Here is a 72089-nt window from a genome sequence, read left to right as displayed (position 1 = left end):
GCCGAAATTCAGAGTACAAAGGATGTCACACTGTTGGCTACAGGTTTCTTTTTTTTTTAACCAGGGGGTCAGTTAGTGTACGCAAAAAGGTAGGTACATGAGCCTGGTTTTATTTCTTTCTTCATCAAAATATGGCGGCTGCAGCCAAAAATATCAAACCATGCTTAGCAGCAAAACGCAACAGCCACTCAGTAGCAAAGAAGGTAACAATAGGCTTTCACCTTCGACGTTGTATTGCGTCAGCCAGGAACATGAGATTTGGCATCAACGTCCAACCTTTCTCCATGTCCGCTGCGCCACTGCCAGACTTTGCGTACCCTTTACGGAGGCGTAGAAACGTTTGCCTGAGGTAGCCCCACCTATGCTGTAGCACTGGCACTGCATTAAACATAGGAAAAGAACATATTTACTTATTACAAACAAAACACTGCACATAATTTTTCTGAAAAATGCATTCGTCTGAAGAAACCTCACTGGTGCCGTATTATGCTGATGTCATTTCTTCAGCCCAACATCAGGTTTATGAAAATTTGTGAGCACTGCCGTAGAAGTCAGCTACATTCGTTCTTTTCAGCCTACCAGCTGGAGTTCGGCAGGGTAGCATCAAAAACAAAGAGGGTCACTTCATCGCTGATTAAAGACAAAGCGATAGCAAGGCACTCGTGCCATAGAGACCCATAGTGTGCCCCACTCCCATAGACACCCTTGGATGTGTTGGTTACAGTTCGACTCCCAAGCGAAGGCTAGCGCAAGTTGCGACTATCAATTCTGTGCTACAACTCACGCAGATTTCAACGCGATCAGTCACGCACGTGAGCGATAATTCCGGGGCCCACAATCTTTGCCCTAGAAATCGCCGCTTCACCGAGTGTGACAGCGAAACACCGGAAAAACGATTCGACAGGCCCATTGTCCTATCGCATAAAAGCACTGTTGTAGACACGTCGCTTGATGCTACGCAGGTTTTACGGGCTGCAAGAATGCACAAGAACGAAACGGGCAGCGCACCGCCGTCAATATTGTCAACGCTCACCCAGCGCCATAATCGCACTTTTCTAGACGAGGGAAAGCATTTGACTGCCGCAAGTTTGTCCACAGATAGAAAGAAACGAAAAGCACTTACCGCTTTGATTCAGCGCACTAGAGATTTCGAGCCAGGCGTCGTTTTGTAGCTGTTTGTCACGGTACGTTTTCAGTCGCTGGTCGTAGAGAACAGGCCTCTGCCGAACTTCTTCATTGAGCAGCTCATCGGATAATATAAAAGGGCCTTCGGCATTGATCATGATGACAGACCACGACACAACACAAGCGAGCTGAGACGACGTGCTGTCGGAGCAGCGCTGGTCGGAGCTTCGGATCCATTCCTCCAAGTTCGGATCGGAAGGAGCATCGATTTGCGCGCAAAAATTTGGGCAGGCCGAAAGCCTCGTGACCGGAAAATTAAAACCGAAACTGGCGTACGCATTGGCCGCGCAGTAACAGTTGCATCTGTGCTCGTCGTAAAAGTTGCGGGTCCACCAACATTTACGTCCACGCTTACAGCAGAATTTGAGTACTTTACGCTCAATGCAACACTCGTCTAAACAGAGTCATTGCGCTTTTTACGTTTACGCTTACGATCCTTAACAACGATCCGTGCGTAGCGCACGTAGTCTGAACGCGGCTTTACACGTGGATTCACAGTTACTGCGTAATTTACTTTCCTAAATTCGTTTTCTTCATTACGGCCCCTCTTTCTGTTTCTTTCTTCACTCCCACTTCCTCTCTTCCTCTACAAACGGACGACGGGGGTCCACCGAGATATGCGAGACAGTTACTGCGCAATTTCCTTTCCTGAAACACAATTTTCATTTTCTTCATTACGACCCCTCTTTCTTCTTTCACTCCCACTTCCAACCTTCCTGTACGGTGCGGTTCGGTTGTCCAGCGAGATGACAAAGGATAACTGTGTCATTACATGGCGCGATACTGGCCATGACTGCCTGTATATATATAGGTAGCCCCGCCGGGCGGCTAGATGATGTATCTGTTCTCGCTTCGGCGAGCGCAGCTTCGGCCGCTTATCTGTTTTTTCAGCAGCGTTCGCTCCGGCGGACGCAGTTGTTCGTGCGACGCGCGTCTTTCCTTTTTCTCTTTCCTCTGAACTTTTAACTCTTCTCTATCTGCACGTGGCAGCGGTGGTGGCTCGGCTGGAGCCAGTAGGCAGGCCCGTGCAATTTCCTTTTCATCCTTCTCTCAGTCACAACAACAACAGATAGATGACGTTATACCAGATAGCGCACCGAACGCTCTTGCCGACGGCGAGCGCAACCATTAGGTGACGTCATACCAGATGGCGCGGCGGAGCGGCGAAGCGCAGGGGCGGCGGCTCCAGCGCACAGGTATACAGCCACGGGCATACGGCCGAGGTGCGACCACGCTCGACGAGGCTAAGTGGCTGGCGTAGTGAAGCTACCGCTTCAAAAAACTTGCTTCATCATGGAGGACCTTGGCTTTTTTGGGTCAGCACTCGTGTTCGTAAACAAAGATCTGTGCCCAGAGTACAAAGTGTTGCTAGCTAGGGCTATGGCAGCGAGGAAAGTCCACAACTAGAAATATGCATGGGTATCTCTTGTCCTGGTCTTGGCACGAAAAGCAGACAACTCGGTCGTGATCAAAATTACTACAGAAGTCGAACTAGGCCTTATGCTCTAGTCCATCCAAAATGGTGACCATACAATCAGCTGACAAATTTTACTCTTTAAATCAACCACGCAGCGCACACAATTGCAATGTAAGGAACATAGCTAGGAATTTTGATGGCTTTTGTATGCTTCTAGCGCAGCACAGCTTTCTCTATGAGGTTATAGTCATTACAGAAACCTGGCTGATGCCAGGTCAAAGCTTTGCAGTTGCATATACCCTACGCACTGCTTAGAACCAAAGTTCTGTTGTCGACAGCTAAGCAAAACGTTGCTTAGCAAAACGTTGCTTGCGTTTCTACGATAGAAAGGCAATAAGATACTTACTTCTTTATTTAGGTGACTATGCACGCATTTTATAACTTCGTACGAAGAGCGGTATTGGTCGGGCTAAAAGCCTACCAGCGTTGTTTTTGTCGATCCAATTAATCCGAATGATTGGTAGGTTTTAGTTATTGTGCAGACGCTCTCGTTAAGATTGATGTCTAAGCCTTACGTGCTTTCTGTACACGTAGCTGTTTCGTGATGATAAGGCGGGTTAACACTAAAGCACTCCTGGGATACCAATTCATGTTCATCTTTTTGCCAGGCGCTGTTTGCTCAAGCAACCCGATGTACTTGGTATCAGACCTATGTGTAGGCCGGTGAAAAGTAGGATAAGGGTGGAATCAAACTGATGCTTAGTTATTTATATTTATACTTGTTGAAGTTTATATGAAAACACTTTCTCAGGATATGTACTAGTGAGCCAATCTTTAACTTAAAAAATTCTGTTGTGAATAGCAATATATAAGTTTTGAACCTTTTATTTTTTACTGGGGTGTTGGTTTCTGCGTTAGAGCAAAGTGTATAGATGACTGTGTACAAAACTCTTGAAAAGTGCATATTTGACAATAGTCAGGGTAATACATGTATACAAGGCATTATTGTTCATCTAGAGCTTTCAACGATGCACGTGTCCAGACTACCTGTTCGTATTCTTGCTCATAGAGTTTCACTTAACTGAACCTGCTTTGGACTACTTGTATTTTGATTTGTGTTCTAGGGCACATATTGCTGCCACTCTCACAATATTATGTGTATTCTGTCTAAAAAAGTTGACTCCTTTTTTGTGTTGTATATTAGGTAAACGGCACAACAAAAATAACTTCTGTGAGCGTTATTGTTGCTTTCACTGTATCGACTTTAGTGGTGTCTATTTTTAGGACGTTCTATTTCGTGCTTTTTCAAATGTTGAAGTTCTTCGGCCCATAAGGTAATCTCATATTTTGCGCTGAGTAAAGAAGTCTGTGTGTGCCACGTTGTGAATGCAGCAAAAACGGGGCTTTTCTTACCTCCTTCAAGATTTGTTTACCTTATACATGAAATATTTTATTTTTCATGAGTTATAACTTAGCGAACTGAGTTTTCTACGGCACAAATTATGTTGACGTCCTGAGTTTCAATCTAGGCGTTCGTAATCCGAATTCCTTGAACTAATCAAAATTCTGCAAGAATAGCATGATTAAGCTGCAAATAAGCGCTCTGGTTTAGGCTTCAGCGTTTCGAGCTCTATTTAAAAAGAGTGCCTGAAGTAATTGGACGCAAGTTACTGAAATAATACAAAGCAGGCAATTTTATTTTATGGACACTTTAGAACATCTGTATGTGCCAAGACTCGTTATGAAGGCACTAAATTTATAGTAAAGGAAGCGCACTAGCAGAGGTTTAAACGTAGTTATCGACGGTCATAGAGCGCTCAGAGTGCCATATTAGGGTCTAGGAGGGATATTATTGTTCCAGAATTGAAAATCCTGCAAGGAAATCAAATGTTGTGTCCCGAAAGGCTCATACAACTTTGGAACGGCATAAACTTGGAAAAAATAGAAACGATCCTATGCATTTATCAGTCAAGCGAATTGTACTTTTAGTGCGATAGCATTTATAGTGGCCATTCCCCGCAATTGGGCGTTGTGTATATGTCTGTCTGTCTGTTTGTCTGTTTGTCTTAGGGCGGTTTTGTGGCAGGCTGCTCAGCTGCCCACCGGGTGGTGGGAAAGCTGCCCGCGGTGTCAGGCGGCAGCCAATTTAATTATCAGAGGCTGCTCGTGAACAGCAACCCGGATAGCAACCAAACCCTAGCAACCCAAGCCACATGTACAGTCTTTGTCAAAAGTAACCAGGCTCCATGGCTTGCTTCTCATTCGTATAACAGAGCCCTCACGGCTTTCCTAAAGACCAAAAACTTCTTTCAAGGTGAGGGCAGGGGTTCTTCTTACCATACAAAGATTTAGAGCTTCAGGGCTGGCATAATAGCTTTAATATACGACTGAGAAGAAAAACGTGCAGCCTGGTTACTTTTGACAAAGACTTATGTACCTGCCATAGCACCTGCCACCTGCCTTTTGCCACTGTGCACTGATCACCAGCCCGGCGGGTGCTTGCCACAGTGCAGCCGGTGGTAACCAGGCAAGAACCTGAGGCGGTAATTAGGCGGCACCGCCCCTTAGCGCACTGAGCTACGTTGAATGAGCAGCAGCGGTTTGGAGCAAAACGTGATTTGAATGGTGCTTGCACAGTAGCTAAACGGAAGAAGTTGTGGCAATAATTGTGAGGCAGCCTGGTGCCGCCTAGTAGGTCGTAGCTACAACCTACAATTGACGTCATGTTAGCACACATATCCACATTTGGCCTAATTACCGAAACCGACTGACATTTTTGTTGTACAGACTACGCAGCATGCACACAAGTGAAGAAAATATCACATCGCGATGTCTCTTTTCGGCCGTTTAATATTCCGCTCCAACGAGATTAGTAGACAGGCAGCATTGTCAGTCATAATAAGCACTTTTAGAAGCCGTATTCTAGCCATTTCTCTGCCAGAAAGGTAAACGTGTCAGTCTGGCATGTGAGACTGGAGCAGTCGAGGCCAAGAGCGTCCTGAAGAGCGCACAGAAGCGGCGAAAGGACAGCAGCACTAGCGCTGCCAAAGGTTCTGGAGACGATGGTGAGGAGGTCACATCCTAACTGCGCTCCAGCTTCATCTGGATCAGTAGTAAGTACGTACCCGACGAGGCACTGAAAAAAAATGAGTAGTGGGATTCACTTCATGACAGTATGACTACAGGCTATGTTATATCGAGACTTCAGCTTATGTCAAACCAGTCTACTACGAATAGGACATAAACAGCTTTGAAAGACAGCGCTTAGTTCAGAAGTTCACGCGCCTTTTACGGTGCTCTTAACCGAATACAAAGGCGCGACAGATTCACTGACCTCAGTGGAACTGCATTTGAGGCAACATAACTGATTTCAAAAACTAGCATCCAGAGTGGATATTTTCTGTTTTCGGAGCTTTATTTTTATTTACCAATTTCCCTGGCTCGCTCCAAAATATGGCCATTTCATTGTTTCTATTCCGCGCACAATATTGATATCGTATAATTCAACAAATTTAGTTTAAAACACAATAAAGCGAGTGCGCTCCGCAGAACTTTTCACAGTACCCGCCAAGTGAGCGCAGCATTTTACGCGTCGTTCAACATCTAATCTGCGTGGATAATTTTCGGTAGGTTTATTCGCTTTGACACATTCTTAGCACAACGTCTCTGCAAAGCAAGTCGTACTTTTTGCTTCTATTCCCGCTATCAATTTCAGGTAGAAAATATGTCTTCCTGCTATAACTTTGCCAGAGACACACTCCCTATGCCGGTCGAGCAATGAAAGTAGCGCTATGTGGTGTGGATGTGACACATAAAGAGGACGAGACACGGGCACATCCACCAAACAGTTTGTGCTCTTTTTTTTGCACTGACGCGCGGGAACATTCTGCATATTGTGGCTATGCTGCAAAGGGCACAAATGTTCTCATGTTTCGGAAAGAAATCTTGACGTCCAAACTGCCCCGAAGCTGCTCGAAAACAGAAGAAATTTCGAACGTTGGGTCTGTACTTATTCGTTACAAAGCTATGTAAGAGCCACTAGGTCCAGCTAAGTTGTCTGCAAAATTTTGGGGACATGAAAAATTTAGAATATTCTTAAGATTAGAGGAAACAGCGAAAAAGCGGCAGAAGTTAGGCCCTAAATAAACAGAAATGCCGTCACTGTTCTGTTGCTGTCCTGACAAACTCAAGGTTTGAGAGAAACCCCTGAGGTGGAGAAATTTCATGACTGCAAAATTTTAAGAATCGATCAATTTATAAAAAATATAGTTCGTTCCACCTGCGCTGCCCTTGTTGCAAATGCTTGGGAGCAAGGAAACCGTAGCGGTATCGAAACGCGTTTTGTTTGAACGATGGGTCCCTGCGCGGTACTTGTCTTCTATAGCTGTCTTATATAGGCAAGTGGTTCTGTTCCAGATTGGTTTGGTATTCTTGGTTTGTTTTATTATCAAACTATAAACGTCCAGTTGAGACAAAATTATGCAGTTAATATGTGCCACTCTAGCAATATACTCTATAAATGCCATTCAGATGTTGCGCCTATTAACTGAATAGCGAGATTTTTATTTAACTCACTTTCTTGCTTGCGAAAAGAATATTTCCGCGGGGGGTTGATAAAACCCAATTCACATGGCTGACATTTCGGAGATAATACTGCTCCTTTTCTTAATGTGCGCCTGAGACTGGGATGAGATTTCTCTCGAATGAGCTGCAAAGTCTTACCGCTAAAACTTTCACAGATCCCAGTGCCACGGGTTCCTGCAACAGAAAATACACATGGTAAAATACTGTTTCTGCACTAAAGCTAACTGATTTCATGTAGAGAGAATGGTAATAATACTCTCAGAGCCAGTACTTATGCCTTGTTTTCAGTACAACTATTAGAATGATTTGATGTTCTCGGCTAACAATTATCTCGAGCTATATCAAACCACTCAAATAATAAGAAATCTGTTATGTCCATCCACATAGGTAGGCTGACACAGATCCGGAAATGCAATACTGAGTGCGTTTTAATAAGATCTTCCAAAGTATGGGTGGTCGATGTGTTAGATTTGCATTACCTTTTTATGCTTCATTCGTTGCAAACGAGAAAGAGGGGATATGCAATGCCTGTTGGCCAGCTGAACATCTTGAAGCACAAAACGGACATGCTACATAAAGCACCGCTGCAAAAGTCGCTAGGGTTAGCGAAATCACGTTGCACAGAGCGTAGCGCGTCCTTGTATACGATGCCTCGATTCGCTTCTTAAACCAGTGTCGTGACGTCAATATTCTGTAGATTCACTCCTCTTGCTTCATGCAACGTACACGAGCGCGTCCACACGCGCCTATGGTAGCTGGCTAGAACGGCTAATTGGGCAAGTTGACATAGATTTATTGCTACGGAGCTGCTCCGTAGCAATATATCGTAAATCGCTCACTCTTTATTTGAAAGGTATGGAGTCGGTGCGACGTATAGAACTGTGTGTGCTCAGTTGTGAAAAACATAAGAACACCAGTGCATACGCTATTCCAACCAGTTCTCCTCATTGCCGCAGACTTCGCACGCAAGGCCTAAGCCAAGCAAGCGCATAACCCCTTCTCCTGTACGCTCCTCACCCTCTCACTTGACTATTATCGGCCACTGATTGTTTACGGTCTCGCTGTGTGAATGCAACTATTTAGGCGTCTCATCGAACATATTGTCATTGACTCGAAACCAAAGTCGGCACTTGTAGCAGCGTGCGTAAGCAACTCCACTTTTCTGACTGGGAATTTTTCGTGGTTCCAAATATTGTTTTGGAATTTAAGTGACTGCAGCTTCCTTCGTTTCAGTGAGGAGACAATGACATATAGAAATGTTAGATAAATCAGAGGGCCGATCAGCCACTCATTTTGTGAGCTTCGCTGAAGCCACCCTACTATACGTCCTTTTTTTTCAGTAGGAAGGCTGACGAGCATGCCACTCGCTGGCTTTGGCAATGTATATATCGGTAACTACAATACCGCGCACGAGCCCATTCATGCCTTTTATCGCAGCTGTCCTAAGAGAGCCATACCATACTGATTTATAACGATTGCGCAGCTACCATAGTTCTCCATAAAGTCAGTAATAAAATTCCAATAAGGAAAGGTTTCAGGCAGGGAGACACGATCTCGCCTATGCTATTCACTACCTGCTTACAGGAGGTATTCCGGGGCCTGAAATGGGAACAGTTCGGGATAAGAGTTAATGGAGAATACCTAAGTAATTTACGATTCGCTGATGACATTGCCTTGCTAAGTCACTCAGGACATGAACTGCAAAGCATGATCAATAAATTGGACAGGCAGAGCAGAACGATGGGGATAAAAATTAACATGCAGAAAACCAAAGTAATGTTCAACAGCCTAGCAAGGGAGCTGCAGTTCGCAATTGGTAGCCAGGTGCTGGAAGTAGTAAGAGAATATGTCTATTTAGGGCAGGTAGTGACAGCTGATCCAGATCATGAGAGGGAGATAACTAGAAGAATAAGAATGGGGTGGAGCTCATATGGCAGGTTATCACAGATCATGAATGGCAGTTTACCGATATCCCTCAAGAGATATACTAAAATACATGTTCGTGACTGTTCACAACAAATTAAGGAATTAACAGCAGCAAGTACATAGAGCTCGTCCCGGGTCGTTCGACACGATCCTACCATTCTTTAAAAGTGAAGGAATACTCATGCCACACTGAAACATACAAGAATTCTTTCTTCCCCCGTACTGTGCGGGAATGGAATGTCCTCAAAGCGAATATTGTAGAGGCTTCTACTGTGGAGTCGTTTACGGCGTCGCTTAGGAATTTGTAACAATTTTGCAGCATTCAACATTTGCTTTTTTTTCTTTCCCCCAATGCTCATTTTGACGCGAGATGTCGTCTAATATTGTATAATGTGGTTTCTTTTCGTCGTTAATTTTTTCGGCATTGTCTGCTGAGTTGTGTGTGCCTCAAGGAGGTTTTCTTTTTGTCAAAGTGTATTTTACACCCACTCCTGCTTACGGCTTTGCAATAAAGCCAGCAGTCTTCTGTAAATAAAAAAATAAAAAAGTATGCAACAGGTGTATCTTACCGGCACTCAACTATGGGGCAGAAACGTGGAGGCTAACAAAGAGGGTTCAGCTTAAGTTAAGGACAACGCAGCGAGCTATGGGAATAAAAATGATAGGTGTAGCGTTAAGAGATCGGAAGAGGGCGGAGTGGGGGAGAGAATAAACGCGCGTTAATGATATCCTAGTTGAAATCAAGAGGAAGAAGTGGGCTTGGGCAGGGCATGTAATGCGAAGGCAAGATAACCGCTGGTCCTTAAGGGTAACGGAGTAGATTCCAAGAGAAGGCAAGCGTAGCAGGGGGCGGAAGAAAATTAGGTGGGCGGATGAGATTAAGAAATTTGATGGAATATGGTGGCCGCGGCTGGCGAAGGACAGGGTTAATTCGAGAGACATGGGAGAGGCCTTTGTCCTGCAGTGGGCGTAGCCAGGCTGATGATGATGATGATGATCGTTCGTCGCGCCTGCGACGAATAGTGAGGACTGTGTTCCACAAGCAGACGACCGCACAAGCCTGAAGCATCAGTTTTGTAGTTGCCAGTGAACTTCCCCATTCCGAGAGTAAGGATCCGAGCGGATAGTACCGGTAGTGGCTGGATACACAACGCTGGATGGCATGGTTCTTTTGTAAGAAGGCATACATTGACTTGAGGCAGTGAATGCATCTTGCTGATGGTACTTCTATAAAACGCAGGTTTTATAGCAGGTTTTAATATCTACCCTCCTTTTATAAAACCATCACGTAGAGCGCTGCTCTAGTGGGCCGCCCTCCATGCTGTCCGCTCGAGCTCCTCATATGCGCAGAAAGAAAGTGTGCTGCTAATCACAAAATGGATGCTTCCTGCTTTTTGCCGTAAGGTAGTGGGGAAAAAGTCCCCGCTATTAAAGGCAGGCGAGATGAACTACAACGGTGATTATACGTTGCGGCAGACAAAAAAGTGCAAATAAATACGGCACGGGCCTCGTCTAGTGTACCCGTTTCGACCTATTGAGCCTACTTGAGGGCTAGAGTATGAAGAATTGGAACAGCTGGCATCATCTATGCATATACTTTTGAGTACAATATCATGAACAAATAATCTATATGGGTCTCTGGGTGCATCCTTAGCAGCGGTATGTCCACTCTGAAGTTTTAATTGGATTCGTTTGCAATTTCTTTGGCAAGAGAAAGGAAAACATAGATGTAAGGTGCTGCTCAGGCACCATTCCATCAAACTTTCAAAGGACGTGTCACGGCTGATGGTGCGCTATTTATTTCGGAATGCTCTCTAGCATTGGCATAGATCAGCAGTCTTGAAAAGGCATGTGATTCATGCGGGCAGCCGTTCACTACTCTATAGGGGTTGTCTGTTTAGCGTTCCTTGAGAACAGTAAATAGACTGTAATAATACAGCTATTAGGAATAAGCTCATTTCTTATTTCTTTTCCACTTCGTTGTGGCGGCTGGGAGCTCTGCCTGGGTAAATATTTTATTTGAAACCGTTAAGTACGCAATTTGATTACCATTAGAAAAGAGTTCCTCTGCAACACTCGAGCCGGGTGCTCTTATGCTACTTCAGTTCATTAATTCAAAATGTCACCGTTAGTTGCCATTCTTCCATCGCGTTACATCGAACAGCATGGACGCATTATTTACACACGCTACAAACGTCGGTATTGTGGTAGAATCCTTGTGCGCGTCATACTGTAGGCTGCATGTCGGACCATGTATTGCAAAACAGAACATCTTTGCAGTCCGAAATTTACAGCGCTGGTGCTAATAAGCCAAAGAAATTTACTTACGTAAACAGGCGTGTTGCCATCGCAGGTGAGGCCATTCTTTCCCAAGCACTATGAAGGGAAAATATTAGGTCAGAGTTCTTACAGGAACAAAGGTCAAGAAACGCCTTCACGCTCTTCGCTCATGACAAACACCTTATTCGTTTTTCTAGCCTCATAATCATTCCCAATCCTCAAATGGCGGCGGTTCGCGTTATGTTTTAAGCGCTGCTCTTGGAAAAGCGTCAGTGCAACCTGAAAGTCTCAAAGGGCAACAATTTCCAAATTAAACTCCTTAAATTAAGCTCCTTGAAATCGTTGAGTTCACGTTGCTGACGTCTTCACGCAGGTCATCGACGACAGCAAGGCGATCCTCAAGTGTTCAGAGCCGTCGTTTTATTTCTGTGACGTTCGTATGAATTTCTTTCAGTTTGCTAGATGTTTCCTTTTGGAACTTTTCACATGACGAGACTAGTTCTTTGACGAGGGATAGAATATGCTCCGATTTTTCCGGGCCTGGATTTGTTTCCTCGTCGCCAGCGCAAACCAATAGGTGCGTGGCACAAACAAGACAATAAGTAAGCGCCCACCTTGTTTCCACCAATGGCGCAGACCAGATGACCTCAACCATACCGCAGGCTGTGAGCTCGTCCCTCTATCGCGTGCAACAAAAGAGCCTATGCGGGCACGATACGTGCTCAGATCGATACCCATGCTCGAGATCCCATAAGATCGAATCATCCTAGCCACCTGCAATTCCTCTAACGCGAAATGTTTTTTTTTCTTCTTTTTCTCTGGAGAAAATTAAGCCGACGACCAGGCGACTTGGCAACGGCAGATTGTACGCTCACCTGTTGGTCAATCTTAATGCGGCCGTGATGCTAAGTGCACTCTGCGTGAAGCGGATACTCGCAGTGAATTGTTATCAGTGATACGATGAATGCAAAACACGCCGTGAATATAATTTGGACTGCGGTCTGGACCCTTATAATGGCTCCGGTTGCGTGAAAGATGAGATTATAACGAAGTGGCCTAAAAATGACGGATACGGAATGCCTATTGTCAACTACATCGCCCTCCAGCAGGAAAGACGTTGAGAAGATTTTTTCAGGTTAGGAAATAAGCAAGAATGTTAATAGCTTTTGCCAAATTTAGATAGCGAAAGTATGACATTCCGCTCAGGCAGTACGCCTGAATTCGAGCTCTTACCTCGGCAAATGGCGTGGTCGCTTGCACGCTGATAAAGATGGGCTTTCCGCAAACGACCTTCCTGTCGAAATTAAGCTCTCCGCAGTTAATATTCAAAATGTTTCCACTGATGGTACCGACGACACCGCTGAGGGCTTTACACACGGCGATAATAAAAGGGTAGACAACCACTGGAAAAGCGACATGTAATATTGTTCACTGCGGCATCCCTTTCATCATACCCAAGGACACAAATGAAAAATTTATTTCAAGAGAAGAGCAATGCAGAAGAATAAAAATGTAGTCAAAAGGGAAAATAAATTGGAATTACTTCTAGTTCAAAGGGAAGCAGTCAAAGGAAAAATACTGAGAAGCAGGAGAAAAGGGATTTGTTTTGCTAAGTTAACTGTGCGGATTTAAGAAGTTATTATAGAGGCCGCTTACCAAAGTCATCGGTCTCCGCTCGGAGCAGAAACTTCAAGAACTCGATTAGCAAGTACCTCTGGGATCCGACGTCAACAGTTGCAAGCCCAGAGAATGCACACTGAAAAGTATCAAGCCGTGGGTAACAAGTAAAAGACGCTCCCGTTTCTTTGTATGTTGTGTGCGACAGTTTCTCTGCCCAATAAGCAACCAGATAGCTCCCATTATGACCCTGTTGTCTGTTTTTTCTTCTTAGCAATAAAAGTTTTGTTTCCTCAACCACCTGTTGTCTACCGGTAACGACAGCAGCCGGACCGGTTCCCAGGTGCATACTGTAACACCACGTGTGAGGTCATTTGTAAAGGCACAGTATCCGTACTCATCGCTTCCTTCTTTATTTTCCGGTTCGTGAGAGATCCGGGATAGAAACGCGCCTCAATTCGGATGTGTTAAAATGTGCGGAGTTTCAAAATCACTTTATGCACATACATGCCTAGAAATGACTCCCTCCAAGAGGGGAGGGTTTACACACATTTGCTGTTATCAGGCAACACAATATAAACAAACCAAGAAAGCATTTTATGAAACAAATAGCACCAAATGTAGTTTTTTTTTCAGTAGGAAATAAACTGGCAACTTACCTGTACTAAATCGACGGTGAACCCGACAATGCCTTCCTGCGAATAACCAAAATACGCGGAATATATTATGTGCTTAGGAAAATTTAAATCCACGCTGGGACTATTTGCTACCTTCTCAGTACTAGACAAAACTCATACCAAGCGCTGAGGAAAGATTTCGAGCATGTACGAGTGGGTGGGGATAACAAAAGAAAACGAGCATCACAGCACGAGAGCTTTGAAGGGATAAAAATATATAATTCTTCCAATGACAGCCTTTGTGATTCCAATAAATATTCATAAGCATTTATTTCCTCTTTTTGAATGGTTCTACTGCGAATTGAATAACACAATCTTGCGGGCTAGTTGGTGGGAATCCATACGATTTCAGCAGCGCGAACACGGTTAGGAAAAAACAGACAGAAGGCGGACAGGACAGAGCGCTGAACTATCAACTTTATTTCAAGAATGCCAAAGACCCCGCTCTTGGGCACTCTTGAAATAAAGTTGATAGTTCAGCGCTCTGTCCTGTCCGCCTTCTGTCTGTTTTTTCCTAACCGTGTTCGCGCTGCTGAAATCGTACTGCGAATTGACAGATCCCAGCTTGAACATATATCATTTGCGTAAAAGGCAACCTTTACTGCACCTATCCTATACTGCGAAAATCGTTATAATCAGTACGAGCAAGCATAAATACTGTGTATTTAAAATGTCTGTCCACTTGACTGCTTCCGTAATCTCTTCCTTCAAAATACGGTCGAGGCGTCCACGTATTGAGGAACTTCTTTCAATTGCTACATAAACGCGCTCAGGGCGTCCGAGAGAGGGTTTCAAAGCGGCTTGCGGCGTCTTATGTCCGCACGTCTTGACCAAGAACTATAACCTCTGCACCGACACGCAGAGAACGTTCGACCCCTCTCCCCCCCCCCCCCCCCCCCCCCCCCCCCAACCCTCCTCGCATGACAACGTTTCCTTGACTACGCGGTAGACACCTTTTACGCTGGCGAATAGCTAGGTGCGGTCTGTGCGAGGTATGCGCGCATGATCAGTGGCAGAATGGAAACGCTCTCCCACCACGGACGCGGACTATGTTCCGAGCCACGTGTGAGTCTGTTGCGGATGTCGTTCCAGAAACAGCTCCAGCTGTACAAGTAGGAAGGACAACTCGAAACTCAGGCACCAGAAAGAGTGGCTAATAAAATATATCGGTGCAGTTTACATCGTTCGTAGGCGCAACTGAAGCCTGCTTGCCGAAAGTATATAACAGAAACCAAAACAATTCAACATAAACACTCCACGTACATGCCCATAGAGCCATTCAGCCTTCGCTACTGTGTCCTAGCTCCCATGCCCTTGACTCGGTTGCCTTCGTATGAAATGTGTATTCTCCAAAAAGTGCCGGCCGCCGCGGTAGATTAGTGGTAATGACGCTCGGCTGCTGACCTGAAAGACGAAATTCTAGAGTTTCGTGTTCTGTAGGATGTCAGTGCACATTAAAGAATCCTAGGTGGCCGACATTTATTGTGTCCTTCACTACGGCGGTCCTTATAGCCTGATCGCCTCGGGACCTGAAATCCCCGCAAACTAAACAAAACCGAAAAGTGGAGTTTCCAGATGTAGTTGAGGACGCTGATGACGCAGGCTGTAATCTGAGATACGTGCGGTAGTGTGCGTCCCCGTTGTTGCAGGTGTTTGGTCATAAAAGTGTAGTACAACCATCAACCAAGAGAAAAACAAGCCGTAGAGATTTCTGGTTAAGCGGAAGAAATAAATTACGAAATTAGTTGAAACGTTGAAAGCCCCAAAACACAGGAATTAAAGAGGCCTATCAATTTAATGTACCGTGACACATCTTCTTAGCAACAAACCTTTTAGTTCTTTTTAAAATTTTTCGTGTCTTCTTTCCTTTCCCTATTGTCGTTATATCATGATTCATGAATTAAAATATTATTTCTTTATTTAATTCAAATAGCTTATTTCTCCGTTCATTTCAGGAGGTGTGTAGTCAAGAAATGAAAAAGAAATGACAAGCACGTACTGGTAACAAAAGGAGAGCGAAAAACCAAAGCAATAAAACAAAGAAACGCAGAGAGGCATTGTTATACAAAACGGAAACCAATTAATCAAGGAGGTGACATTCAATTGCTCTTGCAATATTATGTGAAACATGTGAGATGATAAGGCATTCTATTCGGATTCAGTTCTGGGGAAGAAACCATTATTAAATGTGAGTGTTCACGCGTGTGTCTCGTCCTCTTCGTACAATGAGCTGTGACGCATTTTGGCAACTTCATTTTTTATTTTTCCTAGTAGGCACTGACTAAACAAGATGAAGAGACTAGCTTTCCTTCGGGTTTCTGACGTCTGTATGTTGTATTGTTTAATTACCATAGACGGTGAGTCATCTCTTCTATATTTGTGAAAAATAACCCTCACAGCTTTCCTTTGCATACACTAGATTTGCATATCATTTTTCATTATCCGGGTCTCATACTACCGCCGCGTATTCAAGTTTAGCTCTTACGGAGTTCTTGAAATATCTTGATGGTCCCGAAAGTGCGACACTAAATTCTAAGGTTTGTTTTTTTCCGAAGCAAGCTTCAAAGAAAAACAAATGTGTACATTTCTGCGTGCTTGCATGTTGGTTTTTACATTGCGAAAATCCGAATATTTCTGTGCTTCAGAAAAGAAGCGTAAACTGCCTGGTTTAACATCCGGGAACTACACATGCGTTACAAGGGTCGCCGCAGTGGAAGGTTCTGGAATAATATTCACCACCTGCGGTTCTTGAAAGCGCCCTGGGGCCGCAATGTTTAACGATCCGCTTCATTTTCCATTCCAGTTGGCCGTGACGTCAATGTCACGAAAACAACAGGAGGCAGGAGGGCGAAGGGCTAACCACAAACACAGGTGGTCAGAGCGTGGTGCACCCGCTAGGCTAGGCAGCATCGTGTCACGGCCTCCATTTTTACCCATATAACTAACAAACGAAATATAATTTTTTTCTTTTCAGTACAGTATTGCAGGTCAAGATTTGGTTAATGTTAGTACGTTCAAGTATCTGGGGGTGTCAATTTCTCACAACCTAAGTTGGCACAATCATGTCGAAAATGTGTGTGCGGTGGCACATACAAAACTGTGTTTGCTAAGAGGAAAGTTGGGGAGAGCAACGAAAGATGTCAAACTTTCAGCATACAAATCTCTCATACGGCCTTCCCTAGAATATGCATCTGTAGTATGGTCTCCTCAGCTGAAGATGCTTTCATCGGAAATAGAAAAGGTTCAAAGACGTGCAGCGAGATTTATTTGTTCAAAATATGGGAAAACAGATTCGGTAACGGAAATGTTATAGTCTAAAAACAGAAAAAAGACGTAAAAAGCAGCGATTAAAAATACTTTACCAAATCATTCACGGAGAAATTAACATCAATAAAGAAAAATATGTGCAGCCTCCAGGTAGACTGAGCTCCCGCCTTAATCACCACAAAGCGATTCGGCCATACTTGACACGGACTAACGTCTTTCGCTGCTCATTCTTTCCGGATGCTATTGAGCACTGGAATAAACTGCCCGCTCACGTTGCTGAGTGTACAGGTGTAGCGGCATTCCTGAATGCACTTGGGGATTTCGTCTAGGCATGGGATTCCTGTAGATGTGCGCGTAACTAATTGTCAACTATTTCTTTTTGTATAGCAGGTGCCTCTACAGTGGTGCGAATTGTGTTGCGTTTCTATGCTCTGTTGTATTGTATGCTCGAAGAAGCTTGTTCATTCATGGTTATATACGCATTTTTCTCTTCATTTTTCCTCTCTGTAATGACCCTCAAATGAAAGTTGACAGTATTCATAAATAAATAAATAAATAAAATTCCACCTGAGTCACTCGGAGCACACTGAACCACACCATCGAACAAACGGCGCCAACTTGCTTTGTCGAGACGGCATTAGCACTGATGAAGTTCGTGAGGCGTCCCAAACATTTCATCGGCTCTTTCATTGGTTCATTGGAGTTTAACGTCCCAAAGCAACTTTGGCTATGATAGACGCCATCGGTTCTTTCACTTCTGGGCGTCCGCATAGATCCTACAGGGTGACATGGGATCAAAACGGGTGTATGCAAACGGGTGGCATCGTGGTCATGTTTCTATCAAGACCAGCGTTAAGTCCGCCCTAAAGCCCTAGCGCATTGGGAGCAGCGTCTAATGGAAGCCAACAGAATGGAGCGTCAAGGGAATGAAGCGTTACAGAATACGGCCCCCTGATATCGCACAGCACGCACGGGCCCTTCGCGTTTCGCATCTCTCAAAACGAAGTCCACGTGGCCGGAATTGAGCCCACGTCCTGCAGCTGATTAGCCGAACATGCTAACCACGAATCCACCGCGCGGGTCTTTCCACAGAAGCGCGCCGTTCACCAAGACAAAAACGCTTGCTTGGAAGGTAGAGTTTTACGAAATAGATTTCCTGAAATTGCTTCTGAATTTTAAACCACTGTTTACGTGTAGACATAAGCATATTAAGTGAGCTGTGATTATTGTATCGAAACCATATGGTTAGAAATTTTAATTTTTTGCGGCCGCTATTTTGTCAACATTTCTTTTTGGACATAATAATAGTTAATGCACACTTACTGTGTCAGCACTGCACAAGTCTCCAGAGGATTTCAAGCACTGTGGAAAAAAATAGAAGTGCATATGGTCTAAACACAAGTGATTTCAGCAAACAAATCTCTGCGTACAGGCTTTCCCAACATCATTACAATATAGGACCACGTTACATGATAACACCAATTCACCCTTGAAGCACTACCTTAAGCAGCAGGTGTAAATTATATTTTTAAATGTGTTCTGCTTGCAGTCTTAGCTTGTGTTTACGGAATATTGGCCAGTCTTAGGCTGAACATTCTAGAATTTCACCTATTTGCTCACTTTCAAGAAGTTCGCGCTGTCTTGTTTTAAAATGTTGCTGCATTTTTATGCTGCGTCTAAAAGGTCGATATGCGCGGAATACCAAGTCATATTCGGGCCATTGGATCTCACGTATTATTTTCTGTGTTTTTAAACGCTTAGAACATATTATAACAGAAAAAATGCTTAAATAGGTGCACTTGTAGTCTATTTTGAGCGACCTGAAGTTAGCATTAGCTTGAGCAGAGATCCAATATACGGCTCCAAACTAAACCTGCATGGAGTTTTCACATCCGCGTACCTGAAAAATATGGTATGTATGAGTTTATTGCTACAACAAATGGGTTTAGGTGGAGATAGAAAGCGATAGAAACAGAGGGATGAAAAGGCAGGGAGGATAACCAGGCGATGCCCAGTAGGCTACCCTACACATGGGGAGCGGGAACAACGCGGAAAAAAGTAAAAAGAGCGGCAACGAAATTACTTTTTCAAGTGTCCATCGACCACTATGAGAACGAGACGGAGGGCGCGCACTTAAAGCTTAAAATATATAGACGGGAACACAACGCCGAGTCCTTTAAGAACCTTCGGAGTGCGTTCACCTTTGTGAAGAAGGTTTTGTCCAAGGCCCTAAAATCCTGAATTCTGTTACAGGACGAGAGTTCAAGCGGCGGAGAGTAGCAGCCAGGAAGGCGCGCACTCGCTAAAAACTAGGGCAGTCACAGAGGAGGTGCCCGGTCGTTTCATCGCAACCGCACTGCTCACACGCTGTAGTGTCTGCCATTGCGATGAGATTGGAAACAGCATTTGTGAACGCCACTCCCAGGCACAGGCGTCACAACAGCGTAGTATCAGAGTGGGGAATGGCAAAAAATTCAGGGGGCACTTTGGCTCTCTAAAGTGCTGCAAGGCGAAAGCGTTTCCTGGCCACTGTTTGTTTTTATTAACTTTCTTATTTTTCATGTTTCTTATTTATTTATTTTTTGCTCCTTTTCTTAATTTGATTGTTTTTATATTTATTTTCGAATCTTATTTTTATTTTGTTCTTATATTTTGTTTATTTTCTTATTTCTATTTTTATTTTTATTTTCTTGACTTTACTCCTTTTATTTTATTTATGAAGCCCATGCATTCACTAGATGCGCCTTTATTCATGCTGGAACCTTGAGCCTTTTAAGCAGTGACGCCGAAAGGCGGATGAATCTGCCGACGCGTCTGTCGACACCGCTGCCGACGCGTCTGCTAACGACAGTATGAGGCATTAAAGGCTTTCGCCTTAATAGTATTTGAAGTTGAAGCAAGGGGTCGAAGTGGCGCGAGCGCGGTGTCCAACCCCCAGGGGTAGACCACGACTGCACATTTACGTTTTGGGCGAGCAGTTGACGGTGCTTTGCTGCGTCAGCTCTTGTTAGTGGCACGCGGACAATGTTGGTTTCGTGAGCCCATCGAGCAGCATCGTAAGCTAAGGCGCTGCCAAAAATGCCACTGTGGCCTGGTACCCACTGGAAGAGGATTTCGTGATACTGTTCTAATGCCTGGTGGTGCAGATGTCGTACCTCCACTACAATTTGCTCGTGGTCGGTATGGTCGGTACAATTTACTCATGGTAAGACAGATTGAAGACATCGTAGGTGTGGTAGATTGTGAAGCTTAAGAAAGTTACATTGCTTTTCATTTGCACCCCTATGGCTTCTTCAATCGTCGAATAACAACTGTAATCATTTCCTCATTTCTGCTGCACACGACTTGGTAGTCTCTAAACATTTCTCGAAACATTTGTTCCCACCCGCAACAGTATAGGCCTGATGTTGCTACCCTAAAGAATTGTTATGTTCCTTCTAGGTGGAAGCACATAATCGATGTCTAGATCTTTTTTTAATTTGCGAGATTTCCTATGGCGATATTTTCTAAACAAAAAACAAACGTCGTTCTACTGAGCCGGTTAGGAATCATAACAAATCCATACTGAACTTACCGCACCAATCTCCAAAAAGTTTGGAAAGCTGAAGTTCGTGCACTGAGATCCTGAAAAAGGAATATAGTACCAATGTTAGTGTCATTCACTACATCCAATGTTGGGCGAATGCCAATCAATATTTTGAGATGAAAAACTGATAAACAACAACAAGTGAGTGGAGATGCCGGGAACGAAGAAGGTTACGCAAAGAAATTATAAATAAATAATTACGACCTCAAATCTGATGACAAAATTTACCAAAAGAAACGCACATAACTGAAATAATGTTTTATTTGTGTTTCATCTGCACTGCGTTATAATATATTTGTGATATCCACGATGATCTGTTATGTATGATGATTTATGGCATCCGCGTTTCATGAGCCCGGAGTGCCGACAACCACAACATAAAACATGCTGGAAAAGATTGAGCTAGAAAAAGAAGAAATTCCCCCTTACAGTGTTTTCAAGGAGCTGTCTGAGGGATTTCAACTTTAGAAAAGATAGTTCATCCGATTCTGAAGAAACGAGAGATTCATTTTGCCTTGCAAGCACGAAGTATTCTTCTCTTTTAGAGCTTAATATTTTGCCATCTAGATCTCCATCATAAAGAGAAACGAAAAGATGCAAAACGATCATTTTCCAGAAGCAGCAAAAAGTTATATCGAAATACGATAAAATCTAAAGGACACATAGTCGCCAGAAAAATCAAGAAAGACAAAACATCGTCGGTTGGAATCAGTCATGATTCCTATTTCCAGTTTTCTTCTTCCCTGCACATCTCTAAGTATATGCTATGAAGGAGAGTGTTGTGGCCTCCGATAGTTTCTCATTAATGCGGAAGCATGAGATGGCTACTTCTCGTCTTGAAAACGTGTCCCTACGATTGTGTCATCCAATAAAAATAAATGTACAAATGTTTGATTGTGTTAGATAGTGCGTGATGTGATCTTGATGTGGAAAAAATTCGTTCAAGAGGTGTAATTAGTTATTTAATTACACACAAAAATTACACCTCGACGTCAATTAGCCATGGATGCATGCTTGTAAGAATAGCCACGGTAGTCGATATAGTTCTTCGACGTTTTGCTTTCGCATCGCTCCAGTGGGAGTCCCCGCAGTGATCTTAAATTTTTGACAGTGAACTATGTCAGTCGTTCGGTGCAGTCGTACAAGCAGTAGAATCAGTCCCATGGGTACAGAATAAACTTTTTCTGTGCTAAGCGAAAAAGCTTTGTTTGAGAATCACTTAAGTAAAAAGACATATGCTAGGACATATCAGCATTAATCGTCTATTTCAAGCGCTTTCCGCCGGACCCGCGTCTCACTCCGTGGCATAGAAAACAGGAACATGTGCGTTAATACGCACTTCAATGTACACATGTGCCCTATGTATAACAAAGTAAACATATATAAATAGATAAAAATAATAAAATATTATAATAGAAGCAGCGTTCTTTCGTTTAAAAAACATGTGCCATCTGGGCCTTCGCTGGCGATATGGAAGTTTGTTTGCTCGGCTGCGGCGTCGCCTCGCAATAAAACCATACCGAGGCCAAAAAATTGTTCACTGGGAAATTGAGGTGTGCGATTCCAATGCCCTGAAAGACCACTCGTGGGAGTAAATTGGAATGAAAATATTCTGGTGGCTTGAACTTCTGAAAACTGATGAAATGGCGCAGGGAACGCTGACGCATTGTGCAGTAGTGAACGAAAAGATATGACATTTTTAATGTTTTCGTAAAAATTCGAATGGCCTGGATATAAATGACCTATTTGCCATTTCTGAATATATTGTGATGCTTTAATCTCCTGTTAACTCGTCAGACGTTGTTGGGGCGTACACTCGTGGCGATTACGATTATTTAACAATTAAGGCAGTCGGTAATGAGATATCTGAGCGAATCTCTTCATATGCCGCCTGCCTTCGCGGGCAGGTGGCGTATTAACGGCTCGCCACCCTCCGAGCTCTTCCCGTTGCAGCTACCTCCCGGTTGTCCATTCCTTTGGTCTCGCCGTGGCAAGTGGCGTTTCGCTCTGCTACTACCTGCCAACACGCCACCTGTCACAAGCCAGTACACGCCACCTGACAGCTGGCTGCCACAGGAAGAGCCTGGAGGGTAGCTAGCAGCCGGCACATGCCACCTGACAGGTGGCGCGCAATGCTGCAAGCTACCCTACGCGCTCTTCCCGTGGCAGCGACCTTCTGGTTGTCCATTCCTTCGCTCTCGCCATGACAAGTGGCGTTTCACTCTGGTACTACCTCCAACACACCACGTATCAGAAGCCGTTACACACAACCTGACAGGTGGCGTGTTATGCTGCTAGCCACCTTCCGGGCTCTTCTCGTGACAGTCACCTTGCTGTTGTCCATTTCTTTCGCCGTCGCAGGTGGCGTTTTGCTCTGCTACTACGTGCCAACACGCCACCTGTAAGAAGGCGTTACACGCCACCTGACAGGTGGCTCATCTAGCTGCAAGCTACCCTCCGGGCTCTTCACGTGGCTGCCACCTTCCGGTTGTTCATTCCTTCGCTATCGCCGTGGCAAGTGCCGTTTCGCTCTGCTACTACCTCCAATACGCCACCTGTCACAAGCCGGTACACTCCACCCGACAGGTGGCGTGTTATGCTGCTAGCCACCTTCCGGGCTCTTCTCATGACAGTCACCTTGCAATTGTCCATTCCTTTAGCCGTCGCAGGTGGCGTTTTGCTCTGCTACTACGCGCCAACACGCCACCTGTCTCAAGGCGTTACACGCCACCTGGTGCATGTCTAGCTGCAAGATACCCTCCATGCTCTTCACGTGGCAGCCACGTTACGGTTGTTCGTTCCTTCGCACTCGTAATCGCGAGTGGCGTTTTGCTTTGGTACTACCTCCAATACGCCACCTGTCACAAGCCGGTACACTCCACCCGACAGGTGGCGTGTTATGCTGCTAGCCACCTTCCGGGCTCTTCTCATGACAGTCACCTTGCAATTGTCCATTCCTTTAGCCGTCGCAGGTGGCGTTTTGCTCTGCTACTACGCGCCAACACGCCACCTGTCTCAAGGCGTTACACGCCACCTGGTGGCATGTCTAGCTGCAAGATACCCTCCATGCTCTTCACGTGGCAGCCACGCTACGGTTGTTCGTTCCTTCGCACTCGTAATCGCGAGTGGCGTTTTGCTCTGGTACTACCTCCAACACGCCACCTATCACAAGCCGTTACACACCACGTGACAGGTGGCGTGCTATGCTGCGGCCACTTTCCGGGCTCTTCTCGCGGCAGCCACTTTCCGGTTGTCCATTCCTTCGCTCTTGTAGTGGCAAATGGCGGTTCGCTCTGCTATTCCCTGCCAACACGCCACCTGTCACAAGCCGTTACTCGCCTACGACGCCAACTATGACCCGGAAGGCAGTAACGGGCACATAAGTTCTAGGGTACAAAACGCATAGACAAAATAGTTGTGCACAAGCGTGCCGAGCATAATATGACTCAAATAGAGATGTGAAAACTGCGTTATATTGTAATGGGGCCTGATTCTAGCCTGGAATTGAAGTGTCGGCCTCAAAGCTAGCAGGTATGCTCAGTGAAGGTATTTCAGGCCATAAATTGTTTGACTGTGTAAACTTCGTGCCTAACAATTTTCTAGCAAGGAGAAAGGAATTTTTTGAATCTTTCATTTGACTTCCTATATGGATATTAGATAGGGGGGGGGGGGGTTTCAAGGCTAAAATATTCAAGAGAGCCGAGCTGTCTAAACGTGTATTTGTTCTTGTTAAGTATTAACATTCTCGTGTAACAGTTTCTTTGTGCGGTTTATTAGTATAAAGCTATTGTGCCTCCTAGTAGGGCCCTTTCTTCTTGCTGATTTTTCGACTGGGACGTCATGAACCCGCGTTCGTTCCCTGATCCACTCTTGCCCTTTGTGTTAACGTTGCACCTATCGTTTTCCTTAGTTTAAGCTGAACCGTTGTAGTTAGCCTCCACGTTTCTGGCGAGGCGAATTCAGCGCGAAAACCCGGCACATTAGACATTCATAAGTGTTGTGTGTCTTCTTATGTCTCTCATCTGATTACTGCGCTGAATTAACACCATTTATGAGCACCAACTAGCTCAGCAGCAAGTTATCCTGAAACATGCTACTACCCTATAGGTGAACACTAGCTCGATACAACTGTTACATGCTTTCCTCTCAAGAGATTTCGTAAATTGCCATTCATGATCTGAGAGGACATGCAAAGTGCGCTCCGCACCATTGTTTTTCTAGTTACTTCACTCTCGAGGTCCGGATTTGCGATCGACACCTAACCTAAACAGACGTATTTCCTTACCGATTCCAACACCTCGCCACCCATTGCAAACTGCTGTGCCCTTCCATGACTGTTGAACATTACTTTAGTGTTCCGCATATTATCATTGAGAACACGGTCGGGCTCTGCTTAAGCCAGTGATCATTTTTAAGTTCATCTTCTTAGCGACTTAGCAAGGCAATATTATCAGGGAATCACAGATTACTGAGGTATTATCTCTTAAGACAGGAAGCGTTATTATTAAATTGAAATAACATGATCCTAATATTTGGGATAATTTTCCATGATCACACGAGTTGGGATGATGAAGTAGTCAGTAATCAAACATCTGTCAAGGTGCGTTGGTATTCTCACTAAACTTCGATAATTTCCTCCTATTTCAGTGAAGCTAAAGGTATATAAAGCCCTTTTTCGGCATTTAAACTAGGGTTTTTTTGGTGTGGAACTCCACTACAGTACGATATAAAGTCCTTTTGCATAGCCAATGTTGATTACCACGCTCCCACCGTTCACCTATATTCACATTATCAGATTATTTCACTTCAGAGCGGATATGGTTATTATTAAGCAACCAGATGTGTAAAAAAGCTCTACAGTATGATCACCCAGGGTTTCTACACTTGACTAGCCTTACACAAAATATACCGGTATACGAGGTCTGTTAGAAAAGTATCCGACTTTATTTTTCTTTTGCGAACACCTGAGGGATATGAAACAAGCGCGCTTGCATCAGCTGACCTTGAACCTTCGTGCGCATGCACGAATTTTTTCCCGCCTGCCGACAGCGTCAGTCGCTGGGACGCAGCGTTTGAGTGAGGCAGTGCGCAGTGCTCACGTCGGTTTTTTACTGCAAGAAAAATTGCGGAGTGACAAGAGCAGCGCTACTGCATCAAATTTTGCCAGCAACTGGGCGACAGCCATGTGGAAACCATTCGTAATATTCAGACGGCTTTCGTAGACGGTGATATGAGCAGCACACAGATTGTGCAGTGGTACAACTGGTTTAAAGACGGCCGCACATCGGTGGAGAGAGATCCACGCTCCGGTCGGCCATCAACATGCCGAAACGACCAGGTCATTGCCGAAGTGAACGCTGCGGTGATGCGGGACCGTCGTGTGACTATCTGAGAAATTGCGGAAGAGGTGGACATCAGCAATTTTTCTGCACATTCCATTATCACCGAAGATTTGGCCATGGAGAGAGTTGAAGTGAAATTCGTGCCGAAGCTGCTCACGATGGAGGAAAAGCAGCTTCGTGTTGAAGAATCACAGGACATGCTGGATTCCATAAACAGTGACCCCGAATTCATTGCCACCATAATCAATGGTGACGAGTCTTGGGTGTACGGGTACGAACCGGAAACCAAATCCCAGTCGTCACAGTGGAAGCATTCCACGTCACCAAGACCAAAGAAGGCCCTCCAAGTGCGCAGCAATGTCAAAGTGATGCTGACTGCTTTCTTTGACTCCCTCTGTGTGGCACACCACGAGTACGCACCCCACATGGTCAAACAATGACCACAGAGTACTACAGGGATGTCCTCCGTGGCCTACGTGGTGCTGTGCGGCGCAAAAAAACCGGAGTTGAGGTCAAGAGGAAAGTGGGGCGTCTATCACGACAATGTTCCTGCACAATCCACGCACGTGATTCAGATTTTTCTGGCGAAAAACCAGACTCCTGTAGTTCAGCAGACTCCTTGCTCTCCTGATATGGCCCCCTGCGACTTCTGGCTGTTTCCCAAAATCAAGAGGCCATTGAAAGGAGCGCGATATCAGACAAGAGAGGACACTATGGCTGCAACGATAGCTGAGGTAAACTCCATTCCGAAAGGGGCCTTTTCGGAATACTTCCAAAAATGGCAGCACCGCCAGGACAAGTGCTTGTAGTCCCAAGGAGACTACTTTGAAGGTTATTAGGTTTTTAACGCTCCAGTTATGCCAGTTTTTTTTTCTTCGGCCAAAGGTCGGATACTTTTCTAACAGACCACGTATACCCTCCAACATACAGAGAAATGGTTTATTCCTCTTTGCTGCACCACCTACGGGAATCAGATGCTATGGTTTGGAATGCTATATCGGCAAATTACGTGGTATTTTTAAATATTGACATTGGAAAGAACAGTTTGCGAGCTATCGGCGCCGCGTTGATGTGAGAATAAACATCGATATCATCATCTGTGCATGTATAACAAATGCTGTAAGATATGCTATGTGTGTGTAAAAGGTGCTAAATAGTCAATGTCTAATTCTTTGATACTTTTGGTTGCACCAACATACTGTGTACATTTGTTTCTTGCTATATGTCTTATCAAAGGAGGATCTGGGACCCCTCAAGTGATTTTATAAATGACTTGGCATAAAACCGTTATCCCCCGCTGCTCCGAATCCAAATATCTCAAGAAGAACGTTCTTGCGGGCTAGTTGGTTCATTGCAGAAAATATTAATACTGCGTGAATGGGACAGGACAGGAGAAAGAGGAACACAGACAACACAGGCGCAGTCTGGTACTTGTGCCGGCACTATCTTGCGTTTCAGACAGTACGCCAGGACACGTGATTGACAGGTGGTCACAGCGATGAGGTTGACACACGCCAACACAGCATCGCGCTTTGCTTGCGCACACACAAAACTGTGCTCAGAGTAGAAGAAATGTGACGAAGTGGAACGTTCTTGCGGTCTAGTTGGCGTCGGCACAAGTACAGCACAAGTACGGCATAGTGCCGGCACAAGTACGAGTCTGCCCCTGTGTTGTCGTCTGTGTTCCTCGTTCTCTTGTCCTGTCCCATTCGCGCAATACTAATCCCAATATCTTAACAGCTATCGTAAACAGGCGGTGAATACCGTTGGAAAGATCATCACTACCTGCTTTACACCCTTCCTTACTTGAGTTGTATAGCTATCTCTATGGTTGATTATAGCGGCTGTGGATGTACAGAAAGTATTCGCAACAAAAAAGAAATAAGCTGCCGTCATGAGTGCCTATACACACAGCTCGGTGCACTGCTCACAGTGAAAAGACAATCGCGGCATTAGGAAATTACTTATATGTGCTAATACAATCCACAGTGCAGCAAGAAAATGAATGCTCACCTACGGAAGCTCCGTAGCCGGTTCCCAGGATTCCAAAAAATATAAGAAACAATAGGTAGGCCATTTCAACAATCTGATTCTGCTTCTACACTGACGATGCTATATCTTCTCAGCTGAAAGAACAGCATCTATTTCACGGAATCCGAATATTCATTTTGTCATAAACTGCGCAGTTGTACAAAACAGATGTCGCTGTCTGTGGCATTGAGGATGTTGTAGGTCACTTGAAAAAGCAAAAAAAAACTATATTTGTGCGGATAGCGTTCAGCCTTTCCGAACTGCAGCTGTTAAATCTGCGGTGGGTATACTGGCTTGGAGCCATATGATTTCTAGCGCATAGAATAAAATCAACGCAGTACGGAGTTTTCTGCTGGCGATAAAATCGAGCGGTTTGAATTGTGGAGAAGGTAACAACTCAGATCGCAAGTGGCAAGGGAGTTCAACATGGACGTGCCGAAAAATATTCAGCTGGTTGCTAAGACAATCAAGCAATTTACATGTTGCATATCAGGCGTCTATGACTTTTTGGCAATGGTACTCACAGATAGGTACTCGGAATGAAGCTTGCGTTCATTTCAAGCACGAGGTTGGTCACTGAATGCACCGTGTAATATATCGGGCATTGCCGTCTCATCATAATCGATATAAGTAACCTGAAAACTAGTTATCAGCTTATTTTGTCCATCAATTCCTGTCTTTCATTGTTGATTTTAAAGGCGCCAAAAAACTAGACAGAATATAATGGGAGACTACATGGCGTTTTTTTTTTCGCGCCTTTCAAAACAAGAATCAACCAAAGCCAACTGGCCAAGCATCAAGTTTGCTAAAAGGCACTAGAAAATTGTTTCAAATATTCCTGGTAAATTAGTGTTTAGAACGAATGCTTTCGAGCATTCGTATTAAGTACGAGCCTCTGGAATGAAGCCAAAAATATTACTAATCTTTAAAACCCTCTATTTCCATATTCGCAGGTCGATTGGTTTTTGGAAATATTATTTCAAGATTTTTATGTCTCTAGTATGGTGATATCAAGGCGGTCGAGACGCCATCATGATAGAACCGTACTATTGACACGTTACCATACTAAGGCAAACCCCTCCGCGTGCGCGGCCAAACTCAATGCGTTCGCGTACAAGCCTCCGATATGCCGCTGCTGCATTTCTCTCAGCGGTTTCGGAGTCAGCCGCCGCATTTTGCCTTCGCTCCTGGTGCATTACTCACGAAAACGACAGGCGATAAAGAGGAGACAAAGAAGGAGAAATGAGAGAAAAGGCAGGGAAGTTAACCAAAGAATAATCGGTTTGCTACCCTACACGGGGGGAAGGGGGTGAGGGGATAAAATTGTCTGAATTATTTGCAGGAAATCGAGGAAGTTGAAGACCCATTCTGGAGAAAATGAGCGCGACAAACGGAAGCCGGCAAACCAAGCGTCAACCGATGACGTTTTTATGGCCGCGGCCGGCAGGGCGCAGCCCCCAAGCTGTTTGATTATTTATGCGCTGCCTCGGCGTGCATGAGCTTAGGGTGGAGAGAGCGGCATCATTTTTAATCCTATATCTTGGCTTTTACTGAGCCTACCAGAAATAGTCTTGCACTAAGGTGACTTGGGATGCAATACCTATCGATTGGTTGCTTTACTGAAAATCTAAAAATATTTCCTAGTACCTTTAAGCCAGTCCTATGAAACCTTGATTTGTTTAATGTCCCTTTTGGTATCAGCGAGCGGACTAGCTTGCTGTCTCTCAGCCGTAACATTGCAGGCCGTATCTGTGAGTAATAACATGATGAACGAACGGAGAAAGGAAAGGTTTCTCTGAAATTAGTGCCTTTTTATGGCAAGTGTATCCTAATGTAGGAAATAAAGTAATGTTTGCAAAGCATTTATGATTCCTTTCTCTTCCAATAGTTTCAATATTATGGTCGGGGCTTCCCAGCCTGTGCCTACAGTGTCCCCAATAATACGAACTATACGCACCAGCCTGCAAAAACATTTCTCTAGTTGCACCTTCATCAGGACTACCCCCCCATTTCTCTACTTTCATCTTCATCAGGACTACCCCCCCCCCCCCCCCCCACTAAGTATGTAGCGTACCGTGCTACCTAAGAATACGAAAACAATTTCGGGCTGAGCCGACATCCACATCTCACTGTGGCTAAATTAGTTTCTACACTAGTGCGCCTGTGAAACGGCGCACTTTCCATTGCAGTGCCGAAATGGAAGAGCGTTAAGCGGTATCCATAGAAGTTCCAGTCCATTGGCCGACTGAGGCCTTTGTCAGCACAAAATGCTGAGCAGTGTCGGTGCACCGCATATCAGCAAGGCACAACAGATGCTGCAGACACGTATACAAACAAATATGCATTTCCCAGCCCAGGGCTAGGTCCGCTGCTCATAACGCGAAAGCATTAAATACCGCGTCAGCAGAAAAGGTGGCGTCCGTACTCCGCCGTCTATGTCACAAAATTCAGTGAATATCGAACATATTTTGTCATGGCACCGAAATTCATTTCGGTGCCGCGTCGTCATGGTCGTCGCGTCTCCGCATTACCACCATGCATTGCTTGGACATGTGACTCAAGGTTTTCCCTCGCCAGCGACTTACCCTTGGCAGCGCCTGTATCATCATTCCACTTCAACATGCGCACAGTACTGTGCACCGGGACTCCCGGTGGCGACACAGTGCAATCAAGACATAAATGGGCTTCGCGCTGGCTCTGCACAACGGTGTAAGAGTATACTTAGGTGCTGACGCTGCGCCCGACGGAACGACCAGATCTTGTTTGCTGCTCCTTGCGCTTGAACCCGCCGCGGTGGCTCAGTGGTTACGGCGCTCGGCTGCTGGCCCGAAAGACGCGGGTTTCATCCCGGCCGCGGCGGACGAATTTCGATGGAGGCGAAATTCTAGAGGCCCGTATACTGTGCGATGTCAGTGCACGCTAAAGAACCCCAGGTGGTCGAAATTTCCGGAGCCCTTCACTACGGCGTCTCTCATAGCCTGAGCTGTTTTGGGACGTTAAACCCCAACAAACCAAACCAAACCTCCTTGCGCTTGTCTCGAAAGCGGACAGATGGCGCGATACGATGGCGGCTTGTCTACCCAGGCAGCACAACATCACTAGACGAATGTCGGGCTATCATTGGCAAAAATTGGCCCAACGATGTTCCTACACTGGCATTTAGACTGAGCGCTGCCATACTGACACATTGGGCGGATATCAGGCAAGTTTTGGGCCAACGTTCGGCCGATCGAGCGGCCAACGCAGGAATGGTGATCATTCCGCGAAATGGGCCAGTAAAGGCTTTGGACTCGCTTTTCAGCTTTCGAACACTTGCATCCAGCTTTCGAATATTGGTATCCAGGTTTCAAACACTGGCATCCAGCTGTCGAGCATTGGTATCCTGCTTTCGAAAACTGGCGCATGCAACATAACCCACTGGCCAATGACCGTCGCTGTGGATGTACCATGCTACCTAGCAAATATCCATAAATGAGGGTGCAAAAAATTCCTTGAAAAAGACCCTTTTATTGCATCAAGTTACATGGATCACGCTTTTAGCGCACGCAGGATGGCCTGCGCTACCATCACCTGCCCTGGCGAGTGAAGGAAGTGGAGCCCAAGAGTATGGTGGAAGAGTCTGTGGGGAAATAGTTTATTTTCGTTTGCTGCGTGCCGGTCATTCAGGTTGAACAACGCAGCTCGGGAAGCTGTTGTGTTACGGCTAAGGCATCCATAAAGTTCTTAACGGAGCTGTCCTCCAGTGAACTGATTACTCATACCGGAAGTAATCGCTGCATTCCTCTTGCAAGAGTACTGTTGCACTGTATTGAAACAAACTCCTCGTCCAGCTTTTGCACGACGACCTCACGATGCGTCGAGAATGCAAAAAGATGCACGATGTAATGATGTGCATAATTATGGCCGTCATAGGAGAAAAACAAAAATGATTAAATAACACTGAATTTTGTGAGACACAGTCTGCGTGAAGACACTCCCACATATATTTCAGGATAATTTTTATTCTTGCTTCAGAATTAACACCACACTAGTTGCAAAAAGGAGAATGTAATTTACGAAACTTGCCTTGTACCAAATGGTTAATTTTAGTTTAATGCGCCGTGTCACACCCCCCGTAAACATAAGCAGTGCGACAAAACCAAATTATTGGGATATTGAAAGCGAATTAATATATCATTTTGGTTTCGTATCATAACTCGTATCTATATAGAGCGACCTGATTTTTTATTGAAGTGAAGAGGCACAGGTTGTAGCATCTCTTCCACGTGGACATCAAAATAGCATCTTTGCTGTTTTTTTTAATGGGGTTAAAAATACGGCTTCTGATTTTTGCGAAATACACTGAATGCAAGAAACTCGGGGCACCTCTGTTTTTTTTAAAAATGCCAGAGTATCTTAGTCGCTTCCAATGCATGCAATATGGGATTCGAAACTGCGACCTGAAAACCACATAAAAACTCTCGTCTGATAATCCAGATTAATGCCCTTATTGCTTTGAGGGACAACTTGGGGCAACAGCTTTAAAAAGAAATTGCGGATTTTCTTTTGCGCCTGCAAGTGTGATGCCAAAAAGAAAGAGTACGGAAGTATTACACATATTCTTAATATCTGGTCTGCAGTGGAAAATTAATAAAGCGGTCCTGATTCCTGTCGTGCATAAGCGGTAAATGACAAAGTTATTCCAGAATACATCCGATCTCAGGTCCCATGAATTGAAACACGCTGTTAGACAAGGTAGTGAATGTTTGGTGAATTCATCTCACCAAAGACGAAAAATGAAGTTCTCACTATTCTGGCAGATTTTCACTGCGCACGAGGCGAAGCCAAACATTTCGCAATGACAGCAGGTACACAGAGTCGTCCTAGTGCTTTGGCTCGATCCCTTTTCCTGCCGGGAAAATAAAGCCACATGTAGTGAGAGCAATATTTACTCCCAGAAGCTCGTTAATCTCCAGACGTATATCAAGATACAAGAATTTTAGTACTTACAAACAAGATCTTGGAGGCCACGGTGCGAACCGCGTCGGAGCTCTCCTAACATATGAGATGTGGCTTTTCGCTTGCACAGACTATGAACTGTGCCAGCTCGAGTGTGCAAGCTTTTTTGTCGCGCTAGTTGCGTGGTTGGGCGCCGCCGTGCCAGCCAAGGCAGGACCCGTTGAGTCAAGGATGTGTCATGGTGCTGCATCGCGCTGTTCCAAGACGAGTGTCAGGGGAGACGACGGTAGGGGGAGGAGGTTTGGTGGAGTAATTATTCGTTACACAGGTATTGTGGTAGCGAGAAAAAATCTCCAGCTGAAAGGTGGAGAAAGGAAGATCGTGGGAGGATGCACGAACGGCGAAGCGCGTAACGTAAAGAAAGAGAGTAAAATGAAAAAGAAAAAATTGGATGGGGCCTAGCTGTGGCTAAGCTTGGATATCGCGAAGCAAAAAGCTGCGGTGATGCTATGGTTTATCTTATTTATTTATTTATTTATTTATTTATTTATTTATTTATTTACCCTCAGGGCCTTGCAGGCATTGCAGAGGGGAGTGGGCAGGAAATATAGAACAAAACAATGGAGAAAAAGGAAACGGGTACATCAAAGATTAGTCCTGTGTATACAATGTTAGCTAGACAAAATACATTAGTGCAGAACAAAATCGCCAGAGTTTACACAACACCAGCCAAAGCTTTGCAAAAGTTATTTACGTCAGTAATAGATACAATTTCACCAGGAAGATCGTTCCATTCCTTAGAAGTTATGTTATGTTTTATGTTATGTTTTATGATTTAGCCTATGAATATACCTACGGTTTAACTTATGGATATGCTTATGGTTTAACTTATGGTACGTCGCTGTTCAGCTTCGTTTTCACGCCGTTTAGGGAGACGTGTCTCTCGTACTTCTGGCGTTTCAGGCGCGGCTTTGCTGTGTCGTTTAGCGAGACGTTCTTCTCGCTGTTCGGGTGCCTCGGACGCTCGTTGAGCTTTCAGTCTTTTATTTATTCACTCCTTTTCAGCCAACTCCCGTGGTAGAACTTCTGTATCGGTAGTATCACTCTCTTCTCCTTCCATGTGTAATGCGCACGCCTATTTTCTGGCAAGCGGTTATATAGCCAGCCTCCGCGGTAAACACGCGCTTGCGGCGAACGTCAAACGATGACGCATAGCATGCAGCACCGTGCGCTTGTTTTATGGACAAGCGCGCCTTTTCAAATGCGCACTCCGCACGGCTGTGGCGAAAGGCCCAACGGTGGCGAGGAGGAGATGCGGCGGAGCACTTGCGCAGTAGCCAGCGCCGTGCGTGACGTCACTCGGGCTCCGACATACGCTGACTCACGCGAAGCGCGTTGTTCACTAGCGTAGTGAAGCTTTTCGCTTCAAAAATAGCGTTTCGCGGGGTGAGGTGTTAGCCCGCTATCTGGAAAAGAGCGCGGCCGGGAGAAGAGGTAGGGAGATATTGGACTTGAAAAAGAGAGGGGATGGGGGCCAAAACATGTAGAAGGGGCTTTCAATTTTTGGAGAATGAGTCTCATGCAGAACGAAAGGCAATATCTATAAGAAACAAGGGAATAGAAAACGAGGAAGCATCAATGTGTGGTTGCAAAGCATTAAGAAAAGCACCAGGTTCGACACCCGGAAATTTTGAAGTCAAAAGCGTGGAGCTTCAAGATTGATTTCGCCAAAACAACTTCAGGCACTCGCGTAGGACTGGCACTGTCCTCTCCACTTCTTCGTTTGTACTTGTCTTTTCGAGCTGCATTCTTTAACCATGATCACTGACCAACAAGCCCAGACAGCCACTTTTGTATAAAGGGGTTTGTTACATTCTGCGCATTTCTATATGAGTTGATTGATAGTATAGATATGGTATGTTGTAGAGTATTCTTTATGAAAGCTTGGCTGTTCATTTTGTTGTTCAACATCTAGGGTTGTCCTGAATCTGTTGGAGATTTCTTTATTAAATATCTAATAGGCAACGAACAGTAACCTCATCGGTCTGAATTTTTCTTGGTTTCTCCTTTATAGGAGAAACCAAGCTCTGCCTGGTTTTTTGATAAGCTCTGCCAGTGCTGTTTTTTTCTATGGGGTTTGATGTTTTCATGTTTAGGAGTTTCTTAATCATACTTCTCGTTACCTGAGAGAGCTTGTCCGTATTCTGTCGAAACATCCTACCGCCTACGTCTGCTGCGAACGCGGTTATTACGCTGCTAGCCGTAATACCACTTTAGCCTATATAAAAGACTTACCTTGAAAACTACTGTATATTGTGCAATTATTTCCCAGCGACGCATCGTTATTAGCACAATTACAGTTGTTGCCAATCGGAGCTCCAAAATACTGTTAGCTGCATGCATGCTGTGATGATTGGCTTCTGTCCGTTAATGCCAACAAATGAAAACACCTGTCTTTTCACTGCCCAAGCAATCCCCATGTTTTAACTTTGATGCTAACTTCGCACTAAGCTCTGTACACTCTTACCAGTTGACAGGCGTCAACTTGTGTCAGTATCTATTTCGGCATGCACCCGAAATAAACAAGCTTAAGTCCGGTAACAAATGTTCGGGCTTTTTGAAGCGTCAACCGCTCGAAGTCTTAAAGTGCCCGACGACCAATCTTTTGTTTGAGGAATCCAGAATACGCATCTCATCTACTCTCTCCAGTTGGCACCAAGCAAATTTTATGAGCACACTAGAACCTGTTCCAACTCGCACCATGATGTTAATTTATTCTGAATGTTTCTGCAGGAGGGTATACGCCACTTAAACAACAGTTAGGTGTGACAACTCCTGCCCATCGTCGTCGCATTCCTTCTGTTTGTCTTCTGTCTCGTTCATACTTTTTTTACAGTTCACTTGGTGAACGCCTGCACAGCACCCCCTCAACCTCGCATGCCTGATCGCACATGCCATCACAGTATAGCAGGGGGCAGCTTCTAGTTGCTAATGGTGCATACTGGGTGGAACAGTGTCAATGGACGAAAAATAGCCCGTGTTGTTTCCTTGTTCTTTCTGTCTTTCGTCCTTTCCCGCTCATGGATGCAATATTCAATATCCATGCAGTATATAGTTTTTTTGCCAACACGCACAAACCTCATTTTTCCTGTGCCCTTTTTTTAATACGGCGACCGGCTGGACGCCGCGAGAGAACGCGAAGGGACGCATGCCATATCGGCTCCGTCAAGTGTCGCTAATTCCTGGGGCGCATCAATTCGGCCTCTCTTGAAATTTGAGCGAGCGGATTCCTAACATCACCAGGACTATGGAGCCACCTAATTTCACCAGGTGGGCCCAATTTTCGCATTGCTAGGGGCGATTTCCACTTTTCCGCGAGGAGTGGACGCTGCGCCTAACGGCTGCGTCGCTCCCGCGGCGGTGAGACCCTCGGTACATCTCATGATGGCTTCTCAAGCCCCTCTAAGGGGCTACGACCCTTCCGAAATGGCCTGGACGACTGTTCCTGCTACCCAACCTGAAGCTCCTGCGCAGGAGGAGCTCTTCCAACTCGTCAACCGGCGCGGCAGAGCCGGCTCCAACAAGCAGGCTGCCGCATCGCCGGCCTCCCAAGCTACGCAGCAAGGCCTCACGCACAGGCCTGCCTCATCACTTAGAAAACAAGCTCAGTCGCGTCTGTGGAAGCCCCGTCCTATGCCACAGATGCATCCTGAAGATTACGTGGTCATCCTCAAGCCCAGGGTCACCGCCGACCTACGGAATACCTTCCGACGTGGTGAGTTGGGCAAAGCTCTAAACGCGCACCTCGGCATCTCTGCTGCCGAGAACATTCTCAACATCGTCCCCGCCTGGGAGCAGAATCTTCTTGTTGTAGGAGTACGGAATCCGCACCTCGCCGATCGCCGGATCGGCGAAATCAGCTTGACCACAAGCAAAGGCACCCTGCCCGTACACGGGCATTTGAAACAAACTGGAGACGTATGCCGCGGCGTCATCGGAGGCATCGCCGACGACGAAACCAGCGCAACGCTCACCGCCCAAATTGTCTGGCGAGGCGGGCAGAATGCAAGCATTCGCCGCCTTGGAAAATCATCCATCGCGGTGATCACCTTTGTGGGAAAGGTGGTCCCGCGGTACGTCCACTACAACGGGGAACTTACCCCCGTCCGAGAATACAAGCAAACCGTGCCCGCCTGTGTAAAGTGTGGTACTGTGGGACACCGCACGGACACTTGCCCCACGCCGAATTCGTCTAAGTGTGGCCTTTGCGGCCAAAACGTGACTGTGACGCAGGATGGCCCTGCGCCACACGAGTGCAGCCCGACATGTGCAATCTGTGGACTAGCCCACCCCACAGGCTCGAAAGATTGCACGGCAAAATTCCGCCGACTTCATCTTGCCAGTGTCAAGCCCTCCCAACATGGATGATCCGAAAAGCCAGAGCCTGGAAACAGAAATGATCCCACCGCCGGCGGAACCAATGGCGGCGTGGGACATGGCAATAACGCCACCGGCTCGCACGAGGGAAACGTCAACGCGGCCTCCTCATCTCCCGGAGTCAAGTCAACGGGAGAGAAGAAGCGAAAGAAGAAAAAAAAAGAAGAAAAAGCAGGCACCGCCACCGCCCCCTAGCGGAGACAACGGCAAGCACTTTCCCGGCCTCAAACCAAGTGGCGCTGCCGCAGCCCGGGCCCCGACGCAGCAACAACACACTCAGGTGAGCAGCTGGGCAGGGGTTGCTTCCTCTCCTCCCTCCCCCTCGCCCACTTCCCCCTCCTCGGCTTACGGCGTAGATGTCGAAAGCCGCAGACAAAATGAGCAGCTTAGAGCACAGATCGGGCAACTGCTCGCCAAAATTCAAAATTTGGAAGAAAAGCTAGCTGCCGCGACGGGTATCCCGAGTAGAGCACTGCAGGGCCTCAATCTGAGGCCCGAGCCCGGCCCGGGCCCGAGACCTGAAGCCCGAGCCCGGCCCAGGCCCGCGGCTTCAAGCCCGGGCCCGGCCCAGGCCCGCTAAATTATCGCTATAGCGAGCCCGGCCCGGCCCGTAAATCCTCACGTGAAGCCCAGCCCGGGCCCGGCCCAGCCCGTTTCACAGTTACGCTACACTTGAGATATACTGCTCACTCTGAGCTAGTAGACTGCTACTAGACCGATAAGAAACTGGCCGACAAAGGTTCTGAAAACAGTTTGGCTTGAAGAAAGTTGGTTCTTTTTAACCCAGAAGGAAGTGATTAAGAGTAGTGCTCGCCATGCCCGTCTTTTGGACAGTGATCTCGTGTAGGTGCGCAAAAGATAAACTAGGAAGTTCCGAGAGCCAAATAAAAAGGGCTGCATACGCGCGTAACAGACTACTTTGCATTCCCCCATGGTTTTATTCAGTTATATTTTGCCGCCCGGAAGTATAAACATTAAAGCTGCCTAGCAAGCAGTGGGAGGACAATTTTAGTGAACGCGATCTCACATGTTGAACTCATAGCCGAACTGGCCGCCTTTCAGCAGAAACGAAATGCTAAAGGCTTGAGTATTTCACGGTGTGTGTTTTGAAGACTATAAGCGTCGCAAACTAATATGTTCTTCCCGAATGCATTTCTAATAGTGTATAGATATGTTTTTTGATGACGAACGATCAATGGCCAATTAAGACCGGTTGAATTTTACTCTTACTGGTGGAGCAGAAGGTAACGCGCGAACCACGTGATAACTTACAGGGCAAAAAACTTGTCATGACAACCAGGCTGAAGAAGCGAGGAGGGATAGATGTGGTTATGAGATGAGATTTACAAACTGCCGCGAGCTTTTGTGGCTATTTCATTTACGAGACGTTCCGGTCAGCTGATCAAAATGAAAACCAAATGCGCTTTACTTTGTGAATTTTCTCACGCGAGAAAATATAGCTATAACATAAACGCTATATTTTGGGGGCTTAAGGGCCCAAGGGGAGTCAGGCTGTGAGAGAAACCGAAGCAGAGGGCTCCGGATCATTTCGACCACCTGGGTTTCTTCAACGAGCAATGATACTACAAAGTACATGGCTGTCATGGTTGCCGCCTTAACAGAAATGCGGCCGCCGAGCCCAGGAGCAAACCCTGGCTCCCCGGCTCAGTAATCAAGCGCACTGACCACTAAGCCACCGCGGCGTGGAAATAAGGAAATAAATAAGTCAAGTAGTAAAGCTTAGTTTTTTTTTTCTCAGCGCGTACTATAACCCATAGCTCATCCGTGTCGCTGCTCCAAAGCCGCAGTTGTGTATTTCACTCTGCAATAGTGAATGAATAGTCGGACACCAGCCGTTTCTGTACGGACCCAAGCCCGACTCGCGTCCGCCGCTTTAAGCCCGAGCCCGGCCCGGGCCCGAAACTTCAGGCCCGGGCCCGGCCCAGGCCCGGCAAAACAAATCATGTCCCGGCCCGGCCCGCGGGCCGGGCCGGGCCCGGGCTTTCGGGCCGGCCCGAGCCCGTGCAGTGCACTAATCCCGAGTCCCGACGCCATGGAGAGTGAGCCCGGACTGCCGCCCGCGTTCGCGTCGGCAATGGCCGCGATGGAGGCGCGTCTCACCTCCCAGCTTCAGAAAATGATAGAAACGGCTATGAACTGCATGGAGTCCAAATGCTCGTCATCGGTCCCTGCAGCCATAAGCCGCTGCATGAAATCGAAAAAGCAAAACTTTATTTACACTAATGGTTTTTCCTGCGGTTTGGGGGCATCTTCAGAGACGTCTTGGTTCTACCCCCAGGAGCCTTCTCTGTCGAAGTCGTCCGCCTCTAATCAGTGGTCGGTTGCCCTCAGTCCAGGGCTCCGCTGGCCACTGCCGCCCGTTGAGCTCGCTGTACCAGACCTTGTTGGTCTTCGCAGCGGTCGCTGGACAGCAGAGTCTCCCACTGCTCCGCACTCGGGTTTTGTATTTTGGGGACCACGTCTATGTTTTGGCAGGCCCATGTGATGTGGTATAGTGTAGGTTTTTCGTCGCACAGGGACATTTGTTCGTGTATATCGTAGGGTGCATTTTGTTTAGTATATGTAGGTTTGGGAAAGAGCCTGTTTGCAATTGTCTCCAAGTGACAGCTTCCTCTCTCTGCTGAGAGATTTGTGCGGTGGGGGATATCGCATTCTTCTGCCTCTATAGTTTTGTAGTATGGCCGAGTATTCCCTGGGTGCTGGCGCGAGTTCCGCGGTCTCGTCGGAAGCTCGGAAAGTAATGTATCCTCGAGCTATCCTGTCGGCCTCTCGGTTCCCTGGCACCCCCGTGTGCCACGGTACCCGCACAATTTTGTGTCGGATCTTGTCGTTTTGTTCTTCCCGGTTTTCAATTCTGTCACTCGCTGCGAGGAGTATACGGAGCGCGTGACGACCTATCCTGCCATTCATGTAATTTCGGCAGGCTGTTTGAGAGTCCGTAAGTATTGTTAGTGACCGCCCGGTTCTATAGCCCTCCGCCACCGCTAGAGCAACGGCTACTTCCTCGGACTCAGCAGGTGTGCAGCCTCGGAGAGACGCGCTGGTCATTTCGCGTAAAGACGAATCGACCACCGCCGCTACAGCGATTTTGGTATCTCCTCCTCTCCAAGACGCGTCTGTATACACGGTCGTGGCTTGAGGAGCGTATGTTTTCTCGATGAATTCGGCCCTCGCTTCTCTTCTGCCTCGATGGAGGTTGGGATCCATGTTTTTTGGAATTGGCGCTACCTTGAGGGTCTTGCGAAGTTCTTCAGGGATCGTTGCCGTCCTCGACATTTCTCGCATCTGCTCGCGGTATCCGAGCCTCTGCAGGAGTGCTCTTCCTGTCGTTGTTTGCAACAGCCTGAGTTTTTGCGACTCAAGCTGCGCCTCTCGTAGCTCCTCAAAGGTGTGTAATCCCAGGGCCATGAGTTTTTCTGTAGACGTGTTGCGTGGTAGTCGGAGCGCTGTCTTATACGCTTTGCGTAGCAGGGCATCCGCTGGTTGTATTTCATTTTTGTTGAGGCACTGGTAGGGTAGGCTGTACGTGATTCGACTAACTACTAGGCTTCTGACTAGTTTTAGTGTGTCTTCTTCACGCATGCCATGTCGCCTGTTGGTGATGCGGGTGATCATGCGTGCGACTTGTAGCGTTGTTGCTTTCAGTAGGGTAAAAGTGTGTGTACTGCGCTGGTTGGATTGAACCCATATGCCCAAAATTCTTATTGTTGCCTTTTCGGGGATGGGCGTCCCTTCTAGGTAGACGTTGAGTTTTAGGTCCTCGTTGGTCGGGACGGTCCGGTTTTGCTTGCCTCTCCAGACTCTCAGCAGTTCCGATATCTCGGTCGAGCATGCGAGTCCTCTTTCTGCGAGGTATTGCTCTACACAAGAGGCCGCTTGCTGTAGCCTTTCTTCCTTCTCTCCGAGACAGCCCGTGTTTGTCCAGACTGTTATATCGTCAGCATACATTGCATGCCTGATGCCTTCGATGTTCTCTAGTTTTCGAGCTAGGCCAATCATAGTTATGTTGAAGAGTAGGGGTGAGATAACTGACCCTTGGGGTGTTCCTTTGTTTGGAGTGCGAATTTTTTCCGATCGAAGGTCTCCTATGCCGATGGTGGCAGTTCTATCGGACAGGAAGGCTTTGACGAAGCCGTGGATTCTGCGTCCGCAATCCAGGTTGTCTAGGCCCGTAAGGATCGCTTCGTGGCTGACGTTATCGAATGCCCCCTTGATGTCCAGGGCCATTATGACATTTTCTCCCGTCCGAGGTACGTTTCGCAGGACATCTTCTTGTATTTGGAGGAGAACGTCCTGCGTCGAGAGCTTCGCTCTGAAGCCGAACATGGTATGTGGTACACAGTCGTTGTCTTCCATGTAATTTTGCAGTCTGAAAGTTACAACCCGTTCGTAAAGCTTGCCAAGGCACGACGTGAGTGATATAGGCCTGAGGTTTTCAATTTGTAGCTTTTTACCAGGTTTAGGTATCATTATTACTTCGGCGTGTTTCCAATCTTCGGGAACCGTCTCCGCCTCCCAATGTTTGTTAAGAAAGGTGACGAGCTCTTGTATGAGGTCGTCGCTCAGGTTGCGGATGAGGGCGTTGTCGATTCTGTCCGCTCCGGCTGCCGTGTTTCTGGTGGTGTTTCTTATGGCCGCGTAAACCTCTTCCACAGTTATGGGGCGGTCGAGTTTCTCGTTTTCGGCTCCTCGATACGTTCCTTGGTATCGCGGGGGGTTGTGATCGCCGAAACATTTTTCTCGTGCGTTCTCCAGTAGGGCAATGTCTGATCCCTCGAAGGAGTGGATGAACCGGTGGATGGCTTTATTGTTTTCTGATTTTATTTCGGTCGGATCGATTAGTGCTCTTAAGAGATTCCAGGTTCTGGCCGTGCCTAGAGTTCCCCTAAGTGAGTCGCTGAGTTGTTCCCAATTTTGTTTCGCGAGTTGCATCGCGTATTCTTCCGCCTTTGCCGTAATTTCTGCTATCTTTAGTTGTAGTTTCCTGTTGTGTTTTTGCTTCCGCCATCTTTTGGTGAGACTGCGTCTCGCTTCCCATAGTCTGAGGAGGTGGGCGTCTACTTCAGGCGTTGCTGTCGTTCTCCTTAGACTTTTTGTGCATCGTTGTCGCGTTTCTCTCAGCATGCCGCTCCATTCCTCCAGTGATTGGATACCGCCTTCAGATTTGTTGCAAGCCCCGCGAAACGCGTTCCAGTCAGTGATTTTCGCCTGTCCAATGTGGCGTCTTATGGTGTCGGATGCTATTCGTGTCCGGAGGATAAAGTGATCGCTGCCTAGATTTTCCATCATGTTTTCCCACTGTGACTCCCTGCTGTTCCTTACGAAGGTGAGGTCCGGGCATGTGTCCGTGCTCACGCTATTCCCGATTCTCGTGGGGGTCGCAGGATCTGTGATTAGACTGCAGCCAAAGTATTCCGCTACTTCCACTAATGTTCTTCCCTTGATGTCTTGTTTCTGGTATCCTCAACTCCTGTCCATGGCGTTGAAATTTCCTACGATGATGAGTGCATTTTCTTTGGCCAGCTTGTGCGCTCCATAAAACAGTTCGAAGAGTTTGGCTTTTCTTTGTCTCGGCGGGCTGCACACGTTCAGTAAGAACGTGCTGCGTCCCTTTCACTTTTTCGGAATAAGTTCAACAAGCGCGTGTTCAACGTCGGTATCGGCGATGGTATCGTGTCTGATGGCTGTAATGGTTTTGCTGACTAGGACGGCCGCTTTACCTTCGTTTTGACTCTCGTAAACCTCGTACCCTTGTAAGGTCGGCTTGATTCCGGTCTCTTGGAGCGCAATTACATCAGGAGGTGTGAGTTGTTTGTTTATATATTGTTTTAAGAGGGCCTGCTTTTTGCGGTAGCCTCTGCAGTTTCATTGCCAAATATCTAAGTATTCTTGTTCTTGCCGATACGTATTGATCATGTTTACGCGTTACTGCTGTTGCCTTGTTCGCTTGCGAAAGCTGTTAGCGCTGGACGGTTGTACGCCCTTTCCCTGATGTTTTCGGTATGTTTTTGTTTTCGAAAAGCGCTTCTGATCTCTGAGATTTGCCCTTGGAATTGTACTTGCATCTGTTGTATTTGCGATTGGATTTGCTGCATCATATCCTGCATCATCTGCTGCATCATCTGTTGCATTCGTGCTTCAAGGTCTCCTTCGTTCGATGTCTGTGGTTGTCGTTTTGGAAGGGCTCTAGTCGTGTCGAGTTCCCGCTGTTGTTCCTTTAGTGTTTTTGTGAGTTCCTCAACTTTGCGTTCGAGCTCGTTTTGTTTGATTCGAGCCAGTTCTAGCTCGCGTCGGAGCGCATCGCTGTTCGCGTCCTTCGGTTCTGTGACACGACTGTCTTTGTTGTTTGTGTTGTTTATGTCACTACCCTTTCCTACCGAGTGCGAGAAAACCACCCGAACCAGTCGGCGGTTCCGAGCCTTCGATACGCACAAGAAAATTATCTGCAATCCCAGAGACGCGGCATCGCAGGACTCCAACCCCGCACCCCCAACCAGTGCTAGCTGTAGGCCAGAGTCCAATCAGCCCCCCTCTCTCACCTCCAATCCTAATGATGGCGGCACGGCCTAACAAGTGTTCCCCACCTCCGAAAACACGCACGTTGGTAACCGTAACGCAATGGAATTGCAGAGGCTTCAAGGCTCGCCAGAAACGCGCGAACCTGCGCCTCTACCTAGAAACTTTCGAGGCTTTACCCGCCGTGGTCGCCCTCCAGGAGCCAGGAGCGGCGGCGAAATTGACTAACTACGTGACGTTCCAGCGAGACCCCTCGTCGTGTCTCCTCGTACACACGTCGTACACAGCCACCGAAATCGACCTCGATCTCAACATACCGTACTCGTACGCAATGGTAAGGATCCTTCCCCTTCGCCGATCGGATCCTCCCCTGCACGTACTTAATGTATACTGCTCCCCGAAACTGAAGCGAGTGACCTTCGCGGACCTCTTTAGCCGTGCACTGAAAGAGGCGGGTCGCGACCCCCTGCTGATTGTGGGCGACTTCAACGCCCCTAGGCAGCTATTGGGCTATCGTAAGGAGGAAGTGCGCGGACGCATGCTGGCGGAGTTGGCGTCCACACTGGGCGTCACCCTCCACACCGACCCGGCATTTCCTACTCCTACCCGGCATTTCCTACCGTAGGCAACTCGGTGACCCGAGACACATGCCCGGACCTCACCTTCACTCGCAACATAAGACACGCAGACTGGATCAACACCGAGGATACCCTCGGTAGCGACCACTGCATCATCAACACCACTGTTTATACACGCCCACTAAAGCGCCCTACCACACTAGCACGCATCCCCAATTGGACCATCTTTCGCCAAAATTTCCCGTCCGACACCAACGCGAACATCACAGAGCAGGGATACGCAAATTGGTCCCGGTCAGTCATATCGCACCTTCACTCCCACGAGAAACAGATACAGCTCACAGAGGTGGTCACGGACGTGGACAACGACCTCCTCTACCTCTGGGAAGCGCGCCGCGGCCTCACGCGCCGCTGGAAGCGCCAGAAACACAACAAGAAGCCCAAAGCGCACATTGCGGACCTCACCCGGCAGGCAGCAGAGTACGCGGCCCAACTCGCTGACTCAAACTGGGTAGACCGCTGCAACACGGCGGCGAGGCAGATGTCGAGCCGCAACACGTGGCGGCTCTTCCGAGCCCTCATCAACCCAACACATACCCGCACAGAAACGCAGAAGCAACTACATAAAGCCATGCACTAATTCCAAGGAAATACAAGCAGTTGGCACAGGCGCTCCGGGATCGCTAGCTGCTACCTGTGCACAACTCAGGACGCCCGCAGATCAGCCTACTCCTATGCTGGCAGAAAAAACTCAGAGTTGGATAAGCCTTTCCAGCTTCACGATCTGCGGGCGGGTCTGGCCAAAATGAAGAGTGGCACCACGCCGGGCCGGGACAAGGTCACCGTCAAACTTTTGGCGAACCTTCCTGATTCAGCGTACCAGTGCCTTCTAGAATACATCAATGGGATATGGACGGGGGAAACGCCGCTCCCCATTGACTGGAAAACGGCCCTTGTCCCCTTCATCCCGAAGGCCGGGAAACCGATCGACACGGACAACCTCCGCCCCGTCTCCCTCACCTCATGTGTGGGCAAATTGATGGAGACGATGGTGCGGGATCGGCTGTCCGAGTACCTCGAACAACACAACACCTTCGCGGACACTATGTTCGGATTTCGCCCACATAGATCCGCACAGGATGTCCTGCTCCAACTCGACCGCGAAATCTTGAACCCCATTACACACCCCCAAAACGATAAAATAGTCCTTGCGCTCGACCTCAAAGGAGCATTCGATAACGTATACATATATAACTCACGAGATCATACTCACACATTTGAGTCAAACTCACTGCGGCACCAATACCTTCAATTACGTTAAACAATCTCTCACGGACAGACTGTCCTACATCAAAATACAGGACGAAGAGCACGGACTTTTCCTGCTCGGCACGAGGGGGACTCCACAAGGCGCGGTGCTGTCCCCTCTGCTATTCAACATTGCCATGATGCGCCCACCCGCCCTACTGGGTGCGGTCGAAGGGGTCCAGCACGCGCTGTACGCCGACGACATCACCATCTGGGCTACGCAAGGACGCCTGGGGGATATGGAGACCAGCCTGCAAACAGCCGCCAGCATAGTGGACCGCTATGCTCGAGACTGTGGTCTGCAATGCTCCCCGCAGAAATCGGAATTCGTGCATTTGCGTCCCTCGCGCACATGCTGGACCCAAATCAATCTCTCGTCGCAAAGCGGTCCCATTCGCGAATCAAAGGAAATCAGAGTCCTCGGACTTTTCATATACAACCAGCGACGCTGCGAGACAACACTCGCCAAGCTCTGGCAGGTGGGGGACCACGTGGGCCGCATGGTCCGCCGGGTTTCCAACAAGCGCGGTGGGTTACGATGCAAAGACGCCTTGCGCCTGGCGAACGCATTCGTGACCAGTCGAATCTTGCATTCGACTCCCTACCTCCACCTGCGGAAACAGGAGGAGGATGCCCTCGAGATCATCCTCCGCAAAATCATGAAACGCGCGCTGGACCTCCCGGTCTCTACCTCTACCAGCCGCCTTTTGGCACTGGGGATGGTGAGCAATTTTAGGGAGCTTCGGGAGGCCCACCTCAACAACCAATACACTCGTCTCACAAAGACAGGGTCGGGTCGCCGCCTTTTAGCCCGACTTCACATCCAGCACACTCAATTCACAGAGAAAAGATGCCGCCTTCCCGTACACTGGAGACGCGCCCTCCACGTGCGGCCTCTCCCCACCAGTATGTCCAAAGAGGATCATAATAGCAGGCGCCTGGCGCGGGCGGAAGCCTTGGACCGCCATTTTCGGAGCAAACCAGGAGTCTCCTACGTGGACACGTCCGGCCCGGACCCCAGGGGATGGTACACGGCCGCGGTCGTCCACGAGGGTAAAACAGTAGGCGTCCTTACTTTCAAGGCCCAGTCAGCAATTCACGCAGAAGAGGTTGCCATCGCTTTGGCAGCCTCTCACACCTCCTCCAAATTCATAATCACCGACTCGCGAGGGGCTTGCCGTAACGTCACGCAAGGGTGGGTTACTCCCCTAGCTTATCGCATTTACCAAAATTGTAGCCGAGACTCGGATCCCGCGCACCGATCTCTCGTTTGGGCTCCAGGTCACCAAGGCGTCCGCGGAAATGAGGCAGCCGACGCCGCCGCCCGCGCGCTCTCTCTCCGGGCATTTCCCACCGGACCCGACGCCGACCAGGACTTTGATTTCAATCAGATTTATACTTTTAAAGAAATATGCGAATATTAGAAATCCACGCACCAAACTCTTCCCACCCCGTGCAAACGGCTAGGGAAGGTCAACGAGCGGGTACTCCTGCGCCTGCTCACCAACACGATGTTGTGCCCGGCAACTCTACAACATTTCCATCCTCAATTCGACGGGCGGTGCTCACACTGTGGGGAGGTGTCTGACACCTACCACATTGTGTGGGCCTGCCTGCAGAACCCATCCCTACCCCCTATCCCAAAACCCACCCGAGAGGACTGGGAGGCGACCCTGTCCGGTTGCTGCACCCTCGAGGCCCAAAGGGCCTTAACGCAGCGCGCCCGGGCTGCGGCAAACGCCAACGGGGTACCTGACTAGGCATCCCACCTAGTGGTTGTAAGGGTGTGACCCTTCAAGTCACGACCTCCAACACCTTTCCCTATGATTTAATAAATGTTTTCACCACCACCACCACCCACTGGCTGGAGCGACCTTTCCAACAACTTACCTGCCATCACCTGAACACCAGTGCTTCTTAGCACGTTAAAGAACCACTGTAATGATCTCTTGCGTGAATCTTAACAACGCAGTTTTTATCATCGCACCCCTTGTGTTCTTCATATATATTAAAATTAAGTTAAGTTTCGGGGGATAAAGTTGGAAGGCAGTTAGACTGTTGAAGCTTGAAGAGAAGTGAAAGATAAACAAGATCAATAAGAACATGCTTCCACGTTGCTGTTGTTTCGAGTACTAGGTTGCCCCTAACTGACCCCAGTGTGTTCCTCAGCGCGCCGCTTGAGCGCTGTAAGTAATTTATTTGATGCCTTCAGAATAACAGGCCCACATTCTGACAAAGCATGCAGCTACTTCTGACATAAATATTTAATTCCGAGCTTCATACAAAACAAACAGCAGCTTTAAGTACGTATTTTCAAACTTTTCCTAGCAGCGGAGCGCCTGGTGTCCGAGGTCACTGAACAGCATTTTTTAATTGGATTCCAGGGAGGACACTGAGGCCACGTTTAAAGGCCACAGCTTCACAGCGCATGACTTGACTGAGGACAGGCATTCCAGGCAAGTTGGAACTGCTTAGTGCTTTTTTCAGTCACCTTGTTTGTAAGAACTATGAAACTGGCCAACTCATCTTAAGGTTATAGCGTTAAATTTTGCCATATTCAGTTTGCAATGCCCGCCTATCCAGAGCCAGACATTTCTCACAGCGAAAGTGATTTAAAAAGAAGTCACGAAGGGTGTGCAGCAAGTAGACACAACTTCTCTGTACAATTCACTGTGAGTTTGCAGGAAGTACTAGTAAATTATATTGGGAAGTGTTGTGTATAAGAGCTAGCGAACAGTATCTTAGCGACAAGCTATTTGCTGATTATTGTCATGCTAAGTAACTCAGTGGCCGAATTTCAAAGCACGTCCGAAGACCTAGACTGGAAATGCGAATGGATGGGTGTAAATTTATAATGAACAATCATAAAGTTCTCTTCATAGTTATAAGGAATTCATAACTCATTAGAAATCGTCGAACCGCAGCGATAGATCTTTACGGAAAAGCTATAGAACTTCACAGGAACTTAGAAGTTAAAGAAAAGTTCGTCCTGGTCCGATCTTCATTACGGAACCATCGCCCGTCTGGGAAAATCAATTGTAGTGTGAAGTGTTTTCCGAAGCCATTCCGCCTAAACATGCTAAGTAAAATATACCCCACACAGTACAAGAGCGAGTGCCCGTGGTGTGGAGACAAGCCAACCCTATACCATACCACAAGGGCTTGCCAGAAAATAGAGGAGCTACCCAAAATAGAACACCCGAGTGCGGAACAATGGGAGAGGATGCTATCCAGCGACATCCTGAAAGTCCAAGAAGGACTAGTAAGGCGTGCACGCAGGGCAGCTACCCTCAGCGCAGCCCTGGACTAGGGGAACCGACCCTGATGATAAGATGGAAGACTCCATCTGAAGCCGCAAAAAAATATTGTAAAATAGAGCAAATAAACGTTTTCCACCACCACCGCCGCCGGAAAGCAGGAAGACTGCTTTGTAAGTGTGTAGAGTATTGACATTAGTGTCACAGCACCTCGTCAAAAAGGCTAATTTTCCTAACCTTTCAAAATTCTTCACATGTTTCAACTCAAAAGTCTCTAGATCACGGCAGAAGAAGTAAAAGTGGATTTGAATGTTAGCTGGTTCTATTTATGGCTCACAGGTATGCGAAATAGCAATGAATAATACAGCGCATAGTACGCCAGCCCATTACTCAGCGCATTTTGTATTTCGGTCTCTGAGTGACGTTTTAATCATCTCTCGCTTTCCTCTTTAGGACGGCATCTGAAATTAACTACAGTGCCTTCAGTGCGCATCAAAACCGTCACCATGGAAACTTGGAACGTAGTCTTAGTTCTACAAGCTGCCCTGGTCGTCGCTGCGTCCACTGCCGCCATGTGGGTACTTCAGCGACGGCGTAAACATGGCCTTTTTAAAAAGCTTGGTATTCCTGGACCTAAACCTGACCTCCTGTGGGGCAACTGGAAGCAGCTACAGAAGGATCGCCTGCAGGTAAGCCTACTTTTGACTCACCGCATAGGGTTCCAAAATATCTAACCTTCTGACTCAGAAAACCTTTTCGATCTTTATATATGGGCAGAATGATGAAAGAATACAAAAAGGTATCACTACCAAGATTGATAGAATTGTGGCCCCGAAGAGAATGTCACCATGTATCCTTTTTGAAACTTACCTCGTCATAAACGAAACAGCTCGACGACTTTAAAGTCGTTTACTAACCAATCACGTCGTTTACTAACCAATCACAAAACATCTCTAGCATAAAGAATACTGAAAGATGATATTGTCACGTAGTGGTGACTGCAATCCGGAGAGCAGGAACACGCCGAAAATGGCTTTTAAAGAAAACTTTATTGGGGCTGACAAAGAACTGAATGATTCGGCGGCGGTGTAGCAACAAGCGCGCTCGACCGAGTGCCAACCGCTCTCAACAGTGCTGAATTTAAAGCTGATAGCCAACTTTCAAGATAAAGCGTGTAAAATTAATTAACAGTATGGAAAAACGTAGATTCAGCTCCTCCTGGATGCAATCACTCGAGATAAGTCTGGTCGCTTCTTGCATCGCAAAGTGTTTAAGCGGCCTGCCGCCGCCTTTGAAGAACGAACAAACAAACTGTACAAAGATTCGCTCTGATATCGGCATAATTCAGTACAGTTTGTTCCTGCCATCATAGCAATGCAGGAATGTAGATTTCACTGTGACCTGACCGTTGTATCCTGCTGTTAACAGCAGTTGCCTACTCAAGCAAGAAAATATCTGCATATCTGAGATCACGATAGTGATATTCTGCACACCAAACCACACTGCAAACTTGAAATCATTCAGGAATCTTCTAAAGATATATCTGCTAAGAAGGCAAAATCTATTGAATTATTAATTTAGCCAATGATGCTTAATTAAGGTGCTATGGAGCGTTGTTGATTGGGATAAATTGAAAGGAGCTGGTTGTTGAAACTTAGACTTAAGCCTGCCAGCACGCCATCCAGTAGATGCAGAGCAAGAAATAATTAGGCTGAATACAGGCTCTGGAAACGCGCTGTGGAAATGAATATGACAGGGCTAACGTCAATGTATGCGAAGAGGGCAAAAAGGGTCAGGGAACAAACACGGGTAAATGATGTCCTACTTGAAAGGCACAAGACAAGGTTCACTATGATGATGATGATGATGATCTGGAATGATGAGGATTATTCGCGGATATCAAGCTACCACAGTGACACCGTGGCTCAACGATCTTCAGCTTGTGGAATTGAAAAGTTTTCAGAAAATGTTTTGTGTAAATGGGGGTGCTCAAGAAAAAATCTTCCAACACTTCTCCGCAGCATGTGAATGTTTAGGACGGAAATATGATAGCCATTGCGCTGTAAACATGACAGACACTGACAGGATAAGTTATTGCCGTGATTATTAGACATCGATGATGAATCAATTGAGATGCTTTGCAGCATATTCATAGAACAAAAAAACTGTTTCAGTGCAGCTGTTTCCCTCCCGTTGCTCGATCGATTCTGTCCTATGAAAGATTTTGGGGCGAGCGCCAATGCAGTGGTGTATTTGGTGACGGGTTCAACACTTAATCAGCGTTATGTTATAGGCATCGGGCGCCAGCCATGCTTTTCTACTGTCGGTGCTGCTTTCAGCACTATCTGTGGCCAGTTTTGCGACGCTGGTTGCATTGCTCCCCGCATCAGCAGACGATTCAACGTGCACGTTGCATACGGTACCTCTTCGTTGGCACTTTAGCAGTGGTGTTTCCGCCGATCAATGACATGTGAAATTTCTTTTGAGTGACAAACTTGACTAAAGACATCAAGGTTTTTGAATCCGGGAACTACCACGGAGTTAAGGAACTTGTGACCTAAGATGTGAGTAAAGTAGTGGCACCTGCCGCGGGCGGCCTGTGAGAAATGAGCTATATGAAAGCAACCAACGAGGATATTAGTCTGATTTATTTTAGGCTGTGAGAGACGCACTTATTCCCACGAATAGAAAGGAATGAAAAAGTCTGTAAGTTAAGCACGGACTTTCGAAACTGCTTAATACACAAGTTGCCAAAAATATGGACTCGTCGCATTGAGATAACGAGAATTTTAGTCATTGCGCAGAACATCCCTGCACTGGCTATGACGGTTGTCATAGTGTTGGGCTCAGGGTAGATTTATACTACGTGCTTATTTATCTTGTACGAAAATCTTTCTTTTCGGGTTTTTGTATTTCGCTTCTAAAGAAATGTCACAGCTATCGCCCGGATTGAGCCCGCGATCATACGCTTGCAAGTCCTATGCCAAAGGTAATAAGCGTTCCCAACGACTGAAGAGGTCATGAGAAGCTCTTGACGAACTATGTTCTCTTGTTGTGGCTGGCGGGTGCCTTATTTTAGTAGCAAGTTTTAACTGCTGTAAATCGATAAGACTATGATTGTTCAGAAGGAACTGCAGATTGAGCGCTGGTTTCATCTGAAAAGAAATAACGCTTCCTCCACTGATAGCAGCTCAGTATGTGTCTTGTAATTGTAGAAAAAAGTAATTGTGACCTCGGCTTTATTCTCCATTGGTTCTAAGTATGATAAGAATCATAACATGACGGCGGAATATCTTACGCCCATAAAGCTTATTTGTGGACAATGCTTACTTCCTGCATCATTTCATTCACATGCGCGCCCATATGTCGCAATCGTCTTTCAGTATCATGATTCCTTTTTCGCACAGGTTATGTCGGAATGGATAAAGCAGTACGGGAAGGTGTTCGGTATTTATCTTGGCGACCAACCATTCATGGTTATTACTGATACCGAACTCATCAAGGAGTGCTTCATCAAGGGGAAAAAGGTCTTCCAAGATCGGCCTATGTACTCCATAAATGTAGAACCACTGGCAAGCTCCATGCCACTGGCCACAGGTATGTTAGAGTGTGAAGAGAAGCGGTGAAACAGTTGTTATCAGCTGTGATTTTCCATACTTTTGGAGGCCGAATTCAACATACGGTGAATTTGATTTCCACCCTGGTATACAGGAGAATTAAAAGAGCGCAATAAAATGTTACCATCTAGCAGTTTCGCTGTTCTAGTCGCTAATAGCAAAATGTAAAATGGTAGCAGCGTTGTCTGAATTTCAGTCTTGCTTTAAAGAGAATCCTCAGATCAGGCTATTTACTGCTGCCCTTTAAAGAATAAGATCGAGAACACACACATAAGCGCATATAAGAGTTGTGACAAAATTGAAAGGCTTTTCATCAGTTGCTGCTTTGTGGTAGGCGCTTATAATGTTGATATCTTTCGCAGAGAGTAAATTACAAGTCTTTCGCAGTTCTTGTCAATAGTTGCACTAATGAGACAAAATAAAAACATTCTGAGCGCTGCAACACACAGAATGGAATGTCATTAGATACTCATAGCACAGCGCGGACCGCTAACGCTTTCCGCGTACAGCGGCCCAAAACTACGCTAGAGCTGGCTGATTCCGACGCGCAAGGCGCAGGTGCTGCTAACGAGAACGTGGCGCCATCAGGTTTATCTACGCATGTCCAGCGGCGGCTCACGTGGAGCGGTACGCGGTAAGCAGTATGCTTTACGCTACATATATCTGCTGGTGTCACGCAACAACGGTGTGTAGCGTTTTAGGCCATGCCTTAAATTATGTGAGCCAGCCTGCGAAAACTTTAGTGGAAATCGAAAACAGTGATACACCCACTGCGAGGTTTACAGTGACACAATCCTGGAGCCGTGTCGGGCGAGGTCCTTTGCTTAGCACAGAATAGCTGCTTAGTGAAGACAGTCAGCATATATTCATAGATTGATGGATTCAAGAATCCGCCGGAGTACCACCGTTTAAGAAAACTAGGCTAATGTTATCGTCAAAATTCCTTAGTTTTCATGCCTTCACAAGATGTCTTTGTACGCCCACATTCTTCCATTAGTATGCGGCTACGGAATCTAGACGATGTAGCATAACGCGCGGCAGGCATGCATGGCTCAAAATAAAGCGCGCTGCTTAAAGTAGAAAAACTCGCCAAGAAGTATGCCATATGACTGAAATAATCTCTGGGAAATATGCTTGCAAATATAGAGATGCTGATAAAAATATGATAGTCTGTGAGGAGCTACCTTTTAATAAGCACTGGTGTAGCACCCTTGGTAGTGCTCAGGCGTAGACCCTGCAGGATTATATTTCATTTCATTCATTTCATCCTTAAAGGCCCGAGGGCATTACATAAGGAGGGGCTCTTCTATATTCTCAGGAGGAACGCTTCTGAATTTGCGATAGAAGAGAGGCTTTCTCTTTGGACATGTCCCGGAGGCAGATGTTCTACGAATTACGAACCGTGCAGCAAGCGTGACATCCGAAAAGCATCACTGTGTGCCACTAGGTTTAATAATTCGCATATAGTATACATTAGCACAGTCGTTTTGAAAGCCATCGGGCTTAAATGAATGGAGCAATTCACACTCTCAATCCCGCAAAGAACGGACTCCTTCGATACTGTTCAGTGCTGCCTAACTTGCAATGAGAAAAAGCCCAACCCCGTTACTAACACCTGCGTTTATCAGCAGACTGGATCTCAAATGTCTAGCGTCTTTGGACAAGTGTTCAGTGTGTGGTATCACGTTCCTTTTCCCCGCGCCATCGGGCTTGACGGAGATATGGCTGCCGTGCCCAAATTTTCCAGTCCCACACACCCTGTTATCTGCGGACACCTCGAGAGAACAGCGGGCTTCGAAAGCATATTGGCTTTCCTCCAGACCTCATACACAAGCGCAAGTTGACTTCAACGAGTTACAAAAATTATGATTTCCTGCTTAAGTGTCCGTTCTCTGAGTGTACATTCACTTTATCCACTGAGTTCTAGTGCCAAGTACGAAAAAGTTTAATTTATCACCTTTAATGACGACGATGCGAAGGCGATACACACGAAAGCTTGGATGCGAATGTCTGTCAGGGTTAGCTTTGAAGCTTCCAAATCCTGTGGTGGGCAAAAATTTTTCGCTGACACTACAACTGTCCCTGCACACGTGCTCGCTTTTTCGCTGAGCCTTTGAGGCATGTGCGTTGTACACAGAAGTTTATGAACTAGCACGCACGAAAAAAGCGCCTGCAGGTACATGTAATATAATACTGTTTTGACTGACATTTTCATATTCTCTTCATCGCCGCAGGAGAGAAGTGGCGGAATCTCCGGGCTTTGTTCAATGCATGTTTCACCGTAAGCAAAGTGAAGGACCTCTCTGGACTTGTAGATTCATGCGCGGACCGGTTCATTCAAAATCTGGACGACGCTTGCCGTTCTGGAAAACCTGTCGACGCAATTGAGGCCTCCCACGCAATAGTGCTGGATTTGCTCACCAGGACGATTCTATCCTGGCAGGTAAATTATTGAAAATCTATGTACTAGCGCATCAAATTCATAAGTATTGTAGAGCAGTTGGTGATTGATGAAGTGTTCAACAAATTCAATGCCGGCAGAGCGTAGTGGTGATATCCAACGTGCTATTTAGGACGGTTGAGTGTGAATTCAATAGGCCTGATCTCCTGCATCTGCATAAAAGGTGTTTAATATTCACATACCTTTTAGATACGCAGAATACTATAAAACGTCGCAGATTTAGGAACAGACGATCGCACGAATTTAAGACCATCTTGAGAGAGAGAAAAGCCCTTTAATGAAAAAGCAGAGAATTTGACCAGGCGTCAAAAAATATCTGGCATGCTACTCTATGTCTATGTCTATGTACTCTATGGCATGATAGAGTATGTCGGCCATGGTCAGCATGGTCAGTTTCTATTAGAGTTGCAGGCCTATGGGAAACTCTCCTTTGTTGAGCGCTAGCTATGGTTATAGTTGCTTCTGCCAACCACCTACTATTCGCATGCCTGTTGTACTCGTTTTTATTGTTCCAGGCCTCTCAGGCGGCAACAGGTAATCGGTTTGGTTTGGTTTAATTGGTTGGTTTATGGGGTTTAAAGTCCCAAAAGCAACTCAGGCTATGAGAGACGCCGTAGTGAAGGGCTCCGGAAATTTCGACCACCTGGGGTTCTTTAGCGTGCACTGACATCGCACAGTACACGGGCGTCTAGAATTTCTCCTACAAAGAAATTCCAGCCGCCGCGGCCGGGATCGAACCCGCGTCTTTTGGGTCAGCAGCCGAGCACCATAACCACTGAGCCACCGCGGCGGCCAGGCAACAGGTAATCATACAGTAGTTGATGCCAGGTAGTGGATCTCATAGCAGTAGTTTTTGCTCGGCAAGTTGGTTCATGTTTTCTAATTGAGAACAAGTTGCGCTTACGCAAAAGGCAGACACACGAAGTGGGGTTGACTAATCTGGCGCGAAATTGAAAGGAAAAGCTTAAATAGGCGCTGATGAAAAGCCCGCCCCGAAGTGGGAGATGCAATTAAAGCCAGTGCGCATGCCCTGCGAAACGCTCCATAAACTTTCTTTCCTTTCTGCACATGGAAGTCAAATGCAAACCATGAATTGTGAAGTCCGATTCTCCGCAACCGAAAGACAATATTTGCCCCCAGTGATTTAATTTTAATATTTGCTCGTCTCGAAAACTTCAGAAACGAACTTAGCGTATTTTCCAAGGTCATGGCCAATTCGTATTCTCTTCAAGGAGACAATCTGTATGGGAACAATATATGCTACAGGTATTGTTCTGTCGCACACAATGTCATCAGTGATTCTATGCCTGATCACGCCGCTGCTACTATCAACAGGTCATCCGAATTTGCAGGGAGTTCATGTAATTGTCGCGCATATCAACCCAAACGAATGAGAATAAATGTATTTCTGGCGTGTTTTCGCGTGTACTATGTAGTGCCTGTAATAAAAGTGATAATCTCTCCTCGGTTATTGACACGCGCTCAGTAGGCATCGTAATTTCAACCTAGACCTGACTATCTACGGATATTAATGAGGATTAAGTATGTGAGTCCGAGTGTACTTACAAGCTTTAACGCTGTGACGGTAACTCACGGCCAGGTCGCAGGTTGGCTTGCAGCATTGAGAAAATTGCCTCGAATCCTTGTAGCGTTTCTTGTTCATTATTCAAAGCTGGCAGCGATGCAAGACGCGACCAGATCTACCTCGATTGATCGCATCCAGGCGGAGCCGATTCTATGTTGTTCTGGAATGTTGCAACCTTGCACGCTATATGTGGAAAGTTCGCTGTCAGCTTTAAATTGAACACGGCCGCGAGTAGCGGGCGTTCTATTCGACAACCGCCGAGAACTCTTGAAGCCCCCGCGGTGTCTCAGTGGTTATGGTGCTCGGCTGCTGACCCGAAAGACGCGGGTTCGATTCCGGCCGCGGGGGTCGAATTTCGATAGAGGCGAAATTCTACGGGCCCGTGTACTGTGCGATGTCAGTGCACGTTAAAGAACCCCAGGTGGTCGAAATTTCCGGAGCCCTCCACTACGGCGTCTCTCATAGCCTTAGTCGCTTTGGGACGTTAAACCCCGTAAACCAAACCAAACTAGGCCGAGAACGTTTGTTGCTACGCCGCCGCCGAGTTATTAAGTCCGTTGTGGGCGCAAATCAGCCCGATACAGAGTTTTGTCTAGAAATCATTTTCGCAGCCTTTCTGCTCTCCGGATTGAAGTCACCACTACGTGTCTATATTATATCACCTATAGAACTTGTGTGCCCCCGTGTACTTAGCGAATGCAATAACATTTTTTCTGTGGCTGCTATCGACCACCGTGTTCGACCGTTACGTTTTTTACTGACCCACATGATATGCTCAACGAACTCGTTACGCACTTTCCGCCATCGCCTCCTCTTCTTCTTAGCAATGTTTTCTTTCTCGCAATTAACTGCTAGAATCACATTACCTCTAATATGCTATGTTATCTGAGTGCCCTTCTATCGTGAGTTTATTTCTGTACTTTAACCTAAAGCCCGCTTGTATTTAAAGATATCCTGAAGGCATAGCGAAAATAATAGATAACCTTAAGATCTGTAGCAGTCCAGGCCCCGACAACATATCGCCTAAAATTCTAAAAGGCACCAAACTGATTTCCAGTTTGATTTTACAGATAATTTTCAATCAGTATATCGCCACAACATCAATTCCAAGTGACTGGAAAAAAAGCACCGTAACCCCTATACACAAATCTGGCAGCCGTTCTGATCCTTCGAATTACCGCCCCATTTCTTTGACGTCCATCTCTTGCAAACTGCTAGAGCACGTACTGTATTCAGCCATTGCATCCCACCTTGACGCCTATTCTTTTTTTCATTCAGAATCAGCAGGGTTTCCGTCGATGCCTTTCATGCAAAACACAGCTATTCGAACTCATAACAGACCTTCACCTTAATCTCGACTCCTGCTTTCAAACTGACGTCATTTATCTGGACTTTTCGAAAGCATTCGACTGCGTACCCCACCCTCGCCTCATGGCCAAACTTTCGAACCTTCATCATCACCCGCTGGTTTTATCGCGGATCCACTGTTTCATTTCTAAACGTTCGCAACGCACTGTAATAGACAACCACCATTCTTCAGTTACAAGCGTCATTTGGGGTGTTCTTCAAGGCTCTGTGCTCGGCCCTCTTCTTTTTTTTGTATTTATTAACGACCTTCCTTGCAACATATCATCGTCGATTCGCCTATTCGCAGACGACTGCGTTCTGTATCGACGCATATCATCAAACAACGATCACGTCTGCCTCCAAAATAACCTCAACGAAATAACCAACTGGTGCACACGGTGGCTGATGACATTAAACGTTTCAAAATGCAAGTACATGACAGTATCACGTAAATGCAATAGCTTAAATTATCAGTATTCTTTAATGTCAATCCCCCTAACACAAGTCGAGTCCTACCGGTACTTAGGAATAACAATCACTATCAAACTTTCATGGTCAGAGCACATCTGAAACATAGTAGCTGAAAGTTCGAAAGCGCTCAACAGACTGAGAAGGTACCTAGCCGTGTCCCCTCTATTCATCCGCAAACTCGCTTATGAAACATTCATTGCTACTAAACTAGAATACGCCTAACCGACTTGGAATCCGCACCAGTCATACCTAATTCAAGCATTAGAATCAGTACAAAGTCGTGCAGCCCGATTTATCACTTCATGTTATGATCGCCGGACCAGTGCTTCTGGCATAAAATCATCGCTTGACATACCGCCACTGTCTTTTCGCCGTACAATGTCCCAACTCTGCCTTTGCCACAAGTTATACTACAGTTTTCCTCAATTGCACTGCACACTTCTACTCCCTCCCAATAGAAAATCTCGTCGTGTTTTTAACAGTCTGAGTATACAGCGTTTACATGGTTCCACCAATGCGTTTCAAAAATCCTTCCTGCCATCCGCCATTCAACAGTGGAATGAGCTGCCTGAGGCAGTTGTAACAGAGCGCGATCCAAATAAATTCAAAACCCTGCTTTAATCTTATCTTTTTCCTTAGTGCACTTACAGTGCAATGCCCGACACTTTTGACTACCACATCTGGACGTGTTACATTGTTGAACCCTTGTGTGCAAATCAGTGTTCCCGTTTTCCTCCTCTTGATATAGCGTGATGGCCACGGTGTACCTGTGACTGTTCCCTTTTTCATTTTGTAATCCTCTGTTAACAATTTGCCTTCGTCACTGTTATATTTCAAATGTTCCTATTGTTTGTGATTTCGTTTTTTTGCTGCCCCCTTATGTAATGCCCCGCCTAGGGGCCCTTAAGGAAAAATTGATGATGATGATGACACATGCAACAATGAGATAGCATCTTAGGTCTTTTTCTGATGATTGCATCTCAACTAATTCCTTTATCACATCGCTACTGAGTTGAGTGACCACAATATTATTTCTTTTCCCATTCAAACTTCAGTCTATACTAAAAAAATCCTCGAATTTAATTCGCGATTATAGAAATGCTTTGCTTCTCTAAAGAGTGAACCACAAAAAATTCATTGATGACAATATTCCCCGTAGGCAAACAGAATCCATCGAACAACAGCGTAATTTATGGGAAGAAAATTTGCTGCACAGATTGCTGAGCCCGTTCCAAAAATATTTATATAATTAGACTCCAATGCTCCAACGCTGAATGCATGCTTAAGACATTTGCTCAACAACAAGAAAAGCCTATCTCGGCATGCTAAGATAGTAGAGACATCTGATCGTTGAGATACTTATTTTACTCCTAATGCAGCATTAAAGGAAGCCACAAAATAAGGTAAAATTATGTTTTACCAGGAAGCCTTACCGCTCCTTCTTAAAGGTGATCGAAAAAAGTTGTGGAATGTGTTAATTAGTAAAAAAACATACTGTAATCCTTCACGATCAGTGCAACAACTGTGCAAATGATCATGAATACTGCAATATTCTCATGGGGTATTTGCTTGCTGTTTTTCAACCGCTTACACTACAATCACCCGTTCCTCGAAATTGTTAGTATCCACCATTAATGTGTAGTGATTGATTGTGTAGACATGGCCTCTTTGGTTCAAAAGTAGAGGCTTTGCTCCTGCGGTGGCTTTGACGGCATAAATATCAAAATCTTGAAAAAGTTAAGTTACATAGCCATAATCGGTATTACGTGAAATATATGATGATTACCGTCTATCTGTATCCCAACTGAATAAGAGGTAGGGTGTTCTGTTGTATAAATCAGGAAGCACTCGTTCAACTTTTATTGACAGGCCCATTTCATTGACTAGTGTTTCGTGTAAGGTCTTGAACACGTCATCTACTAGTACCTTGTGCATTTTCTTGGCACTAACTTATTCATGTCCCGGAACATGGTTTCAGAAATCTTTTTAATGCGACACGCTGCTTGTATCTTTTAAAAAAAATGCTTGATGCAATCCGACATGAAAATGCATTAGGCTGCACCTTCTTTATCTTTAGCAGTTTTTGGCCATTTTTCTTAGAATTATCGATTTATTAAGACCTGTTTTCATAGTTTCGGTATCATTTTATGCTTTACTAAGTGTTTCCTGTGAAATCAATCGTATTATGTTTGTTAACCATGACTCGTATGCTACCTCCGTAACATCCAGTGTTCCGTGAGGTTCAGCTTTAGGACCTCTTCTTTTCTCAATTTATGTCAATGCCCTATCTACACAAGTAACTTCCCGCATAAAATTATTTGCTGACGATTGTTTGACCTAGCGCATTATTTCTGACCGGTCTGGCCATGCTGCTTTAAAAGATTTCCTTAACATTTTTCTGGCGTACGGATTGCGCCATTAGCTCTAACGTGAAAAATTCAGATACAAGTCTCCTGACATCTGTGTGACGATCCGACTTCCCATTTACTTCGCTGTCCTTCGCTGGGGTCAGTAACATCCAATCAATATTTCGGCCTTCACATTACAAGTATTCTCTCATAGAAAATGCACGTTCACCTTCTAATACCGTTTATTGCATGTTTGGGTTCCTCTGCCATCATTTCTCGTCTCTCACAGTGCGAGTAAATTTTCTCTATAAAGCTATAACAAGGCTGAAACTGAAATATGGATGTTCTGTCTGAACCCATGGTCTTATAATACTATCACAAGTAGCTGAATTCATTCATAACCATGCCACCCGCTTTATTCCCCCTAATCAAGAACCGCTAGTATATCTTAACGTAAAATTGTCCTCAATCTTCCTGATCTTCTTCTTCGTAAGTATCTTCCCCTTTCCACGTTTCGTAATATTTACGATAACCACAATTTTAAATTATAATCGCATATTCCTCCATGCCGCGTGTCCAAACACCCTTCCTGCCTCCATTGTCATCATCACCGATGGTGGCAGCTTCAAGAAGTGCACCCACGATTTTGCATGACCTTCCTCTCTGTAATGGCCTCGGGCCTTTAGGGTTACCAAATAAAATTTGGCTAAGGTTCAACCCGGCTGAACCTACGAGAAGAACGAAAGGAAATCCGGCAGTATATATAGCGTAGAATGGTGTGATGGCATTGCTACGTGAACGCTTGACGTCACATCCGGCGATGCGAATCTCCGCTCTAAAGATCCAGGTCAAAGGTCAAAGTCAGACGTCGAGAGACCACCGGTCTTCACTCACGCGTCTGCTGCTCAGTAGCTATAACAAAAATCAGGCGAAACTGAGTTGTCAGACGTGTACTAGAGCATTCGCTCTAAAAATTTTCTGCGCCGCTTGTAGAAACATTAATAGCTCGTTGGCAACAATAGATGGCTGCGCAATACTGGTGAAAAATCTGCTCATGTCAGGAAAAGAAAAAGTTTTTTTCGAATTTTGGGACTGACATTGTGGTGTTTTTTGAAATGTATGTAGTGGTAATGTCATTAACCTGTTTTGTGTATAAACAATAATTCTGTTTTTATTTTCTGTGCAGCTAGACTGCCAGGCGAAAGGCGATGATCCAGTCCTAAACGCACTTCGAACTGTATTCAGAGAAATAGAAAGTGCGGTGTTTGAGAGCACCTTTGCCTATCCGGGACTCCGCATATTGCTTCGTGGCATCTACCCATTCACAGCGTTCTGCAAGGCTACACAAGAGATAATGCGCGGCATTCTGGACACCATCAACCAGCGTAGAAGCGGAAAAGAAGCACAGAAGAGCGACGTGCTGCAGCATGTAATCGATGCGCAGTCAGCAGCGGGAGCTGCTTTGGAAGGTAAAATCACGAGTAGCCATTTAATGGACGACCGAACATTGTTGTCAAACCTGACAATACTATTCTTTGCTGGCTTCGACACTACTTCGGCGGCGCTTGCCTTCCTTTTATATCTTCTCGCGAAACACCCGGAGGAGCAAGACAAGATACGAGCTGAGATCATCGCGAAGCGTAAAGGCAAACCTCAAGTGAAAAGAACCAGCAATGTGGGGATTCCAACCGACCGCAAAGAGACAGAAGTACCGCCTGTCTTGAAGTCGCTTGAGAACCATCAGAGGCTTAATGCTTCCGGCCATGCGGATTATCATTTCCACCATACTGTAGCTGAAGACGCCCAGGCCTTCGACAAAGTGAAAATAATCAAGGATGAAGGTGAGGCAAACAAGAGTTCGCAAACCTGTGAGAACTTTGAGTCATTAAATATTTCACTACCTTGCAGCGAAAATAGCGACTTGGATGTCGACGCTTTTACGAACCTTGAGCGTCTAGATATGGTCGTTCGGGAAGGACTGCGCCTCTATCCGCCTACCCCAGTCATGGTAATGCGCCAGTGTACCGAAGACACTACCATTCTTGGCCGCTTCATTCCAGCAGGAATGTCGGTCGTGTCACCGCCCTGGCACGTCCACAGGAATTCAGAAATATGGCCGGAACCAGATCGCTTTATCCCCGATCGGTTCTCTGCAGGACGGCGAGAATCCACGCCAGCTACCTACTTCCCATTCGGACTTGGCTCGAGAATCTGTGTTGCGCAGCGGCTGGGGATGATGACGCTCAAGAAAACGCTATACAATGTGGTGAAAAACTATCACCTCAGTCTGGATGAGCAGGTTCCTGATCCGCTACCGGTAACAGTAAAGAACGTTGTGCTGAATCCGGCAGGGACTGTGAAGATTCATTTACAACGAAGAATGCCGAATTAGTTTCAATGACGAGAGAAGGATGGACATTTGGACGGTGACAAGACCTGCACCTCAGTCTCAATAACATACATTGAATTTGTTTCTGCTGGTTCTGCTTACTCATAGATGATTCTCCGCACTCGCAGAAATAAGAAAATGGGGCTTTTAATTCCTCCACAAAACTTGCATTGACTGTAGGCCCAGGTGCTAAAAGTTGCAAAAATTGTTGCCTTAGTCTTCTCCTAAGCGCTCCGCCGATGTGGCTATACTACTAGTTGTACAAGTGAAACTCGCAGCGGCCACAGAATTGCGCGCAGTGCAGCAGGAGCCTGCTCAGGGTTTTTAACCAGCTTCCATGACCAAATGTAGCATTTACACGAGCGCATTTTATGCTACTTCTCAAGTCCTCGAAATAAAGAAAAGACATTGAATAGGCGGAATTATTGCCATACATTAGGTCGTCAGTGATATTATGAACACAGAAACCAAAAATATGCAGCTAAACATATGAATGTGCTGACCAGTGTCCTGCCAACAGATTATTCAGCGTGAAGTGGCTAGCGCCTGCTGCAGCAAGCACAGCTTTGTTTTAATGCACTGGTAACTAACAGCAACTGCAAGCATACGGTAATAGAATCAGGTCAATACCGTTATTCAGATGTGTGCTCTCTTTTTGCTATCTCACCCAATTTATTACCTGTGTTATCTTAGTGAATATGTGCTACTGGGACTTTGAATTGGTTCGTAACTTAAGAGATTTATCTGAAGGCCTACAGAAGCTCATGAGAACCTACAGAAGGCTTCTGTGCTGCCCCAAAAATGACATTTTGTGAGATGTTTTTGCATAGTTTGCGAGATTGCTACGGCCCTAAAACTTGCGCTAGAAATAAGTCTGTGCTCATTGCAAATAGCAACGCATGTTATTATATGCGCAGTGAATATTAATTAATGTACAACATTTGAAGTAAGCGAAATACGAAGTCTACAACAGGTACGTTTTGTTAGAGTTGCGAATCTGCGAAATTAAAAAAAAAAACAGTCCACCGAAAAAGAGAACTGCGTCTACAGCTTTGTGAATATATGCTTATCCGACGCACTCAGGAGTCGTTTTTGGGTCCAGTGGTTTATTATTTAGAGCCGGGGCACGCAAAACAATCGTAAATGACAAAAATTACGCATATTTGAGGCCTGTAGAGTCCGATATAATGAACAAAACGCGAGAATATTTAACAGATTTGTGGACCATGCATTTTGAAGTCAGTCGAAAAGGACTTTGTGGGTAAATTTTGTAGTTAAGTTTTTCCTGTTCAAAGTTCTACGAAGCCATGAAAGCCTGCTCCCGTTGTTTTTCTTGTTTTGTAGAGCTGGATTTCAAAACGTTTAGCCACTAAAGCGAAAACCCCCTCTGAGGTTTCAAAGATAAGGTATTATTGACACTTTCACGAACATTGTTTGCTATTTGCAAGGCATGCCATGCAGAACTAAATTCACTGCCCTTTCTAATTATGAAGGACCTAGTACTTGTGTTTCTAGCGTAATAAGGACAGAGCTACGGCAAACGTGGAAATATTGTATAAACGTTCGGATGCCACCGCAAGAGTGAAAGCGTGCCTCAGGACATCGGTTAAGCGCAGGGAAGATTTTTAAACAAGTGTTAGCCAAGCTACATCATTCAACTACTTTTACATAGTAATTTGAGAGCATTAATTGGCCCTTTAAAGTTCGTACCTGCACAAGGAAGACACGTACAAACGTGCAGCACTTATGACATGTACAGCGCAGACCTTACAACTGTTTTCTAACTTGGGAAACAGCTCCTATTTAAACAAGTGAGAATGATGGCCATAGGCTATAACGGTTTGAAGTATCAGCAAAACAAAATAAAAAGAAAATACACACATGTGCCTTAAATCAGCAACAGCCACGCCATATATGACGTGAAGCCAATAATAAACAATTCGAATTCTCCTACATTTATGCTAAACGGCCACAACGAAGTTTTCTGATAGTTCAAGGCGTAAGCAGACGACAGCGCAGCTCGTGATTCTTGTGATTGTTGCAGAAGCGCCGTCACAAGCTCTGCGGCCAGCCTTCTTTTTTCTTTATTCTGTATTTACATGTGCTGCAGGCCCGTCTCGTGGGCAAATATTTCTATAGATGTACTCCTAACTGTGTCTTTCAATAATTTGCTCCAATGAGTAGTGAGTCCTTATGTATGTCCCAATGAGTAGTGAGTCCTTATGTAGTGAGTCCTTATGCTCGGCGTGAGCCACCGCGTGAGTCCAAGCCGCCGCGATGGCTCATTATGGTGCTCGGCTGCTGATCCGAAAGACGCGGGTTCGATCCCAGCCGCGGCGGTTGAATTTCTTTGGAGGAGAAATTCTAGAGGCCCGTGTACTGTGCGATGTCAGTGCACGTTAAAGAACCCCAGGTGGTCGAAATTTCCGGAGCCTTCCACTACAGCGTCTCTCATAGCCTTAGTCGCTTTGGGAAGTTAAACCCCATAAACCAAACCAAACCCTTATGCTCCAATGAGAATAGTGAGTCCTTACGTAAGTCAACACGGCTAATAGGCTGCTCGATAGTTTTGCTGTGATTGAGCCGTCACGAGTGCCTGCAAGGTGTTTTAAGATAATGCGTTGGGTTTCATTTAAAGCGACTGTGTTATAGGAGGCAAATAAATTTCAGTCTCGAAGTTAACCAGCGCTGCGATACCGTGTGTAGGTTTGCTTTTGTTCTTAACTCGCACACGCTGGAGCAACGGGTGTACACTGAATATATGTAGGGCCAAATTTTTTGTTCACTCAATTTCCTGGATAAAATTTTTTTGTTACGGGCTCCATATGGAATCCGTATACTCTAATTGAAGCCTTACAAGGGTTTTATATGCATGAAGTTTTATTTCGGTTGTGGCGCTGCGGAGTCTTCTTCTGAAGAAGCACAATTTTTTTGTTAGCGTTATAGCAGATAGCATCAGTGTGGGGCTACCAACTCATGGTTCATGTTAGAGTAACCGCCAATTATTTAATTTGATGAGTCTTACTAACTGCAACGCTGTCTAATGTGTACAGAAATTCAAGCGGCATTTTCCTTTTAGTAAAAATATGCTAGAAGTGTTTAATGCATTTAGCTTTAATCCCCATCTTGAACATCATGCTTTAATTGACTGCAACAAGAAATTTCACTCATCTTGATCTTGCCTGGTATTTATGGTAGAGTAGATAACTCAGTCATCTGCAAAGAGCCTAACTTGGACTGGAAATTCAACACATGATTGAATATCATTTATGTAAAGAAGAAACAAGAGGGGTCTGAGGACGGAGCCCTGAGAAACAACCGAAAAAACTTCCAAAGTGCTAGAAGCAGGCAGATGTGCAAACGACAGACTACAGAAATATAAGACGTCAGTTATCAACACCGGAAGAGGCTGCCTTTCAAAGCACACAATGAGTCACAATTGCTATTCGTAGTACAAGGTGTACTCTTAAAAGCTGTAAAGCTGGAAAGATAAATTTTTGAGGCTTTTGATATAGGTAAATTCCATGCCAACTTTATTGCACCAAGTCCGTTTTATATTTTAGCAAGTTGTTTTTTTAACGCGCACATTTGACTTCTGTTTCATAACATGCATGTGTTACTTCGCGCACCTTACAGGTTTGCGGTTGGACGCTATGCTTCCTTCGTCTACTCTTTTAATGTAAGACTCACCTTTGTTACGGCGCCTTTCAGCCTGTTGACCAGCCGTTTATTTTTGTTTCCTCTTTTCTTTCTGTCTCTACATTGACCTCAAGGCGCTGCTTTTGCTAAAGTAAGGTGTTCACACAACCAATTTTTCCCCGCATACCACTACAGGATTTATAGGAAGCTGTTGCTGTTTTGGTTGAGGATAACAGAGTTAGGTTCCTCTGATTCCATGCTGCGCATTATACCTTGCATCGGTGTTGGTGATCCTAATCAAGAACGCGTGTTTTCGATTAATTTTGTTTTTACTTGTGGCCTTTTAGGCCTGTTGTCATTGCGGTCGGTGGAATAAATTGTAGCTAGTATTTAAAGAATAAATCTCTCGGAAGTTGCGCATTGTACATGTCATACGGGGGTACCCAAAAGAAACCGGACTTATTTTTTTTTAAACTTATTTGTTCACATTTTAAGCACAGACCTTCAATCTCCTTCAAAGTATTCCCCACTTGCAATGATACGCTTGTCGAATCTTTCATTCCATTTTTCAAAACATTGTTTAAATTTATCTTTTGTGATGCTTGACAGTGCCTCCGTCGTTTTTTTCTTCACCTCGGCAACATCAGCGAAACGCTTTCCAATCACCTATTTTTTCATTCTAGGAAACAAAGAAAGTAGCACGGGGCAAGGTTGGGAGAGTATGAGGGTTGAGGAATAGGGGTCATGCCATTTTTGGTCCCAAATCGTCGTAGAGACAGGGCTGTGTGAGCAGGGGCATTGCCATGATGGAAAAACCAGTCACCCGACCACCACAAATCTGGCCGCTTCCACCGCACACTGTTGCACAATCTTTTCAAAACATCCAAGTAGAAAGCCTGGCTAACTGTCTGACCCTGCGGAACAAATTCGCAATGGACGACTCCTCTCACGTCGAAAAAACAAATCAGCATTGGTTTGAGGTTTGGTTTCACCTGACGAGCTTTCTTGAGGCGAGGTGAATTTGAAGTTTTCCATTGGCATGATTGTTGCTTTGATTCAGGATTCGATTCAGGAACACTTGAGGTGTCCCCATAGCATCGTCCTTGTACGTCTTTCTTAATATTTCGAGAGTTTCCATTCAACTTTTTCCGAGCAAAAATCAGAATTTCATCGGCGCACGCTGTTCACGAAAATCAGCCATTGCAAAAACGACATTCACACAAGACAGTCGTCACTCTAAAACTCTGCCTAAACTACTCTGACCTCCTTCAACGACAGCACTCGGCTTACTGACTCTGGAATGTTCGTTCTATGCGGTCCTAGCGGCAAAACTCAGTACCACAGAAGCTTTGCCGACCAAAAATTTAGTCCGGTTTCTTTTGGGTACCCCCTCTTACGTGCTACTTATGCTGCCATGCATTCTTCGCACAAGTATTTACCTTTAGCAATGAACCAGCATTCCTAGGGAATAGTACAAATTGCCCTTGATATGGTAAGAGAAGAACAGAAAAGTAGTACTTGATTTGCTTTGTAACAGTGTATGTGTTCTTTTCCAAGAAAATATACAGCCAGTCTCCGATGAAGTTAGCTATCTTTATTTATTTATGCATACTGCAGCCCATTTTTTTTTTCTGCGCTATGGCAGGAGTTCGTATACAAGTAAAAGGCGCCAGTCACCCATAAGGCAGAACGAAAAACATAAACAAACAAATACCGCGCGCAGGTATAATCAGATATGCTCGCAGACATTCATACAATACACTAACAACCTTCAATGCCGTCATGAAAGTTATTCAGCGGAAGAACCTGGGTGCTTCAAAATCCGAGTTCCAATCAAGTCTTGTTCGAGGTAAAGACTGCAATTGAATAAGTTTGCCCGCGCGTAGAAAAGTGCAATGTTTAGTGGGTGGTAGCTTCTTAATGAGGTGAGTTGGGCGAACATTTGTTAAGTCTTTTGCGAAAGACGATAACGAGAATTGTAATGCAATGCAAAACATTAAAGAATCAGTGCGGCGACGTTCTGAGAGAGCAGTTAAATTTACTGACAAAGAAAGTGCTATAGACGTAGAAAAATATCACCGAAATATGAAACTAACTTCTTGCCTCTGCCCAGAGTCAAGTTTCCCGATTTCGCCAGCCTTGCTCGGGCTCCGGACAGCAGATGCATATTCAAGAAGAGGACGGACTGCAGACCTGTACATGTACGACACGGATACCTAAGTTTTCTTCAAGGCTTTATCACGGATTAAACAAATGTGTTAAGACCGTGACATGTTATTCGTAAACGCTACCTCAAGTGCTTCAATCTAGAAACTCTTTTTAGTAATGGGCTGTTTAAAGAGTAGCTAAAAACTCACGGAGACTCTTTGTTGTCGGAAGTGAGGAAAGCAGCTTTCTTGAAGTTTAAAATCATCTGTTTTTTGTCCCACCAGGCAGAGAAATTGGAGGAGTCACTAAGGCGTTTGTGGGCCTGGTAATTATTAATGGAGCAATACAAGACGGCATCATCGGCGCAGGGGTGAATCTGAGATGTGAAGTTGAACAAAAGGTCATTTATATAAAGCAAAAAGAGTAGAGGGCCGATAAGAGAACCTTGAGCTCCAGAAGTTACAACGATGACAGAAGATTCGGCGTTGTTATAGGAAACGAACAGTGAACGTTGAATGAAAAAACTGGCAATCCAGTCAACTAGGCGAGCTGAATTTAGTATAGACTATTTTTTTTTTACTTTGTAGTGAGGTACTGTGTCAAAAATGAAAACAAATCGGTAAATATGGTGTTAACTTGACCACCTAAATCCGGGCATTCAAATATGTCGCGCCTTAGCTCTAGCAGTTGTGTTATTATGGTAAATCCTTGTCTGAAACCATATTCAGAATTGTATAATATGCTATGGGATTCATGGCATACCAATATGAGCTTATGTATAATATGTTCCAAGAGTTTGCAAGACTGTATGCCAGCGAGACAGGCCTGTAATAAAACAAGTTAAGCTTATCGCCACACGTATGTATGGGTTGCGCACTGCGTAATGTCACGCAGAGCCGAGTCTAAAAACTTAGGGGGGGGGGGGGCACTTAAGCTCTGCCTTAAGAGTATGAAGCGTTTGCCTCCCACCCTTAAACGTCGTACGCCGCACAACACGCTTGCTCGATCTGTGTGTGCAAGAATTAGGGCCCAACGATACGCCGCGGGCGAATCATGTGGAGGTGTCCATAATGCGTATGCAATCGGTTTTAAATATTTCGCAACGCCACAGGCTCAGCCAGGTTTCGCAAGTTATGTCTATATTCGGTACTGGCTAAAACTAACCTCTATAATCAACAGATGCTTGGCGCTCGTTTGTACGTTGTGGTCGTCACTAACCAAAATTTAAGGGAATATTGAAGCTCGGCTTTAACGCTATAACGTGATAGCGTTATTGGGTTAATAACTCTCATATATGCGGCATTGGTCATTCTCTACTTTACATTCATAGATGCCTCGGAGCCCTCACACCATTCCAGACGCAGTGGTGCAGCGGTTAAACGATGCACGACTTCCCTGTGATGGCAGGTGCTGCCACTGGTGGGCCCTGTGCCACCAAATTTGCGCTTCGCAAACAACGTCCCGCTACCCATCATTAATTTAACACCCACCTGCCATGGGGGACAATGTGGCCATCATTGGTCGCTTTTCTTGGGATTTTACGCTCACAGTCAACGACGCTCACAGCGGACGCTGACGAAGACAGCGGTTTTTTTTTTTTTTTTTGGGGGGGGGGGGGGGGGCACGGGCTTCTTATTCCTGTCGCGTGAATTGTGCAGCGTCGGATAAATAGGCATTTTATCTTTGTTTTATACTATATACATTGATGACCTTTTTGGTTTGAGGTATTGCTGAAAGAAAGGCGCCTCCTCATGCTGCCAAGATTTCTCAGGCACCCAGGGCAATTTTCCTTACATAGATTTTTCTCGTAGTGAGTACGAAGCCCTGCACCCGCACACATTACTGCCGTACCTAACATATGAGACTCGGTTATGCGGATAGAATGGAGACGCTTTTAAGCTTAAGGCCAAGGTTAGAGTTCATTACATACGATGCAAAACGTTGCTGATATAGCTCTGTAGTGAAATGTTCGATACAAACGCACGACTAATGAGGATGAACAAGCCATGCACCTGAAGCTCGAAGTATTTGTTGTAGGTCACCGACAAAACGCGCCTCAAAATTAGCATGCGAGCAGGTTTGTCTATTTCTTTGTGAACCGTAAGTTTTGTTCTAACTTGTAAGAGCCTCACAAGTAGGGCATGAAGGAAAATAGCTTTACTTGTTTCTAAAAACTCTTCCGCCTACTCTTATTGATACTTCACCATGACTAACTCTGTCGTCACCTATACACATCGCTTCGAAGACTTGAATCCTTGCACTCATTATAAAGAACAGAGGAAGAACAGAGAGAAATATTTTCTTTTATTTGCACGAATGCAGGGAGCATGGTTAACAATACGAACTCTTAAATATGAAAGGTCAGCCGTAACGCGCATGCTTCCCTGTTTGGGCCAAAGAGCCTATGCGTACATTGAGACATTACTTGTGCAGTGTAATGCACCGACGCTGTGATATGTTGCCCGCCGTGTAGACAACATGACTAACTTTGGCCAACTGGGGTTCTTTAATGTGCACAGGAACCTCAAGGGCGTTTCTGCATTTCCCATATATCAGAAATATTGTTTTTGCAGCCAGGAATAGAACGCGAGTTCTTGTGTTGCGGAACGCCTCCACCGCATTATGAATGAGCACAGGGACCGAAAGGAAACCAAGTGTGCATTTGCAACGTTTTTAAGGCTCGACCGGTGCACTTTTCACTACGCAACGCGAAAATGGTCAGTAGAAATTCCCCTGGCATTCTTCCTGCCAAGCTCAGCTTTTACGCCGACACCTACGATGCTCATCTGTCTTCCTCAAGGAAAGACTGGCGTGCACGCGCCGAGGTAAAATGCTTACGCGACCCTAAACTGGTATTGGCGGATGTCAGTTGAGAATAGTTGCTGTTGGCATGGTGAAGCGACTTGTTGACTTCAATAATGTTGGGTCACGATATTCTCCATCGAGCGTTCTAGGGAATGGTAAATCATGCATCTGCATATTGGTATAAAAGTTACCGGCATGTCTTTCCATGTTTTGAGGCACCAAAAGGTACAGCGAGTGGAAACTGGCCACCAGATCGCCGACCGAAATTGCTCCGCTACCATGGCATGTACAGGGGACACTGAGCACATGGAA

The 72089-nt window shown here is 45.9% G+C and overlaps 2 protein-coding genes and 1 pseudogene across 2 annotated transcripts; 1 reads left to right on the top strand and 2 right to left on the bottom strand.

Moving 5' to 3' along the window:
* Positions 1 to 1283, bottom strand: part of LOC149346390 (uncharacterized) — a 2406-nt pseudogene extending 1123 nt beyond the window's left edge.
* A 4182-nt stretch (positions 1284 to 5465) lies between these two features.
* Positions 5466 to 28031, bottom strand: LOC149346389 (uncharacterized). Its single transcript, XM_089585391.1, has 9 exons — positions 27895 to 28031; positions 20528 to 20577; positions 18277 to 18315; positions 13669 to 13704; positions 13049 to 13148; positions 12626 to 12795; positions 11441 to 11488; positions 7325 to 7360; positions 5466 to 5738 (listed from the first exon to the last, which is right to left on the bottom strand). Exons 1-9 carry the CDS (start codon positions 27956 to 27958, stop codon positions 5511 to 5513), a joined length of 771 nt encoding a protein of 256 aa, XP_089441517.1. The 5' UTR covers positions 27959 to 28031; the 3' UTR covers positions 5466 to 5510.
* A 21442-nt stretch (positions 28032 to 49473) lies between these two features.
* Positions 49474 to 70373, top strand: LOC149346388 (cytochrome P450 3A4-like). The gene is made up of 5 exons (XM_089541315.1): positions 49474 to 49656; positions 52375 to 52564; positions 54819 to 55027; positions 61983 to 63177; positions 70306 to 70373. Exons 1-5 carry the CDS (start codon positions 49474 to 49476, stop codon positions 70371 to 70373), a joined length of 1845 nt encoding a protein of 614 aa, XP_089397441.1.
* Positions 70374 to 72089: the final 1716 nt, after the last annotated feature.

This window comes from Amblyomma mixtum, chromosome 4, assembly GCF_055824585.1.
Source record: "Amblyomma mixtum isolate Tamu chromosome 4, ASM5582458v1, whole genome shotgun sequence".
Taxonomy (NCBI): Eukaryota; Metazoa; Arthropoda; class Arachnida; order Ixodida; family Ixodidae; genus Amblyomma; species Amblyomma mixtum.
Note: the sequence above shows the minus strand (reverse complement) of the source record. Positions and strands in the feature narration are given on the sequence as shown.

Coding starts and splice junctions, on each gene's coding strand:
- LOC149346388 (XM_089541315.1), top strand. CDS start 49,474: ATGGAAACTTGGAACGTAGTCTTAGTTCTACAAGCTGCCCTGGTCGTC. Junction 49,657..52,374: donor TACAGAAGGATCGCCTGCAG/GTAAGCCTACTT, acceptor TTTTTCGCACAG/GTTATGTCGGAATGGATAAA. Junction 63,178..70,305: donor GATTCATTTACAACGAAGAA/TGCCGAATTAGT, acceptor CATTCATAGATG/CCTCGGAGCCCTCACACCAT.
- LOC149346389 (XM_089585391.1), bottom strand. CDS start 27,958: ATGGCCTACCTATTGTTTCTTATATTTTTTGGAATCCTGGGAACCGGC. Junction 7,361..11,440: donor ATGGCAACACGCCTGTTTAC/GTAAGTAAATTT, acceptor TTTCTGTTGCAG/GAACCCGTGGCACTGGGATC. Junction 5,739..7,324: donor GATCTGTGAAAGTTTTAGCG/GTAAGACTTTGC, acceptor ATTTTTTTTCAG/TGCCTCGTCGGGTACGTACT.